A 64,912-nucleotide genomic window follows, 5' to 3' on the forward strand; every position below is an offset into this window, starting at 1 on the left:
GAGCTGACCAAATCCTTTGATCCTTAACATCTGAGCTTCTCAGAGGCTGGAAAATCTAAGCCTTGGGAAGATTGATGCAGGGGTATAAATATTGGGAGATCTCACACAAAGTGTTATTAGAAAGAAATGGAGAAACATAGATGTTTGGTTTCATGATACCGAGTTAAAGTCCTTGGAAGAGCAGAAAGATAACAGAGTGGCAGTGACAGTAGCAATTTTACAAACGGCTGGGTGAGAACAAAATTTTCTGTTTCTTAACAACACACAGCCAAATAGTGCTTTTTTACTTTGTATATATTTATTTTTAAAGTTTAAATACTTTGGCATGTCTTTCATTGAAAATGATAAGGGTTTTTTCATTTTTATCATTGTATCCTTAGGAAGTTTGAAGTGTTCTCAATATATATTCTGTCTTTCCGGATTATGAGCACCAGTGTTTCAATGTGTTTGTACTTTAGATTCAACACGCCTTAAATTTTGCCTATTATCTAAATTTAAGTTGCTGCATCTTTTTACATGGTGCAAGCATGTATTTTAAGTAAGTTTTGCATAACTGTATGATGTTTGGATTTAAAGATCTCTACTGACAGTTTTTTCCTCACGCCTGTAAGAGTGCCTTACTTATTTTTTTGGATTTAGTACGTATATTGAAGTACGGAATCTAGAGATGATGTAAATAAATGAACCTAGAGTGGTCTAGTATGACCAGATAGGCGGGATAGAAATAAAATAAATAAATAAAATAAATAAACTTGTACAGAATTAACAAGTTTTGGAATTGCCTGGAATCACTGGAACAATTAAAAGACTTCCTGTGAGATACCCAGATGAGCTTCAAACACCTTGTCACTGGCTGTCTATCTGACGGAGAAAGTCGGGCTGAACCCATCCTGACGAGAGTGCCACCCTTTCCTGAAAAGAGGAGGGAGAAGCCCATGGAGCCCCAGAGACAGAACATATCACCCGTCAGAGAAGTGACACTTCCATGGGGAGAATGGAAAGATAGAGAGATGAGAAGGGTCACAGAGAAAACCAGGGAGATAGAGATAGTTCCGGGTGAAGAATCAAAAGTTTAGGCCAATGAAGGGATGGAGAGTCTGGAAATAAAGAGCCTGGGGTGTCTAAAGTGGAAGTTCCAGTGAGGGAAACAGAAGGTTCATTAGAGGAAAGGATCGACTGGGCAAAGGAACATTAGGGTAGCAGCAGAGGTGCAGGAGAAAAAGAAAGGAATAAGACAGGAGGGGGGGAAGAGAAATATATCTTGGGGGAACTATCAAGAAGGGAGAGAGCAGAAGGTGGAGAGGTAGGAGGTAGGAGGTAGGAGAAGAAGAATTTTAGACAATGAATTCCTGGAACTATGGAAGGCAGCCAATAGGACCTCTTCACTACTCTTTTCCCACACCCCCTTTAAAATTGGAAAACCAGCTGCTTTCCTTTCCCTGCTTAAGGTAAAGGTAAAGGTTCCCCTTGACAATTTTTGTCCAGTCGTGTCCGACTCTAGGGGGCGGCGCTCATCCCGCTCTTCAAGCCATAGAGCCAGCGTTTGTCCGAAGACAATCTTTCCGTGGTCACATGGCCAGTGTGATTTAGACACGTAACGCTGTTTCCCTTCCCACCGAGATGGTACCTATTTATCTACTCGCATTTGCATGCTTTCGAACTGCTAGGTTGGCAGGAGCTGGGACAGGCGACGGGTGCTCATTCCGTCGCGTGGATTCGAACTTACAACTGCTGGTCTTCTGACCCTGCAGCACAGGCTTCTGTGGTTTAGCCACAGCGCCACCACGTCCCTGCTTAAGTGTCCACAAAAATGAAGAGCATTTTCTCTAGCCACATTCAATGACATGCCTCCAACCTTACTATTCTTGGGCATCCTTCAGTCTCAAAAGACCATGGTAACGCGCTCAGTATGTCAGAAATTCAGCTTCGGCTTTCTGCATGGTATACACACAATCTCTGTCTCTTTGTTCTACGTACACCAGTTCCCTGCACATCAGTATTATACACATTGGGGCTTAGGCTTAGGGAAGAGAGAGAGGGAGGGGGGGTCAGGATCCCACAGGGCGGGAGAAGGAAGCTCGCCGGGATCCTTCCCCATGCCATGTATTTGAGTTCGTGTGGATGCAAGGAATCATCCTGGGGGTCCCTCCCCCTCCTCTCTCTATCCATTCTCTGCAGGGAAGGAGAAGCGGCCATTTGGTCTCTCCCCCCCTTTATTCTCTTCCTCCTCCCCCCTTGCCTTCCCAAGACAAAGGGACCCCCCAAAGGCCTGTGTGTGAGAGTGTGTTGTGTTGTGGTGGGTGGGATTTCCAAGCATGAACACTAGGAGCCCCCCAGTCCCCAGGGAGGGTCCCCTCCAGGCAATCCCGTGGGCGGGGAAAGCGCAGCAAAGCCCCCCCCCCGTGTTGCTCCACATGGAAGGAAAAAAGGACCCCCTTTTCCTCCCCCTCTTTCTTTCTTCATGGGGGTGTCATGATCCCACGGGGGGGACACAAGGAAGCTCTCTGGGATCCCCTCCATGCCATGTGCGTCTGCTTGTGCAGGGAATCATCCTGCGGGGGAGGGGTGGTTGTTTTATCCTTCCTTCATAGGAGATACCTCCCTTTTCCTTTTTTCCTTTCCTTCCTTATTTCCTTGGGGGGGGTCCAAAGGGAAGGCAAGGCGGTGACTGGGTCTCTTTCCCCCCCCCCCTTATTCTCTCCCACCTCCGTCTTCCCTGCCCCCTCCCTCTTTTCTTTCTCCTCCAGAAAAAGCGCAATTATAAGTGAATCCCTGAACCCTATTTTAGCACACAGTTTTGATCTTTTCCACGTTTTCATGTTTTCCCCTTTTTAATTGCATTCTAAATCTATATTGTTTAATTTGTCTTTTAATATTTTAAATTATTGTGCCCTAATGGCTCCAATTTCCCCAAGAAGACCAAGGGCGGGGCTCTTAATTATTACCCTTAATAAATATTATTGTTACCCATCCCCCTTCCTCCCCCCTTTCTTCCCTTCAGGAAACCCTTAAGGGAGTAGCAAGGGGAAGGAAGGTGATCGAGGACTGCTTCTCCCAGGGGGTCATTCCCGTTCTACTTGACAAAATGACTTGTCTTCCTTCTGGAAGAGGTTTTGTGAAGAGGTCAGCAATATGGTCTTTACCAGCACAAACCTTTACTTTTCCCTCTTTTACAGCCTGCCTCCCATCACAGTATTTTGTACATATGTGTTCGCTTCTATCATTTATATTTGTATTCTCAAATAAACTGGAACATGTCATGTTATCCATAAAAATAGACAAAGGCTCAGTTACATTAATATTTAAATCTTTAAGTAACTGTTTGATCCACACTTTGCTGTTGTTTAGGCATTAAGTCGTGTCCGACTCTTTGTGACCCTATGGACGAGAGCTAACTGTCTAACCATCTCATCCTCGGTCGTCTCCTTCTCCTCTTGCCTTCACACTTTCCCAGCATCAGGGTCTTTTCCAGGGAGTCCTCTCTTCTCATGAGATGGCCAAAGTATTGGAGCCTCAGCTTCAGGATCTGTCCTTCCAGTGAGCATTCAGGGTTGATTTCCTTCAGGATATGTTTGTTCTCCTTGCAGTCCAGGGGACTCTCAAGAGCCTCCTCCAGCACCACAATTCAAAGGCATCAATTCTTTGGCGGTTAGCTTCCTTTATGGTCCAGCTCTCGCTTCCATACATCACTACAGGAAAAACCATAGCTTTGACCATGTGAACCTTTGTCGGGAGGGTGATGTCTCTGCTTTTTACGATGCTGTCTAGGTTTGTCATCGCTTTCCTCCCAGAAAGCAGGTGTCTTTTAATTGCATGTCTACTGTCACCATCTGCAGTGATCATGGAGCCCCAGAAAGTAAAATCTGTCACTGCCACCTTATCTTCCCCTTCTATTTGCCAGGAGGTGATGGGACCATGTTCTCTAGACTCACAAAGAGAGTATGGCTCAATAAGAAGCTGACGACACATACAAAGATCCAGGTCTATAGAGCCTGTGTCCTAAGCACACTCCTGTACTGCAATGAGTCCTGGACCCTTTGTGCATGGCAGGAGAGGAAGCTGAACACCTTCCATATGCGTTGCCTCCGACGGATTTTTGGTATCAACTGGCAGGACAAAGTTCCAAACAGAGTAGTCCTAGAACGAGCTGGAATTTTCAGCATGAACACATTACTGAAACAGTGACGTCTATGTTGGCTTGGGCACATCGTGAGAATGGCTGATGGTCGGATTCCAAAGGATCTCCTGTATGGAGAATTAGTGCAGGGAAATCTCCCCAGAGGGAGACCACAGCTGCGATACAAGGACATCTGCAAGCGAGATCTGAAGGCCTTAGGAATAGACCTCAACAGATAGGAAACCCTGACATCTGAGTGTTGGCCATAATCTTAGTTTTTTTTATTTTGAGCTTCAAACGATTTTTTGCGCTCTCCTCTTTCACCCTTATTAAGAGGCTCTTTAATTCCTCCTCACTATCTGCCATCTGAGTGGTATCATTTGCATATCTGAGGTTGCTGATATTTCTTCCAGCAATCTTAATTCCGGCTTGGGATTCCTCCAGTCCTGCCTTTCGCATGATGTATTCTGCATATAAATTAAATAAGCTGGGGGACAATATACAGCCTTGTCGTACTGCTTTCCCAATTTTGAACCAATCCGTTGTTCCATATCCAGTTCTAACTGTTGCTTCCTGTCCAACAAATAGATTTCTAAAGTTATCAGGCACTCCCATTTCTTTAAGAACCTGCCATAGTTTTGCTGTGGTCCACACAATCAAAGGCTTTTGTGTAGTCAATGAAGCAGAAGGAGATCTTTTTGTGGAACTCTCTGGCTTTCTCCATAATCCAGTGCATGTTAACAATTTGGTCTCTAGTTCCTCTGCCCCTTCAAAGTCCAGCTTGTACTTCTGGGAGTTCTTGGTCCACATGCTGCTGATCCCTTGAGCGTGACCTTGCTAGCATGTGGAATGAGTGCAATTGTACAGTAGCTGGATCATTCTTTGGTACTGCTCTTCTTTGGGATTGGGATGTAGACTGATCTTTTCCAGTCCTCTGGCCACTGTTGAATTTTCCAAACTTGCAGGCATATTGAATGTAGCACATTAACAGCATCATGTTTTAAGATTTTAAATAGTTCAACTGGAATGCCATTACCTCCACTGGCCTTGTTGTTAGCCATGCTTTCTAAGGCCCACTTGACTTCCCTCTCCAAGATGTCTGGCTCAAGATTAGCAACGACTCTATCTGGGTTGTTCGGGATATCCAAATCTTTCTGATATAATTCCTCTGCTCATTCTTGCCGCCTCTTCTTGATGTCTTCTGCTTCTGTGTGGTCCTTACCATTTTTGTCTTTTATCATGTCCATCTTTGCACAAAATGTTCCTTTAATATCTCCAATTTTCTTGAACAGATTTTTGGTTTTTCCCTTTCTATTCTTTTCCTCTATTTCTTTGCACTGTTCATTTAACAAGGCCCTCCAACTGCTGGGTATCAACATATGAAAATGCACATCCTAGGGGACTTGTTTTCAGTATATTGTCTAAACATTTGATCGGACAGGCCGACGAATATTCACGGTAAGTGCAAGTTCATGTTAATGTCGCAATGTAGCTGCATTCTTAAGTATTATGTGCTATAGTCATAACTATAGGTTAGATAACTAAAGGTCAGATCATATTTCTGCACTATTAGAGAGCAGGCCAGGTAGGTGGGACTTCTCAGCCCTCGAAGGCAGCCAATCTAGAAGAAGGAAAACTCTGATTTCAAACCTCCACTGCCTTGTGGCTATATCCACTGATGGAAAAGGCTTCAGGAGTTAACCTTGAGGCAAAATCTGGAGCCGGAGTCCCGGAGGCAGTTCATGTCGTTCTCGCAACTCCTGCGATGTCACTAGAACCAGTTGTATTGGCTCTTAGCTTTCCACTGGACTATTTCAGCGATGTGGAGAGGGGGGATTTGCTGCTTGGGTAACAGCCTATCCTCCATATTACTTTACCCAGGCTTCATGCTCTGGAGAGGACACTCCAGCTTCGCATACAGCGTCAAAACAACACGGGAAGTAGTAATTACCGGTTATAAGTCTTTGCTCGATTGGCGTAGAGCATGACGCCAGGGGCTACTTCTGACGCTGGGAGAGGTCATTGCACCTCACTAGGTAGATACCATCCGCCTTATGCTGGGCAGCCCCCAGCCAGTAAGGTGCTACCTCGCCACAGTCTGTTAACTTCACGGGGTGCGTGGGGTTTAGGGTGAAACCCGACAAGCAGATCGATAACCGTGCACCATGCCACAATCATAAGAAAACTTTTGCCCTAAAACTGGGCACCTGGAATGTTCAGACAATGACCCTTGGCTTCTCTGACTACAGCTTTCCTGACGACCTGCAAGACAGCTGTCATTGACATGGAACTGAGTAGACTGCAGATGGACATTGTTGCCCTGCAAGAGACGAGATTGCCAGACTCGGGATCTGTCAAAGAGAAAAACTTCTCATTCTTACGGCAAGGAAAACCATCAAATGAGACCAGGGAATCTGGTGTTGGCTTTGCAGTCAGAAATACTCTTCTGAGATGCATTGTTCCACCTACTGTGGGGAGTGAAAGAATCCTGTCTCTGCAGCTCCACTCATCAGCAGGACCAGTAACCCTCATTAGTGCATATGCACCAACACTGTCCTCCACAACAGAAGTGAAAGACAAATTCTATGACGATTTGGCAGCTACTGTCAAAAAGTCCCTGAGAGAGAGGCACTGTTCATTCTTGGAGACTTTAACGCTAGAGTTGGTGCTGACCACAATTCTTGGCCCACTTGTCTAGGCTGTTTTGGCATTGGGAAGATGAACGAAAATGGCCAACTCTTGCTGGAGTTTTGCTGTTATTATGGTCTTTATGTCAGCAACAAGTTCTTTAATACGAAGCTTCAACACAGAGTTTACTGGAGACATCCAAGATCCAAGCATTGGCATCACCTTGATTTGATCCTCACTAGACCTTCTAGCCTTCCTAATATTACGATCATACGCAGTTACCAGAGTACTGCTGATTGCGACACTGATCACTCCCTGTTGTGTAGCAGAGTAAAACTGCAAACAAAGAGATTGTATTACACGAAAAAGGAAGACCACGTATTGACAACAGCAAGACTCACGATCAAAGAAGAGTGGAGGAATTTGCCAAAGCGCTTGAGGAAACCCTTCCAGGTTTATAACACCGCCTTGTCCACCTTTAGCAAGAAGACCAAAAAGATGGCAGACTGGTTCGAAGCCCATTCGGAGGAGTTGATGCCAGCCATTGAGGATAAGAGAAGAGCTCTAGCAGCATACAAAGCCTGTCCTAGCGAGTACAACTTGCAAGCTCTTTGAGCTGCTCGTAGCCAAGTCCAACAGGCTGCCAGATGTTCCAACAATTATTGGCTTCAGCTCTGCTCTCAGATACAGATAGCAGCAGACACAGGTAACATCAAAGGAATGTACAATGGTATCAAGCAGGCTTTAGGTCCAATACAGAAGAAACCTGTTCCCTTGAAGTCTGCTACAGGCAGGATCATCCAGGACCGAGCACAACAGATGGACCACTGGGTGCAGCACTGCTCTGAGCTATATTCCAGAGAGAATGCAGCAACCAAAGAAGCATCAAATAACATTGAGTGCCTGCCTCTCTTGGAAGAGTTGGACAGCGAACCAACCTTAGCAGAAATAAAAGCGGCCTTGGATTCCCTCGCTTCCGGCAAGGCACCTGGAAAGAATAACATCCCTGTTGAAGTGCTGAAGTGCTGTAAAGAGACAATCACCACTGAACTGTATGAAATCTTTTGTCTTTGCTGGAGCGAAGGTGGAGTACCACAGGAATGAAGGATGCAAACATTGTCACATTGTATAAGAACAAAGGAGACAGGGGTGACTGCAATAACTACCATGACATCTCTCTTCTCAGTGTTGTAGGGAAGCTGCTTGCCCGTGTTGTGCTGAAGAGGCTCCAGGTGCTTGCAGACAGAGTCTATCCAGAATCACAGTGTGGATTTCGAGCTAATAGATCCACCACTGACATGGTATTCTCCCTCCGACAGTTGCAGGAGAAATGCAGGGAACAATAACAGCCACTCTTTGTGGCCTTCATAGATCTCACAAAGACCTCTCATTTGGTTAGCAGGGATGGCCTTTTTTATTATTTATTTATTTATTTAATTTATATCCCACCTATCTGGTCCCAGGGACCACTCTAGGCGGCTACCAACCATAAAATGCAAAACAATACAATAAGCAAAGGTAAAGAATAAAAACATTACATTAGATCACATAGTGCGTGAAATCAGACAAAAGGAAAGAAAAGAGAGGGTCAGGAGGTGTATGATGGAAAGGCCTGCCGAAACATCCATGTTTTTAGTTGCTTCTTAACGATGCCCAGCGAGGGAGATTCGCGAATCACAGGAGGTAAGTTTTTCCATAGGCGAGGAGCCACCACCGAGAAGGCCCGATTTCTTGTCCTTTCCTTCCGGGCTTCCCTCGGCGTTAGGCTCCTCAGCCTCACCTCCTGGCTCGCACGAGTGACACGGGTAGATCTTGGTGGGAGTAGGCATTCCGCCAAGTATCAAAGCCCTAAACCGTTTAGGGCTTTATATGTGAGCATCAACACTTTGAAGTCGATGCGGAAACGGATGGGCAGCCAGTGCAAAGCGGCCAGAGTGGGTGAAATATGCTGGTATTTTTTCACACCACTGATTAATCTGGCCGCCGCGTTCTGCACCACCTGTAGTTTCCGCAGCAGCCCCAAAGGTAGCCCCACGTAGAGCGCGTTACAGTGGTCTAATCTCGAGATTACGAGCACATGTACCAAGGTAGTGAGCGCCCCTGCATCAAGGTAGGTCCGCAGCTGGGCTATCCGCCTCAGATGAAAGAAGGCGGTATGGACCACCGACGCCACCTGGAGCTCCATGGTTAGCGCCGGGTCCAGATGGATCCCCAAGCTGCGAACCACATCCCTGGCGGGCAGGGTCACCCCCCCCAAAAGAGATGGAGTTTCCCAAATCCCCGGCTGCGGGGGCACCCACCCTCAGCACCTCCATCTTGTCCAGGTTCAGCCTGAGCCCGTTCTCCTGCATCCACTGCAGTTCAGTCTCCAGGCAGTGCCGGAGGGACAGAACAGCATCTCCTGCGGGTGGCAAAAGGAGATGTAGAGCTGGGTGTCATCAGCGTACTGATGACACATGGCCCCACACCCCCTGATGACCCCTCCCATCGGCCTCATATAAATGTTAAACAGCATTGGGGAGATGATCAACCCCTGCCGAACCCCACAATTGAGGGTCCATGGGGCCGAGACACTCTCCCCAAGCTGGACTCTCTGAGGACGGTCCTCCAAGAAGGATCGGAGCCAGGACAATGCCAGGCCACCTACTCCCAGCTCGGAGAGCCTCCTCAGGAGGATACTGTGGTCAATGGTATCGAAGGCCGCTGAGATATCAAGGAGGACCAACAGAGACATTTTGCCCCCGTCAGCCGCCCTCAACAGGTCATCACACAGGGTGACCAATGCCGTCTCTGTACCATGGCGCGGCCTGAAGCCCGCCTGAAATGGATCCAGGGCGTCTGTTTCATCCAGGAGGGCTTGCAGCTGATCGGCCACCACCCTCTCCACCACTTTGCTTAGGAAAGAAATGTTGGCGACGGGCCCGTAATTGCCAATTTCGTCTGCCGCCAAACTAGGTTTCTTCCTAATGGGCCTAATGAGTGTGTCCTTGAGGGCAGAAGGAAACCTGCCCTCAAGGAAAGACCCATTAATTATAGCCGTGGCCCATTCCGTTGTTAAAGGCCAGGCAAGGGTCCAAGGAGGAGGTGGTGGCATGGCAGCGATCAAGCACCCTGGCCACAGCGTCAGACGTAACGGGCTGAAAGGTGTCAAGAATCACCGGGCAAGACGGAGCGCTAGACATCTCTGCTCGACTCACTGTGTTCAAAAAAGGAGAGAGGTCCCGGCGGATGGCCTCCACTTTTGATTTGAAAAATGCTGCAAATTGGTCTGGCGAAAAACTAGGGGGAGGCCCATCGCTCAGACCCACTCCGGATAGGTTGTGTACTATACGGAATAACTCCGCCTGCTGGTTGGACGCTTCGCTTATCCGGTTAGCGAAGTAGGCTCGACTGGCAGCCTTTACCTTGGCCAGGTAAAGGCTAGTAGCGACCTTGACAGCTATCCAATTATAATCCGTCGGATTCTTTCTCCATTTGCGCTCTAGCCGTCTCCTGACCCACTTCAACGCCTGGAGATCCTGGTTGAACCAGGGTGCCGGGCGGGTTCTGCGGCGGAGAGGGCGTTTAGGAGCGATCATGTCTACAGCCCGAGCGGCGGCGGCAAGCCAGCCGTCAACCAGAGCCTCGACAGGAGCGCCAGCCAGGTCGGCCGTAGCACCTCTCATGGCTTCCTGGAATCCAACTGGATCCATTAGCCTTCGAGGGCGGACCATGACAATCGGTCCCTGCTCCCTGCAGGGGGGAGGAGCCATGTTGATGGTGCACTTTATTAGGTGGTGATCCGACCATGACAAGGGTACCGACTCAAGGTCAGTCACCATCGGACCACTCTCACTCCCGTTTGTGGAAAAAACCAGGTCGAGTGTATGACCGCCCACGTGGGTGGGGCCATTGACATGTTGGGATATGTTCAAGAAGGCCATGGTCTCCAAGAACTCAAGAGCTGGCCCGGAAGTCTCTCCCCCGCATGCACGTTGAAGTCCCCCAGAACCAATAGCTTCGGGGAGCCCAACAGTGCCGCGGAGACAAAGTCCACCAGCTTCGGTAGGGAAATGGCTGGGTCACGGGGAGCACGGTAACCCAGCAAGATCCCAATACCATCCCTGGCCCCAATCGACACGTGGAGGGCCTCTAGACCCAGTTTCACCACTGAGGAGCGCCTAGCAACCACCAAGCTGGATTTATAAACAATGGCTACTCCCCCCGGCCTTCCAGTCTACCCTGGTGGTGGACAGCATAACCGGGCAGACAGATGAGTGCTAGGGGGGGACCCCCTCCCCACCAATCAGAGTTTCGGTTATGCATGCCAGGTCTGCATCCTGCTCCAAAATGAGGTCGTGAATTATTTGGGCCTTATTGGATACAGACCTGGCATTCAACAAATACTTCCCAAGATTGGATGTCCACCTCAACTCCTTAACATCATCAGGTCCTTTCATGAGGGAAAAAAGGGCATCGTAATTTTTGATGGCTCAACATCAGATCCCTTTGACATCCAAAGTGGAGTGAAAGAGGGCTGTGTCCTCGTGTCACGTTCCCGGGGGTTACAAAAGCCAAAGTCTGATAAACCAGTCCAGGGTCAGATATATCAAGAATGCAAAGCCAAAGTCCTGAAGCAAACTTACAGAGTGCAGTCCAATGTCAAAGTCCAGGGTCAGATACACAGAGTCCAAAGTTCAGAGTCCAATATCAATGTAGTCCAGAGCCAAGGTCCAAAGTCCAATACCAACGCAGTCCAGGGTCAAGGTCCAGAGTTCAGAGACAGGGACAAGAGACGTGGATGCCAGCCAAGGTTTTGACTCCTTGCTTCCACGAAGTTTCTGGCTTCACTGGAAGCTTGTTTTATACTAAAACAACTCCTTGAGCTGTTGGAAAGCTCCCCATTCTGTTAATACTTAGGACTAGATGATCGTAAATCCCTGTGGAAAGCCTTAGAGCGATCCTCTGCTCTTCTTGCCCTGAGTCTTTTCCGAAGCCTGTCTGCTGTGGAAGGAGAATCTGGAGGCTGCTCAGCTGTTTCCACATTCTCCTCTGCCACAGTTAACCCTTCTGGGTCCAGGTCTTCAGAAGCACTCATGACACCTCACACCAACCCTTTTTGGGATCTTTTTTGCTGTCATGCTGAAGCATTCCTTTGGAACCACAACAGAAGGTGTCTATCTCTGGACTAGATCAGATGGAAAGCTCTTTAATCTCTCTTGACTGAGAACAAAGACCAAAGTCCAGCTGAAATGCATACAAGACTTCCTCGTTGCAGATGATGCAGCCATTGTTGCCCACTCTGCTGAAGACCTCCAACAACTCATGAATCATTTTAGCAAGGGCCTGCCAAGACTTTGGACTAACAATCAGCCTGAAGAAAACACAAGTCATGGGGCAGGGCGTGGACGCACCTCCCTTTATTACCATCTCCATGCAGTAATTGGAGGTTGTTCTTGACTTTGTGTACCGTATTTATTTATTTATTTATTTATTTATTTATTTATTTATTTATTTATTTATTTATGATTTATACCCCGCCCATCTGGTCTAAAAGTCCACTCTAGGTGGCTTCCAGTATAATATGAACAATAAAGTAATGCAAAAAATTACATAAATCATACTATAATATACACAATACAAAGAAAGAGTAAAGAATAAATAAAAGAAGTATAATATGAACAATAAAGTAATGCAAAAAATTACATAAATCATACTATAATATACACAATACAAAGAAAGAGTAAAGAATAAATAAAAGAAGAATAGTTTTTGATGGCTCAACCTTGGCTCAAGAATCTCTGACACTCTCTCCCTAGATGTCAAGCTGGATAAACACATTGGCAAAGCAGCTGCCATGTTCTCTAGACTCACAAAGAGAGTATGGCTCAATAAGAAGCTGACGACATATACCAAGATCCAGGTCTATAGAGCCTGTGTCCTGAGCACACTCCTGTACTATAGTGAGTCTTGGACCCTTTGTGCATGGCAGGAGATGAAGCTCAACATGTTCCATATGTGTTGCCTCTGATGGATTTTTGGTATCACCTGGCAGGACAAAGTTCCAAATAGAGTAGTCCTAGAACGAGCTGGAATTTTTAGCTTGTATACATTACTGAAACAGTGACGTCTGCGTTGGCTCGGGCATGTGTTGAGAATGACTGATGGTCAGATTCCAAAAGATCTCCTTTATGGAGAATTAGTGCAGGGAAATCACCCCATTGGGAGACCACAACTGTGAAACAAGGACATCTGCAAGGGGGATCTGAAGGCCTTAGGAGTGGACCTCAACAGATGCGAAACCCTAACATCTGAGCGTTCAGCCTGGAGGCAGGCGGTGCATCACGGCCTCTCCCAATTGAAGAGACCCTCGTCCAGCAGGCCGAGGCAAAGAGGAAATCACAAAAGCAGCAAAATCCGGGTGCTGGACAGGGGACAGATTGGATTTGTCTTCAGTTTGGAAGGGATGGTCACTATAGCCGGCCACTCTCAAGCCTTTACCCATCCAGGCCTCTAAGAGTGCTCACTATCTTTCACCAAAACTTGCTGCCACCAACCTATCCTTAAAATCAAAAGGACAAGTGTTTCTTTCAAAACAAATAGTTTATTGATTGCACAAAAATAAAAAAGGTAAATCACAGGTGTAGAATCAATTAGTCAATCACTGTTTCTCAGACACTAGCTCACACAGACTTTTCCCTCACTGACAGGCTCTTTCTCACTCTCTATCAATCTCTCTAATCACTCATCTTTCAAACTGATCTCCCAAAAAACTCCTCACACACACCTTATATAACCCAGCTCCTCCCACTTCTGCATCACCCTCCGTTCTCTCATTGGCTGAGGTTCCCCTGCTCAGCTGTGATGGACAGGTGAGAGCAGAGCTGAATGCCACAATACCTCCCCCCTTAACAAGTTGTTTTATGGGAGAAAGCTAAAGTGCTTTCCTCTATAAACAACGAGGAGCAATACAATAATACAATTAACCTAATAACAATATTACATTTAATAAACATTTTCATAAACACTAAGTAAACATCTTACCTGCAAGTCATTCCCGCACATTCATTAACATTCTCCACGATCATTCATACATACACTTAATATTAGAATACACCATGAAAATTATACTTACATTCAAATTCATATGCATGTACAACAAATCACATATATTAGTGTGTACATGAACAACAAACTTTTAAATACTTTAACCATTTTAAGAGTCCATTTTTCTTCTTCAGTCGTCTGGTCTTCTAGAGAGGGCATCTGCAGCACAGTTCTGAGTCCCTTTTATCACTCGAACCTCAAAATCAAAGTCCTGTAGAAGCAAAGCCCATCTCATCCGCTTACTGTCATTGGTCTTTATAGTCCTTACCCATAATAAATGGGAATGGTCAGTACACAGGACAAAATGTCCTCCCCAAACATAAGGTCCAAGCTTGCGAAGAGAATGAAGAATCGCAAGACACTCTCCCTCACCACTCGAAAGCGATCTCCCCCCCGTAGGTTCTCACACAGGTACGCCACCGGATGATGTCCTCTGTCATTGTCCTTCTGGCTCAGCACGGCTCTTAACCCGGTGTTGGATGCCTCGGTAACGATGGTGAACTCTCGCTGGCAATCTGGAGCTCCCGTGACCGGACTGGTCATCACCATCCCTGACAGCTCTGCGAACGCCTCCTCGCAGCCGCTGGTCCACTGGATACCACCTGCACTCTTCTTGCATGTTAGGTCAGTAGCACAACAAGAAGTGACAGCTGGTGGGGGTGCACCTCCAGTATCACTTTTGTGCACCACTCCCTGGGACAACCTTGGCTTGCTGAAAGAAACCTGCCAGTATCTCCCTTGCAAGGCCCTCAATTCATTTTGTTGCTCAGGGAAAAGTACAGGACTAACTCTGCCATCTTCAGGGTTATAATTTTCTTTCCCTCCACCTTCCCAATAGGGTAGGTTATGTTTCCCATTGTCTGCTTCCTTCATGGCATACAGAGCCCGGTTCTCTTCTCTGTACTAGGGCTTGAACATATCTACATGGACCACTGGTTCTCTATCCTCCTTAGAGATACAAACAATTTCATTCATTTGAGAGGCTATACTGAATGGTCCTGCCCAATATCGTTTAGTCGTTTAGTCATGTCCGACTGTTCGTGACCCCATGGACCAGAGCACACCAGGCCCTCCTATCTTTAACTGCCTCCCGGAGGTGTGTCAGATTCATGTTGGTTGCTTCGGTGACACTGTCCAACCATCTCATCCTCTGTCGTCCCCTTCTCCTCTTGCCTTCACACTTTCCCAACATTAAGGTCTTTTCCAGGGAGTCTTCTCTTCTCATGAGATGGCCAAACTGTTGGAGCCTCAGCTTCAGGATCTGTCCTTCCAGTGAGCACTCAGGGTTGATTTCCTTTAGAATTGATAGGTTTGTTCTCCTTGCAGTCCAGGGGACTTTCAAGAGTCTCCTCCAGCACCACAATTCAAAGGCATCAATTCTTCGGCGGTCAGCTTTCTTTATGGTCCAGCTCTCACTTCCATACATCACTACAGGAAAAACCATAGCTTTGACTATTCGGACTTTTGTTGGCAAGGTGATATCTCTGCTTTTTAAGATGCTGTTAAGGTTTGTCATCGCTTTCCTCCCAAGAAGCAGGCGTCTTTTAATTTTGTGGCTGCTGTCTCCATCTGCAGTGATTACGGAGCCCAAGAAGGTAAAATCTGTCACTGCCTCCATATCTTCCCCTTCTATTTGCCAGGATGAGATGGGACCAGTGGCCATGATTTTAGTTTTTTTGATGTTGAGTTTAAGACCGTTTTTTGCACTCTCCTCTTTCACCCTCATTACAAGGTTCCTTAGTTCCTCCTCGCCTTCTGCCATCAGAGTGGTATCATCTGCATATCGGAGGTTGTTGATATTTCTTCCGGCAGTCTTAATTCCGGCTTGGGATTCCTCCAGTCCAGCCTTCCGCATGATGTATTCTGCATATAAGTTAAATAAGCACGGAGACAATATACAGCCTCCTTTCCCAATTTTGAACCAATCAGTTGTTCCATATCCAGTTCTACCTGTTGCTTCCTGTCCCACATATAGGTTTCTCAGGAGATGGATAAGGTGGTCAGGCATGCCCATTTCTTTAAGGACTTGCCATAGTTTGCTGTGGTCCACACAGTCAAAGGCTTTTGCATAATCAATGAAGCAGAAGTTGATGTTTTTCTGGAACTCTCTGGCTTTCTCCATAATCCAGCGCATGTTAGCAATTTGGTCTCGAGTTCCTCTGCCCCTTCGGAATCCCACTTGTACATCTGGGAGTTCTCGGTCCACATATTGCTGAAGCCTACCTTGTAGGATTTTGAGCATAACCTTGCTAGCGTGTGAAATGAGTGCAATTGTGCGGTAGTTGGAGCATTCTTTGGCATTTCCCTGCCCAATATAGTTGCCATTTATTCCCCTTGAGAGGTCCTAGCACCAGCACCTCATCTCTGGGACTGAAACATCTTTCTCTGACTTTCCTGTCACACCAGAGCCCTTGTTTCACTTGCTGCCTCTCCCAACCTGCAGCAACCAGCTCTAAGCTTCCCCATAGGGTGTTCATTAAGTTGACTAAATATGAAATTACACCTTCGGGATTAGATCCTTTTATGTTCTCCCAACCTTGTCTAATTAAGTCAAGGGGTTCTCTCACTTTCCTCCCAAACCATAGCTCAAAAGGACTGAACCCATTACTTTCTTGGGGCACAAACCCACAAACATACACTAGAAGTTGCACCCTCTGATTCCAGTTGTAGGGATTCTCAGCAGAATAGGCCCTAATCATACTCATGAGGGTTCCCTCGAGTCTCCCTGCCAAGCTGTCAACTAGTGGGTGATAGGGGTTGGAAGTGTCACATCCGATCCCACAAAGTTTCCACAATCTTTGCATGAGCTTAGAGCATAGGTCGGGGAACAGCGGTAAATTACCCCAAATGGGGTAAAAGTGAAAATCCTGGGGGTAATGAGCAGGCTGCTACCCCACCTCCCTCCCACCCAACCCCACCCTCTGCAGCCAAAGCTTTAATTGTAAACCACCTCGCTCTGTTACTTCCTTCGTTGCAGCAGGGCAGTTCTAAATGCTCCCTTTGTTCAGAGATCAGGGAGATAAGCTTCCCTAATTGGTTGCAGCTGGGGATTAGCCCCAGGCAATCAGCCAATCTGGGGCTTCTGAATGACTGCTTCCTCCGGAAGTGACTGCGAAGAAGTAGTAGGAGGGAAAGGAGCAAGCAAGGGAAGGAGGGAAGAAAGAAAGGTGTGAGAGATGGAGGACTTCATCAAGCTTATTTAAATGTACAAAATGGATGGTGTGTGTGTGTGTGTGTGTGTGTGAGAGAGAGAGAGAGAGAGAGAGACTACTCAGAACTGAAAATGAACAGGCAGGCAAGCAAAAGAGAAACTGAATTAAGGGGGGAAGGGTGGCTTTTTAAGGTGCTGTCTGGGTTTATCATTGCTTTCCTCCCAACAGGCAGGCACCTTTGAATTTCGTGGCTGCTGTCTCCATCTGCAGTGATCATGGAGCCCAAGAAAGTGAAATCTGTCACTGCCTCCATCTCTTCCCCTTCTATTTGCCAGGAGGTGATGGGACCAGTGGCCATGATCTTCCTTTTTTTATGTTGAGCATCAGGCAGTTTTTTGCACTCTCCTCTTTCACCCTCATTAAGAGGTTCTTTAATTCCTCCTCACTTTTTGCCATGCTTTTGCATAGTCAGTGAAGCAGAAGTAGATGTTTTTCTGGAACTCGCTGGCTTTCTCCATAATCCAGCGCATGTTAGCAATTTGGTCTCTAGTTCCTCTGCCCCGTTGAAATCCAGCTTGTACTTGTGGGAGTTCTCGGTCCATGTACTGCTGAAGCCTGCCTTAGAAGATTTTGAGCATAACCTTGCTAGTGTGTGAAATGAGTGCAATTGTCTGGTAGTTGGAGCATTCTTTGGCACTGCCCTTCTTTGGGACTGGGATGTAGACTGATCTTTTCCAATCCTCTGACCACTGCTGAGTTTTCCATTGATGATGATAAAAAAAAGCACACTGGTCTTTTGATATTGGGCTGTGGCACCAGGGTGGGTGACATGATCTTTAGCCTGGTTTGTTCCTTTTTGCACACCACACATAGAATGATTAAACCGGTAGGGAACCCCCCCCCCCCCCAATTCTGCGTTGGCTGTCTCTAGCAAGCATGTCATTGCTAGCACCACTCTGGCAGCCACTAATGATCCTCTGCAAGCTAGCAAAAATTTAATGCCACTTGCTAGGTACGTTGGACACCTTACTACTCCCTATACCACACCATGGCTGGAGTGCAATGTGTTCCAGCAAAAGTAGTGCACATCTTTATCAAATTTGGTGCATCCTGCTAGTTCGGTACACAGCCTGTGTAGATTCAATAATATTTTAATTCAAATAATGTATGATTTCCTTCCTTTCGAATCAAGGGGGTAATGTCGACGCATATAATTTTTTGGGGGGGTAAAAGGTAAAAAAGTTCCCTGACCCCTGGCTTAGAGGTAACCAATGATCCCAAGTCAGCAACCATCTCATACGCAAACCCCATACAGCTCATACAGCCCAGCAAGGCATCAGCCACATCATGAGTCCCACTATTCCTCAGAGGAATGGCCTCAGGGTATCATGTTGCATCGACCACAATGGTCAGGATAAATCTGTTCCCCCTTTGGGTGACTCTAGGCAATGGTCCTATAATATCCACGCCAATACATTGGAATGGGGTAGAAATCACTGGTAAATGGCATAGCTTTGCTTTTGTTTTATCATTACTATTGCCCTGCCTTTGGCAAACATCACAACTCTGACAAAAAGTTTTAATCTGCCTTCCCATCTCAGGCCATTAGAAATTCTGTGATATTCTTTGCTTGGTTTTATTAATGCCTAGATGAGCAGAAAATATATCTGAGTGTCCCCTTTCTAATATTTGCTGGTGATATTTCATAGGCATCACTAACTGTTTGGTCCCCCCCTTTCTTGGGGTCCCTTAGAGACTCTCAATACAATAAGCCCTGTTCAAGGTGGAACCTCTCAGGTCTTTCATAGGTTAATTTTGCATCTCTGACAGCATTGTTTCAGTGTGGAATCTGATTTCTGTTCCTGACTGAACATATTGCTTTGGGAAATATTAAGTGGAAATATTTCGGCTGAGTTACTACTGTCAGGCATTCCCTTTCTCTGATTTTCACTCCCTTCCTCAGCTGTCTCAGTTTTATCTTGTTGGGAACGTGTCACAACTAAAACCCTCTTCGCATGTTCAGAGAGGTCATTGCCAATTAAAACCGCTGCTGGAACCTGAGAAGAAACCCCAATTCTCCAAGGTCCTTCCCATCCCTGGTACCTAAGTTGTACCTCAGCCACAGGCAAAGTGACTGCTTTTTCACCAATTCCCTTTACAACCATGTTTTCCCCTTTTAAGATGTATTTTTGAGGTATTATATCAGGGTGACACAGAGTGACTAGTGAACATGAGTCCCTCAAAGCCATGTATTTGTTATCAAAGATATAAATATGGTCCCCAGCTGTTTGAAACAACTCTTGATTTGTTTTAATTAAAAAGCAATGTCTAATCTCTGCTAAATGGAAATCAGGTTCAATATTATCAGTTTGTGTAGAGAGTTCAGCTGGTGTTGCCATAGCGACTGACTCCTCCCTTGGTGGATTGTTCTGCTCTTGTTGCACACAGTATACTGCCTTAGGCTTACCTAAATTTACTTTCCATTCATCCAAGAACCCATACAAAAAGGAAACCTTTGAAAACAAAGAATGTGGGAACAGTTTCCATCTGAGCTGACAGGGCTAGAATAACCCTTTAAGAATTGATAAACAATGTTTGTGAAAAGTTTGTAAGAAAGAGTCCGATTAATTACTTCAGCTGTGCAAGTAACTAGCTGACCAGTTTGATTTAACCCACCTGTGGAAACAAAATGCTGGAGAAGTCTGGAGTAGCTAATCTCTGATTGGCCACAAGGGGCAATAAAATTAACCGCCTCTGAACACTTTTTTGGGTTGAACGAGGAGAGATGAAGGAGCAACTCTGCAGGACTGATTTAGGATGCTGGACATTGCTATGGACTCTGGATATATGCTATGGGAAAGGGACGGATATTGAAAGCTTTACTGTGTATGACCAATGGACTGAACTAAGACAACTCTGTCTGTATGACTACTGCTACAATACAATTTTTTCTTTACCTTAATGGACTCTCATTTCATTCCCTGTCGGCATACTGGTACCTGAATTGGATAAACCTCTGCTAGGGCAAAGGAAAGATCCCAGGGAAACAACAAACTCCATGGTTCCTTCCGTGGATAAAAGTTGACTGAATAAGCGACAAAGGCACCCGTTACTTAGAGCAGTGGTTCTTAACCTTTTTTACTCGGATGTTTTTGAACTGCAACTCCCAGAAACCCCAGCCAGCACAGTTGGTGGTGAAGGCTTCTGGGAGTTGCAGTCCAAAACTCCTGAGTAACCCAAGGTTAAGAACCAGTGACTTAGAGTACATAACATGGCTGAGAAATCAAAGCATGAAGTCTGGATTCTAGCTTTTATTTTTTTTATTATTTCCATCAATATGTTAGAGCTTGATAATACATTTCTGGTATATTTGTTTCTCTGTTTGAAATATTTTCTCCTTAGAAAGGACCCAAGGGTGGTTTACATCATAAAAAGGCAATAAGAGCTTTCAAGGGTAACTATACAAATATTTAAAAGGATCAAAGTGGGGGGTCATGGGGTACCTGTGACCAGCCCAAGCCCTCAATCTAGCTGCTGCATTTTGGACCCAATGAAGCTTCTTGACATTGTGGGTTGAAAAAGTGATATAGGTGTGTGAACTATGCTCCGTTCAGTATCCTACCATGAGAATCTTGGGTGTGCATGGCTAAAATAGAGACAACTTGTTAGCAGCATTTGAGAAGCACGTCTGTTGTCTCCAGGACATTTCTTTTCCCAAAAGCTGATGAGGGATGCCCGTCCATCTTTTGTTCCACCTCCAAGCTGAAGGAGCTCAAAATGGAAAACAGACCAGCTCCTCTACATTCTTGGACCAACACTCTCCAGCGTAAGGTGCTTGTTTTGAAAACAAGGGGGACAACCAAAGGAAAGCCACCCTAAACCTTAGTGAGATGTGGGGAAAGCTTCATTGACAGGTGGACGAAAACTGGCAAGAACCGAATGAGAACTCAGAGGTGGGTGATCTGTTAAAGAGGGAAATGGCTTGGGATCTTTCCATGGATCTATTCCAGCTGATTCTGGAGTTTGTTGGGATGTGTTCTCTTGTTTCATAGTCAACCATGACACTGCATAGAGATAAGTGTGTGCAAGTATACAGATGGATTTTTCAATGGCTTGTGGGGTGGGGGAGGAAGTTTCACTTTGCCCCCTCCCTGAGGACACCCATGTGTTTCCTTCAGGCTCTGTGGAACAGCAGCCGGGCGATCCCTTGCCCACTCATGAAGCCCAACCCCCTGCTCAATGCAATAATCCAAATCAAAGGATATCTGCCAGGTGCTTGTCTAAATTTCTCTCGACTTCCTCCAGTGTTGGAGCGCTCGCCAGCTCTTGAGGTCATTGGTTCCACTGTCTTACTGCTCTAACAGTTAGGACGTTTTCCCTGCCTTTCTACCAAAATCTGGCTTCCTGTAACACGGTTGCATGTCCTGCACTTTGAGTTGATCGGGAACAGGTCCTGCTCCTCCTCTGAATGAAAGCCTTTTAAGTCTTTGAAAAGTGCTCTCAGATCTCCCCTCAGTGCTCTTTTCTCAAGCCTAAGCAAGCTCAGTTTATTTCAGTGTTTCCTCCTACGGATTGGTTTCCAGTCCCCGAATCATTCTTGTTTAACCTCCTCTGAATTTGTTTTATTTTTGTCAGCATCCTTCTTGAAATGCAGTGTCCAGAAGTGGACATAGTCCTCTAGATGAGGCCTTACCAGGGCCCGAACACACGGGGAACTAGTACATTGAGGATTTGGAGACTATACTTCCATTAACGCAGCCTAAAATAGCATTGGCCTTTTTTGTAACCACTTCACACTCTTGACTCATGTTTAGCTGGTGATCTATTTCTGGCTCCTGAAGTATCCCCCATTTTGTAACTGTGTGTTTGGCTCCTATTTCTGAGGTGCTGTACTTTGCATTCATCCTTGTTACATTTCTTTTTGCTGTTTTCAGCCCAATGCCCAAAGTGAAACTGCTAGATCCCTTTTGACTTTTTTTCTCTCTTCCAGGGTATTAGCTATTGTGACGTGTGCCATGACATCACCTGCCTGTCTTGGCTAAGGCTGGGGTTTCCTGGCCTATGGCAGGACAGGAGGTGGGTCTTAAAGGGGTGGAGTTTATGTATATAAGGGTGAAGTGCAAAGAGAAGCGGGGTGAGAGGGTTGAGATAGGGTTGGAGAGAGAGTTGAGTGAGGGCTTGAAAGAAGATCTGTAGACAGGGTTAGATATAGGTTAGGTAATGGAGTGTTAAGTAACAAAGAACTGTGCAGGGTTAAGGTCTGAGAAATATAGTGTGACAAGTGATTCTTTCATTCAGTGATTTACATTTTAATTTTGTATTCAATAAATCATCATTTTTATTTTGAAATCCATAATAAGTCTGATGTGTCAGGTTTATGTGTGGTTGGTGGCAGCGAAGTTGTGTAAGTGTGTGTGAAGGATCGTGACCTGTCATCTCTTGTGGTGACGTAGGAGGAGGTGGCAGTCGCGACAAAACTGGTGTCCAGCGGTTGGGATACGAGGGTCCAGTTGCCCAGTTGCCCAGAAAAGCCTTGGCTAGTGTGACCAGAGCAAAAGGATTTCAGTTAGGTGCACCTGAAGTGGGGTGTAGGTAACTCTCGAGGATTTGTCTCAAGGGGGGAGCAGATCTAGCAGAGAGGCACCTAAACTTCAGAGTGAGGGAACTGACTTATGAGCTCTGGGAGGTCCATTTTGTGAGGGAGATTGGCCCAAAGTAGGAGGCTGTTGTGACTTGGTCTGAGAGTCCAGAGTTGGGAGAACTCGGAAGGGACAGACAGACCAAGGGCAGCAAAGATTTGGGATTTCTCTAGTGAACTACAGAACCTGAGAGAAGGTGAAGCTGTGGTGGATTTTGAAGTAGAGCCAAGGGCAGAAAATTAAAGTAGCTCTAAATCTGGCAAGAGGCCCAGTGAAGGGGCAGAAGCCGTTAGAGATTACAGTAACAAGCCTAGCCATATCTGTTGGTATACCCTGTTAAAGAGTGTCAGACCTAAAGCACAGTAAGAAGAAAAGTATTTTTACACAGAGGCTTGGAAATTGACAGGAGCCTTTTGAGTTAGTAAAATGCCTCTCACACGCAGTCAAATGGCAGAAATGAGTGAACTAAGAGACCAAGCGATGTCAGACTGGTCTGGGGATGAGTCAAATGGTGAGGGAAGAGTTGCCTCAGTGCAGGAAGAAGCTAATGGGGGACAGTTATCAGAACTGAGGAAAATTCAATTAGCCCAAGAACATGAATATAGGATGAGACAATTAGAAAAAGAGGAAAGATTGGAGAGAGAGAAGATGGAAAGGGAGGCTGAGAGAGAGAGGATTGCCTTAGAGAAAGAGAAAATGGCATTTGAGATAAGAAGAATGAAATTACTGAACCAGAACAATAATAATAATAGGGAAAATGGGGAGAGCCAGTTATCAAAATCAGATTTGAAGAAATTTCCTACATATAAACAGGGGGATTGTCCCGAAAACTTCCTTAAAATCTTTGAACGAAGTTGTGCTGATTTTTCTGTGAGGGAAACAGAGAAAATGATAATTTTGAGGTCTCCCCTGAGTGGGAAAATGGCTGATGTGTATGCTGACATGCCAGTTGAGCTCAGTAAAGATTATTCAGAGTTCAAAAAAATGGTTTTCAATCGATTTGGCATTAATTCAGAACATCTTAGGCAGAAGTTCAGAAAACTTACTAAAAAATCAGATGAATCTTATACCCAACTTGGTTTTAACCTAGAAAAGTGTTTAGATTGGTGGCTTGAACAGGAGAATGTAAAAACTTTTCAGGAATTGAAAAATGTTGTGGGCCTGGAGCAGTTTTATTCCTTACTCCATGGGGAACTTAAATATTTAGTTCAAGAAAGGAAACCAACTGACGTTAGAAAAGCTGCTCAAATAGCTGATTTTATTTCTCAAATAAGGGGTCCTAGTTGTTATGAGGGGAGAGGTGTGAGGAAAACATGGGACCCAAAGTTCTCTAAGGAACAAGGACAGAGACAGACTAAAGTAGGCGGCCATTTTAGTGAAAAGCCCTCAGAACAGGGCCAGCACAGTAAACAAGTTTTGGAGGGAAAAGAGAAACTTGAAAGATTTGATGGGAAAAGCGCATGGGGGGAGAAAATCTGCTTCATTTGCAAAAAGAAAGGCCACATTGCTGCACAATGTTTTAATACAAGGCAAAATAAAGAAATTCCACCTCAGAAAGTTAATGTAAAAGAAGCAAAGGCTGTATTTTGTGTTCAGAGTAAACCTCAAGCTTCTTCTACTGAAAGTTCTGTTACCATGGAAACCCAGGCAGAAGCAGTTAGGAGCTCTGAATTGGATACATTGAAGGAGCTACCTCTCGCTGAAGTTGTCCACTGTTATTACATAGAGACTAATTCTCAGTTATTGGAATCTGCTGGGGACAGAATAAAGATTTTTGAAAATAACTATACTGCCTTGCGAGACACTTGCTCTCAAATTTCTATTTGCCACTCAGACATAATACCACAAAGTTGTATGATTGCTGGCCAGACTCCATCTGTGAAAGGGATTGGTTCAGAACTAGTTTCATTACCTGTAGCTGATATGAAAATTGAATATGAAGGTTGGAAGGGATTTTGGAGAGTGGGGGTGTCTTCTGAGATTCCTACCCCGTTTCTTATTGGTAATGACTTAACAAAGCAAGTCAAGAGTGCCCTGGTGGTAACACGTTCACAATCAGTACAAAGTGAAGCCAGTAAGGAGACTGACTCTCAAGAGCAAGAGAAATTTGTACCCCAACCTGAGGCATTCTCAGTTGAGATACCTCAGAAAAGCCTCTTTGTCAAGGAACAAACAGCAGACCCCACCTTAAAAGACTGTTTCGAAAAGGTGACTGATAAAGATTTATCACCTGAGTGCCCTGAACGTTTTATTATTAAGGGTAGTTTACTTTATAAGGAAAAACTGAATAATATTTCAAAAGGGGGGCCTGAAGTTAAGAGACAGTTGGTGGTGCCTGAGAAATATCGCCCTATGATTCTGGAAAAGGGACATGCAGACATTTTCTCAGCTCATTTGGGGATAAATAAGACCAAACAAAGAATAGCCCAAAACTTTTACTGGCCTGATATGGGTAAACATATTAAGAGTTTCTGTCAAAGATGCCATATTTGTCAGAGACAGGGCTCTAACTGTGATAAAACTAGAGCAAAGCTATGCCCATTACCAGTGATTTCAATTCCTTTTACAAGTCTAGGGGTGGATATCATAGGTCCAATGCCCAACGCCACTAAGCGGGGAACAGATTTATTTTAACTATAGTAGACCATGCAACGAGATATCCGGAAGCGATCCCATTACGTAATATAGAGACCCAGACTGTAGCAGAAGCCTTAGTAAATTACATGAGTAGGATGGGTTTTCCTTCTGAGATGATCACAGACTTAGGAACCTCTCATACATCCAAACTTATGAAAAGGTTAGGCAGGGGGGTCGTTCACGTCAATGCCCTTAAGCCTTATTATAGAGAATCGAACCAGGTGCTGTTTGCAATAAAAGCGGCTGATAAGGAGGAACATGGGTTGTCCTTCGGGGAAGGGAGGGGCCCACAAAAGTTCAATCCACAAGAGGTGCAGATCAGCCCTGCTCTATCCAGAGAACAGCAGAATAGTCGTAGAACGCTAGTTACAAAACATCAAGAAGTGTTCTCAAACAAACCTGGTGTTGACAAGGGAGTGCTACCCAGGACTGACACAAGGAATGCTTCTCCTCAGTCTGTAACACCATATAGAGTAACAGGTTATTACTTTGACAATATTCGCAAAGAGCTAGACGAAATGCTGAACGATCAAATTATTGTACACTCATCTAGTGCTTGGTCAGCCCCTGTAGTTTTAGTAGACAAGCTGGATGGCAGTGTCAGGTTCTGTGTGTACTACAGCAAGTTATATTCAGTAACTAAACCTGATGCTTATCCTATGCCTAGGCTTGCTGACCTAAGTGAGACGATTGGAGGTTGCAGAGTCATATCCTTTTTAGGTCTAACCAAAGAGTGTTGGCAAGGAAGAAGTGATCCTAGGGCCCAAGAGAAAACCCATTTTGCAGTCCATTTGGTCTGTTTGAGTTCTGGGTCCTCAGTTTTGGCTTGAGAAACTCACCAGCTACATTTCAGAGGCTCATGGACAAAACCTTGCAAGGGCTCAGTGCATTTACTGTGGCTTACATCGAGGATATAGGGATCTTTAGCAACACCTGGCAGGATCACCTAAGCCATCCAGAGGTGGTCTTACAAAGGTTAAAGGATGCTGGCGTAACAGCCAAAGCCAGTAAGTGTCAGCTAGGAAGCCCTGAGAGGAAATATCTAGGTCATAGAGTTGGGGAAGGACTTATCAAACCCCTAGAGGCCAAAGTGGATGAAATCCTTAAATGGCCCAGGCCTAATATCAGGAAGAAAGTAAGATCCTTTTTAGGCCCGGTAGGGTACTATAGAAGATTTATACCCTACTTCAGTGAGATTGCTGCATCATTCTCAGTGCTGACGAGGAAAAGGAGCAGTGACAGTGTTTCCTGGTCACAGGACTGCGAGGTGGCGTTTGGTCAGCTGAAAGGTGCTCTAACCAACCATCCGGTGCTGCATGCCCTTGACTTCAGCAGAGAGTTCATCATCTACACGGATGCGTCTAATGCCGGTGTGGGAGCGGTACTGTGCCAACAGGATGACAGCGGAGACCAACATCCAGTGGCGTACCTGAGCAAGAAGTTGCTTCCCAGGGAGAAGAGTCTTTCTACCATCGAGAAAGAGTGTTTGGCGATTATCTTCGCGATCCGGAAGTTGAAGGCTTACGTCTGGGGTCGACATTTTACCTTGTGCACCGATCACTCACCTCTGTCGTGGTTGTGGACTATGAAATCACAGAACAGTAAACTGATGAGGTGGGCGCTTCTTTTGCAGGACTATGATTTCGAGGTTAAGGTGGTCAGAGGAACTATAAACTGTGTGGCTGACGCCTTATCCAGAAGACCGGAAGATGACATCTGAAGAACTTATGGACTCTGTACATGGTATATGGCAAAGTAAAATGTTTGGACAGTTATGTGTTGTGTTATGATAAATTTTATGCATTGCATGTGTTTATATACCTGTATGGCGGACGTGTAAGTATATTTGAATAATATGGTTATATAAAACTGTGTTGATATGTAAGAAATGTAATGCTTGATGTTGTTTTCAGTTGTTTTGGGGAAAAAGCACCTTATTAAAACAACTTATTAAAGGGGGAAGGTATGTGACGTGTGCCATGACGTCACCTGCCTGTCTTGGCTAAGGCTGGGGTTTCCTGGCCTATGGCAGGACAGGAGGTGGGTCTTAAAGGGGTGGAGTTTATGTATATAAGGGTGAAGTGCAAAGAGAAGCGGGGTGAGAGGGTTGAGATAGGGTTGGAGAGAGAGTTGAGTGAGGGCTTGAAAGAAGATCTGTAGACAGGGTTAGATATAGGTTAGGTAATGGAGTGTTAAGTAACAAAGAACTGTGCAGGGTTAAGGTCTGAGAAATATAGTGTGACAAGTGATTCTTTCATTCAGTGATTTACATTTTAATTTTGTATTCAATAAATCATCATTTTTATTTTGAAATCCATAATAAGTCTGATGTGTCAGGTTTATGTGTGGTTGGTGGCAGCGAAGTTGTGTAAGTGTGTGTGAAGGATCGTGACCTGTCATCTCTTGTGGTGACGTAGGAGGAGGTGGCAGTCGCAACAGCTATTCCACCCAATATTGTGTCATCTGCAAACATCATCAGCACTCCCAGCATCTCTTGATCCAGATCATGAATAAATATCTTGGAGTGTACAGGGCCCAGGAGAGAGCCCTGGGTTACCCCACTTGTGACCCACTCCCAGTTTGAGAAGGAGGTGTTAATCACCCTCTGAGTAGGGTTCTGAACCCTGTCAGCGGTTTGATCCGGCCCACACCTAGTTTGCTTGCTTATCAGAATATCATGGGGCATTTAAACAAAAGCTTTGGTTAGACCAAATTAGATTAAGATATAAGATGTCTACACCATTCCCCCTATCAGGGAGGTTACCCAATCAAACAATGAGATCAGATTAGTCTGGCAGGATTTGTTCTTGACAAGTTCGTGTTGGCTTCTAGTTATGACTGCTTTGTTTTCTAGGTGTTTGTATGGCGGATGGTTTATAATCAGCGGTTCTGAGAATTCTTCAGCCAGTCCCTTCTACATTCTCGGATGCAGCTCAACAAGCTGACATGCGGGGCAATTGTAGATTTGTTTGAAACATCCTTATGCACCTTGATATGCAAATAAGCTTTGATTAGATCAATTGTGCTGATATATTGGGCCTTTCCCAGGGTCTCCATGTGGATATCCATCCACTGCATGGAGCATGGATCAACTTGAATGATCTGATTCAACTTCCTACAGGGAACATAGAATCTCACTTTTGGTTTATTTCAAAAAGTACCTTTCTTCACGATCCCCACCACTGGTGATGTAAGCTACACTGGAGGGTGAGTTAGGGTGCTTTGTCACGCCCGTGTCTAACATGGCTCCTATTTCCTGTTCCATGCTGGCCTACAGCTCTCTCTAAGGAGCAGACTGAACAGGTGGATGCTCTCCAGGCTGTACAGAACGTGTAGTCCATGACGTTCTATCTAGCTAACTGGAAAAGAGAGACTAAAACTGCTGCATGAAAGCTAGGAGTTTTTCCTCTTCAGAGGCTGATGGCTCTGGTGACTTGAACAGCTCATCCACTCCTCCTGCCTCTTGAAAAGTAGCCAAAAATCAAGCAACTCCTGCTTTGCCTGTCTTTGAGCCAGATACATGAACATCCTATGTTGCCTGGCCATCCTGAGGCCCGCAGGGAACACTGGCCAGAAGGAAGGGAGATATGAGGGGACCGGGGAGGAAGCACCCCCTCCTGCCGACACCCCGCTCCTCTGAAACATCCATCAAGGAAAGGGCTGAGGGAGCGAGGAAGGGACTGGGGATCCCATCGTGTGCCTGCACAGAGAAAAGGGCAAACAAGTGGAGGTTGTTGATCTGGGTGGCGCATGGAGTGGAGTTCTCCTTGTCATCTAAGAGGGAAACGGTGCCCAGTATGGTGGACTGGGGAGAGTGACAAACTAGGACACTGGGAACTAGGGTTCAAATCCCCACTTCACCAAATGTAAGCTCACTTGGAGTTTGGTGTTAAAGTCTATTGTAAACGTTGCCACAGAGGACAGAAAGCAGATAATCAGGCTAGAGCAAAAGAGGGGGGAAAGGAAGTTGGTAGGATCAGTCAAAAACCCAAGTGGGGTGGTGGGGGAAGTGTTACCGTTCAATTTTAGGTTTTATTTCTCCGGCAGGGAATAACAGATAAAAATAGTGCATCAATCAGTCTATGTATAAGCCAATTTTATTCAAACATACATATGACTGGGCCTGGTTCCTAAATACGGAACGAGCCCCCTCATTAATGGGTAAAAGCAATTTATACAAAGGACAATAAAGCACAGCATCCCCATTGGTCTTCTGAACCCTATGTGTGCCTGTTTGGGGCATGCTATTGGCCGTGGTAGATGTGAGAAAAATATCCAAATTGCACCCCAGGGTTAGTGGTTGCCAAGTTTGGGAATGTGTGAGCCATTGTGTAGTTTGAAACATGTTACAGCCTGAAGCGCTGTGAATGTTATTCTGAGGTGGTCTTGGGAATGTTTCTATTAGCAGCGCCAAGTGGGAAGAGACAGTTACTTTGGGATGAAATGAGGATACAAAAATGCATTGACTATACAAAATGTGTATAAGGTACAGATCATTATAGTAAGGAAATAGTGGAATCATATTTCAATTACAGGTACAAGGTATGATTACTCGTGTAAGTACATGTGAATCAAATTCATCCTTGCCCCCTGTCTATCAGAAGAAAATATAGGAATAAAAGTAAACAAAGACAGCAGAAGAACCATATGTGTTACCAGAGGGAATATTTCAGTTTTCCCCCTCATGTGTTTGAGGAAGTGGAGGTGATCTGTAAAATTCACATTAAAATAGAATAGTCTCTAAGGTGCCACATTGTTTTGTCTGTTTTAGTTTTGTCTCATTTTGCATTGTTTTATTCCTCTGGATTTCCCCCAGCGTGCTTGCAGAGACGAAGTCAGCTCCCTCTTCTCAAAGGGTGAGGGTGGGCAGTGAGTGAGTCGCCTTGCTTTCTGCTCTCCTCTGGAGGGAGTCAGAGAGCTTTTTCTGACCTTTGAAGTCGGTGGTAGTGGCGGTGGTGGTTGTAAATATCAGGCACACTCAATGTCTTACAGTCGTTGGTTTTGTTTTTCTATGGTTGCTGTGCTAGACATGAGCTGGCTTGTTTCCTTTAGTGTGTTGTTTGGGATTGTTCTGATGAAAGCATTTGCATGAGTGAGTAGATCTTTTACGGGTTGACTTTGTAATTAGCTCTAATTGGGCAGCCTTTCCCTATCTGTCTGGCTAATATGGATTACTCTTTTTTCCCTCACTGATGTTTGCCATTGTGTCAACTCATAATTGCTGGGTTGTTCCATAAGCCAGAGGTCCCCAACCCCCGGTCTGTGGCCATGCTGCAGTTTGCGCATGCGCATGAGTGCCCCAGTGCCCTGTGCGAGCGCCATGCCACCATTTGTGCATGTGCATGAGCGCACCTGCAGCACGTGCAAGTGCTGCACTGCCGTTTGTGGGAGAGTGTGCATGCTTCTTCGTGCATGTGCACAGGTGCAGGGGGTGACCCGCCTTCCCCAACCAGTCTGTGGGGTGAAAAATTTTAGGGACCCCTGCCATAAGCTGTTCCTTTATTGATACGTTTTCTTCCACTATTGCGTCTACCTCTATCCTTCATTTTCCTTCCCTATTATGCTCATTGTCCTGTGTTGATTGTGCCACCTTTTCTAGTTCTTGCAGTCCTAGATCTGAAAACACTTTGCTCCGGATGATAGTCCTTCTCTGGTCCATTAATCGTTGTTCAGTTATGTTATTACTTGGGTGTTGCCTTTTCCAAATTTCCGTATTTCTTTTTTTGAAAACCACAGGCTGTTGGGTTTGCCTCATAATAATTTTTCATAATTTCTCAATTTTCAGCAAGAGTCCAAGTTTTGCATTTACGTTGTTCCAGTAGCTTTGCAGGAGCCCTTCTGGTCCCTCAACAGGGTCAGCTGAGCCCTATAGCTCATTTGTCTGTTGAGATTTTTGATCTAGAAATGTATTAAATATAATGTCTAGTAAAAAGTAGAATCGTGTACAAAGTGGATTCAGGTGTGAACCAAGGTTAAAGACTTAATATTGTGCAGCTGGAGAAAATGATGTAATCTTATGTAATGTCCAATGATTTAATGTACATTGTGATTGGTCATTGGATGTATAAAAGACATGTGTAAAGGGGACATGTTATTTACTGTAAGTCAGATCATTTATTTCTATATCACGTATTGCATCACGTCATGTCATGCTGCCAGTTCCATGTCTGAATTCTATGCTGTCTTTATATTTGTAAATAGACTATGTTGAATTTTACTGTCCCAGTGTTTTAGTGTCTTTGCAACCGGATATTTCCTAACTCTGCTTACATCCAGAAATGTTAACAAATTCTCAACGATGTCACCAGATGCCCAGGAGCTATAGCATCTGACATGGTCCTTGGTGACCTGGGTGATGACTGATCTGGTATGGATTTCTGTTTATTTCCTTTCATCATAATTGATGGTTGGTGGATCCAGTTGGTCTGGTTTCTCAACTGAGACCTCTCTGGCTTAGGAGGCCCTTGAGCATAGCTCTCAACTTCACTGAAGGATGCAAGTCCCTCCACCTCAACAAGGCCTGTGCCCATGGAGGGGATGATATTGATGATGATGATGATGATTCATGGTGATGATGATGATTCAAAAACTCCAGACAGTCAAAATTATAAAAATTATACTGACTGGTATTATATAACAGATACAAGTTTTAACAAAAAACTAGTAGGTCTCCTTCACTCTCGAGAGACTAAGGTAACATGCTCCAGCAAGAGCACAGAGCCTTTGAAAGCATCCTTAGAGTTCCTGTTGGATCAAAACATGGCACTGCCTTCGCGGTGCATTTACGTCCCACATTTCTTCATTGGGGGCTGGAGGCCTCCTTTCTTGTCTGCGTCCTGGAAAGGAGAAGCAGTTTTGTCTCAAGTCTCTCAGGCGGCTGTTTTTCATCTTGATTAAGTGTAATTCCCTTTACATGGCTTTTAGTGATTCCATTTATTTTATTGTACAGTGGTGCCTCGGAAGACGAATTTAATTCGTTCCGTGGTTTAATGTTTTCCCATAGGAATGCATTGAAATCTAATTAATGTGTTCCTATGGGCAAAAAAAGTCAGAACAAAGTCAAATTTGGTTTAAAAGGGGTTTATTAAGTGCTCTTTAAAGCCAAACATATTGTGGAGATTATTTTTAAAATTTCAAAAAAAAAAACTAACTTTTTGAACATCATAGAAAAACATTTAAAAATCAGCAAACATGAGGCAGGAACAAAAATGGAAAACATTCATCTTGCGAAGCAGGGCCATAGGAACATTTGTCTTCTGAGTCATCAACCCTCATTGCCAAAACCATTTGTCTTGCGAGTTTTTTGTCCTGTGAGGCATTTGCCTTGTGAGGCACCACTATATTTAAACTATATTCATGTCCTTCTTTCCTTTAGAGCGATTTTATTAACTGCACCTTTCCCTTAGTGCTCTCAGTATCAGGAAGATTAGAAAGGGTTCACTAAGTCAATAAAAGGGAGCGGGCTAAATTGATAGATAAACAGATTAGATCCCACAGGTACACAGAAATACAGTGGGGTCTTGACTTGCGAACTTAATCCATATTGGAAGGTGGGTTCTCAAGTCAAAAAGTTCTCAGGTCAAATCTGCATTTCCCATAGGAATGCATTGAAAACCATTTAATCCGTATCTGCTCTTTTCCGTCCATAGAAACTAATGGGAAGCTGCTATTCTGCCTTCGACCACTAGAGGGGGATATTTTGTTTCTTTTTTTCTTAGGTCAAGAAAGGTTCGGGGAAGGCAGGGAAAAGACAGTCCAGGCAGGACAGGACCAGGCAGACTGAAGACTGTCTCCCAATCCACTCTGTGAACGCTGGGAAGAGTGAGGAAGCAGACAGGCACCCTTTTCACTAGCCAACAGTTAACTGAAAGTTCAAATTTTGCACTTTCCCCGCCTCCCACGTGGTTTTTTTTCAGTTTGTAACTAAAATCTAAGTACGTAAGTCAAGTCAATATTTTCCTATGAGAGCGGTACGTAAGTCAAAATGTTCGTAACTCGGGCCGTTCGTAAGTCAAGACCCCACTATATGAGGTGAGATGGATTGATGTTGGATATATATGTAAGAAGAAAGTTGGTTTTTATGGGGTGGACTAGATCACTGGTTCTTAACCTTGGGTTACTCAGGAGTTTTGGACTGCAACTCCCAGAAGCCTTCACCACCAACTGTGCTGGCTGGGGTTTCTGGGAGTTGCAGTTCAAAAACATCTGAGTAACAAAGGTTAAGAACCTAGGGACTAGATGATCCCACTTTGCAGTGGAAACTCACTGGGGAATGGGAATGGTGAGGCCACTCCTTAAATGTCTCACCTCCCTTGAAAGCCCTCTTTGGATCACTCTAAGATGATTCTGACTTGACAGCACAGGACAGAACTAGATGACCTTACCTTCTAGCTTGAAAATGCCGTGAGATGACAGAGGGGAAGAAAGAGAAAACCAGGAGGAAGCTGATGATAGAAGTACTTCTCATTCCTGCCTGACCAAGGACGTCTCCCACCATGCCTCACACCAGAGTTACTTAAGGCCGTGATGATGAGGATGATTATTAAAGACACAACCAGGAGGACGAGCCCGAGGATCACACCAACCGTCAGCCACAGACTGATCCCTGGGACTGAAACAGGAGAATGGAATGAAATGTTATGATAGAATATCAAACCAACCCCCCTTGCTGTCAAGTGGGGGGGGAGGGGGCTGCCTGCGTCTTCAAAGCTGAGACGTCCAGGCCGGGCATCAAACTGGGAGGGCGCTGGCGGTGCCCTTCAGAGGACCAGCCTGCCTCCCCCACCCTCAGCCCCACCCCCAGCAAAGGCCTTCTGTGGGCCACAGCTGGGCAGAAAGGTTTCCCAAGATGCCCACTCAGTTGGAGACCCCCTTCCAGTCAGATGGAGTGAGAGGAACAGGCACAACTTGACCACAAGATGCAGTGACCGCTTCCATGGTTGCAAGGGAATAAATTCAGAGAGGTTTGGCAGCATCCGCCCTCACCAGTCAGGATGGTGGTTAGTGGTTAGGTTGTAAACTGACCAATACCACTTGTTGTGGAACATGATCCAGAGGCTACCACCCAGTTGCTTAGTGTAGTAAATCCCACTAGAGGATAACCATTGAATTAACTGGGATTTAGGGAATCAACTCCTTCATAAACTCTATTGATTGAACGGCAGCTTCTCTCGGTGCCTTGCTCTGCTAAAATAAGTTGCATTTAGAGTAGGCTTGTCAGAGGAATTTTGGGGTGAGCTGAATCCCTGAATTCCCCAGGGATTCAAGGGGCCTCCTCGAGTACACCTTACTACACTGAGGAACAGGATTTTGGCCCGGGAGTGCAACCACCCGCCTGCCCTCCCTTCTGATGGGTTTCCCGCTGGGGCTGGTGGCTGATCACTGCCTGGACCAAATGCTAGGGCCAGAAAGATGACCTTCGTTCTGATCCACCTTCAGGGCCTTTCCTCTATTTCCATCCACAGAGCCATCCTGAACATCCTAGCCCGAGATCCCATTCCATGTACTTCAGACAGGTAATCATTTTCTCCGTGCAGGAAGGTGTTTGTCTGTTGCATGGCTGATGGCACATCCAGTTCTGCAACCAGGTGTACACCAGACCACACACACCCTGAGATACTGGCCTTCAACTTGCCTTCCTCCTCGTCCCTTCCAGGTTCTTACCAGGCTGCTCCACAGCTGGGTCAGGATCCCCAAGCAGGCTGTCGTGCTCCATGGTGCAATGTTACTGGTCCCGCTCCTCCGGGTCAGACCCAATACTGAGCCAGGTGTGGAAGGTCCTGTATGAGTTATGAACCACGTTCCCAGGGAGGGTCTCGGCTTCCAAGACCTCCTCGTTCTTCCTCCACGTGGCGTCAATCGCCTTGGTGTAGAAACTGTGAATGTGGCTGATGAGGGTCTCAACACCATCACAATTCATTTTGTGAACCACCTTCACTCCTGGAGCCACTGCAAAAACTATTATTTATTTATTTATTTATTTATTTATTTATTTATTTATTTATTTATTTATTTATTTATTATTTCATTCATTCATTCTTTCATTCTTTCATTCATTTGATTTATACCCTTCCTATCTGGACTACCAGTCCACTCTAGGCGGCTTCCAATACAAAATCAGACAATAAAACACAGACAAGTACATGATGATTCAGTAACAGCTACAATAAAATAAGAATAAGGAAAGTAAGAGGAAAAAAATTAAGAATTGGCTGGAGGGAAGGCCTGGATGAACAACCATGTTTTAAATTGGGTTTTAAAGATGCTCAGCGTGGGGGCCGCGTGAATCTCTGGAGGGAGATTGTTCCAGAGGCGAGGAGCCACCGACAAGAAGGCTCGGTTTCGTGTCTTCTCCTTCTGGGCCTCTCTCGACTTCAGGCTCCTCAGCCTCACCTCCTGACTCGCGCGGGTGATCCGGGTAGACCTTGGAGGGAGTAGACGTTCCACCAAATATCGAGGCCCTAGACCGTTTAGGGCTTTGTAAGTAAGCATTAAAACTTTGAAGTTGACGCGGAAACAAATGGGCAGCCAATGCAATGCGGCCAGCATTGGAGAAATATGTTGGTATTTTCTCACTCTGGTGAGGAGTCTGGCCACCGCATTCTGCACCACCTGAAGTTTCCGCATCAGCCTCAAAGGCAGCCCCACATAGAGCGCGTTACAGTGGTCTAATCTTGAGATTACGAGCCCATGCACCAAAGTAGTGAGCGCCCCCGTGTCGAGGTAGGGCCGGAGCCGGGCAATCCACCAAAGGTGGAAAAAGGCAGTGTGGACTACTGACACCACCTGTGTTTCCATGGTGAATGTCGGGTCCAAATATATGCCCAGGCTGCGGACCCCACTCTTCGTGGCCAGGGTGACCCCCCCAAATGTGAGAGAGTCACCCAAGCCGCCTACCATGGGGGTACCCACCCTCAGAACTTCCGTCTTGTCCGGGTTCAGCCTCAGCCCGTTCTCCGGCATCCATTGCAGTACGGCCTCCAGGCAGCGCTGAAGGGACAGGACGGCATCACCTGCAGTTGGTGAAAAGGAGATGTAGAGCTGGGTGTCACCGGCATATTGATGACCCCACCCAGCAGCCTCATATAGATGTTAAACAGCATTGGGGAGATGACTGTCCCCTGTGGAACCCCACAGTTGGGACTCCAAGGGGCCGAGACACTCTCCCCTATCTGTACTCTCTGGTGACGGTCCCCCAAGAAGGAACGGAGCCAGGCGAGTGCCGAGCCACCAATTCCCAACTTGGAGAGCCTCCCCAGGAGGATACCGTGGTCGACGGTATCAAAGGCCGCTGAGATGTCGAGGAGGACCAGCAGAGACGTTTTGCCCCTGTCGGCCTCCCTCAACAGGTCATCGTACAGGGCGACCAATGCCGTCTCTGTACCGTGGTGCGGCCTGAAACCCGACTGGAATGGATCCAGGGCGTCTGTTTCATCCAAGTGGGCTTGGAGCTGATCGGCCACCACCCTCTCAACCACTTTGCTCATGAAAGAAACATTGGCGACGGGCCTATAGTTGCCAATTTCATCTGCCGCCAAACTAGGTTTCTTTCTAATGGGCCTAATGAGTGTCTCCTTGAGGCAAAGACCCATTTATTATTACTGTGGCCCATTCTGTTGTTATCAGCCTGGCTGCTTTGATTAGCCAGGCCAGGCAAGGGTCAAGGGAGGAGGTGGTGGCTCGACAGCGGTCAAGCACCCTGGCCACAGAATCAGGCGTTACAGGCTGAAGAGTCAAAAGTCACCGGGCAAGACGGAGCGCTGGACATCTCTGCTCGACTCACTGTATTTAAAAAAGGAGAGAGCTCCCGGTGGATGGCCTCCACTTTAGATTTTAAAAAGGCTGCAAACTGGTCAGGTGAGAAACTAGGGGGAGGCCTATCACCCGAACCAGTTCCGGATAGGTCGCGCACTATACGGAATAACTCCGCCTGCTGGTTGGACGCTTCGCTTATCCGGTTAGCGAAGAATGATCGACATGCAGCCTTTACCTTATTCAGGTACAGGTTAGTTGCGACCCTGACAGCTATCCAATTAAAATCCGTCGGGTTCTTCCTCCACCTACGTACGCTCTAGCCTTGTTCTATATCGCTTCATTGCTCGAAGCTCCTGGTTAAACCAGGGTGCAGGCCGAGCTCTGAGCGGGAGAGGGCATTTAGGTACGATCGTTTCTACAGCCCTGAAGGCAGCAGTGAACCAGCTATCTACCAGAGCCTCGACAGGAGCGCCAGCCAGGTCAGCCGAAACACCTCTCATGGCCTCCTGGAATCCAACAGGATCCAGTGGCCTTCGAGGGCGGACCATAGAAATAGGTCCCTGCTCCCTGCGAGGGGGGAGAGCCACTGTGAGGTTACATTGTACAAACAGCAGTCTCTTAACCTGGACTCCTAAACCAAGGCAGCATCAAAGGCTGTTTCGACCCCTTCCCCATCCTGACAAGACAATCAATCAATCAAAATAAAAAGAAATGTATAGTGGGCTGAATCTGGGCTCGTCTCATGGAATCATGCAGCTGTTTTTGCCTTATTTCCTCCCCTCCAAGGGCACATCCCTCACCTTGAAAAGAAATCAGAAGCATAATATGTTTGGTTGCCATCACTTTGCTTTTTTAAAAAAAATTTTGGCTATTTACAGATGCAGAAAAAATTCCGAGTCTATGCCTGAGCAAAGTTGCCGAGCCTTTGCAACAGGAGGTAAACTATATCGCTGTTGGCTTTTATTTGTGCCACGAGTCCTGAGATGATTTGAAGGAGAGTGGGGTTTGTAGTCAGAGGCAAATGGAATCTGTTAGGTTCAAAGTGAAATGATCTGAGGGCCTTGGAATGTAGTAATTTTCCTAATTTACAGCTAGGCTGGTAGAGAGAGAACTCCCAAGAAGGAGGAAGCAAGGCCCAGGAGACCAAACAAGAACGCCATCCCAATTGGGAAGGAGATGACACCCCTGGCCCCAGCATGGGAGTTCAGGGGTGGAGAATGGTGTTAGCCCTCTTTGAAGTTAATTGGTTTACAGCTACGAAGTGTCAAGAAGAAGGAGGGCTAAGTGATGTAGAAAAAGATGGACGATGGGTTGGGTTGTAAAGGAAGCTTCTCTTAGGTTTGCAAGCTTGGAGAGGGGAGTTTCTGAAGGGAAAGTGCTATGTGAATGCTTACAGAAGGTAGAGACAGAAAGAGCAGGGGGTGAATGGCCCTTCTTAGAAGCTACTTAGCACAGAATTTAGTGATTCATATTTTGATGAGAAATAGCAGCTTTATTTAACTATTGGAATCTTTTGATATGTTTTATGCTGTGCTTTTGCAAACAAAGTGTTTCTATGAATCTATATTTTCTTAATAAAAAATAATTACAAAATCTTAAATGAGGACTAGTCTCTTGGAACAGCAGGGTTCGACTTAAATCCCGTGGAGTGGACAGGTCGCTAACTGGCTGCCCTAGAGAAGTCCTACCTTGCTGAGCTGTTGTGAGTTCTGAAGTGTGATTGGGCTCAGAGTTAGCTTTGGGCAACTCCTCATTTTTGGCGGGAAATAAAACGGGGGACGTCTTAATAACCTTTAAACGGTCACTTTTATTATCACCAATCTCTTCCAGCCCATTACTCAGAGGATCAAAGACGCTCGCCTCTGGCCACAGGCCATAACGAGACGAACCAAAACCACCCGTTGGGGGGGGGTCACGCCATGCATCCCAACTGGGAGAGACTGGAGCGGGTGATGGTGGCTGCCCAGAGTCAATTGGGAGGCGACCTTGTGCCCCAGATTTCTCTTTTGCCCCCCCATCCTTCCTGCTGAGAGACCCCCTCCGCCCCACTCTCGATCCCCTTTTTTTGTATCTTTTTTTTGGGGGGGGTGGGAGCTTCCTTCCTCTGTCCTGATCCAGCTTCTTCCCCCTTTCGTCCCTTTTCTGCAGGAGGGGGCCTTTGGTGGCTGAGGGGGAGCCAGTGCTGGACAAGGGAGCCCGACCCCCCCTCCCTGCCTTGGAGTCCCCCCCCCACTCGCTCCTCTCCCTCCAGCCCTTCGCCCCCCCTTTAATGGCCTGTGGGGGGGGCGCTCCTCCTCCTCAACGGTCGACCCAGACCCCTCCCCCCGCCCGGACTTCTGGGGTCTCAAGAGGACAAGGCTGGAGGGGGGGAGACTCTTGAGTTCGTCTGCAGCCTCTGGCTCCGCCCAGGGAAGAACCATGGAGGCCCAATGAGAACTCGCTCCTCTCCCGCGTCACCCGTTGCTGGGCAGAATCCCTCCAGGGCTGGGTCTCCTTGGGCGTCCCCCTGCCGTTTTTATGGCGTCCATGTGGGGGGTTGCCTGGCAACCCGGCGACGGGCAGGGGAGGAGGTTCTGGCTCCGCCCAGAAGACAACGTAGACCCAATGAGAGCTCGCTCCTCCTCCTGCTCCTTCCGCGTCACCTGTCTCCGGGCAGAAGCCCCTCCCTCGCCTCTCCCTCCCTTTGTCCTCCCCCTCCCCTCCCCCCATCGCCCCCCCCTTTCCATTCAGGAAAGAAAAAACGGGGAGGAGGAAGAAGAAGCAGGAGCGGCGTCGAAGGGGAACCGGAGGTGGGAAGCCCCGCTCTCTGCCCCCTACCCTCTAGGATCCCCCCATGGGGGGGAAGAAGAGGCCGCTTTGCAAGGGGGGAGGGGAGGGGATTCCTCGCGAGTTTCCCGCCAGAGGACCGGGAAGGAGGGGAGCCATCTTCGGTCGGGGGGGGTGCAGGACCGCTTTTGGGGGGGGGGCTCACGAATTGCAGAGATGGAGAAAAGCCCGCCTCTTCTCTTCTCTCCCCCCCCCGCCAACCCCAGAGACCCCCACAATCTACAATGCAGGAAGGCCTTGCCCGGTTTGAGGGAGGGGGGAGGGGGGTCTCTTTGTTTTGGTCCCTGCCTTCCTCCTCCTCCTCTTCCTCCTCGCATTGGGGGGGGCTAAATTGGGAGGGGGGCCGAATGGGAACTCTGGGAGGGGCCTCGATCGCGCCCTCCCACCCACCCCCCAGTGAGACACCGGGCCCTTTTCTCGACCCCCTTCTTTCCCCAGATCCTGCAGGCAGCCTTTTTTTGGGGGGGTGGCAGATGGGGGGGAAGGGGGGAGCATTTCCCCCGAAGCTCTTTCTCTCCCCCCCCAATTTCTCCTTCCTCCAGGAAACCCTCCCCAAACTTCACCCCACCAGGTCGGAAGCGGGATATGGGGGCAGGAGAGAGGGAGGGGGGGCTGCAAAGGGAGGACACGAGGGGGGGGTCCTAGAAGTGGGGCCTTTCGGGGTGAAGAGGGGGGTCAGCTGGGGGGCGATGGGGCTCCCCTCCTCCCCCCCAGATGCCTGGCCTGCCATCCTGAGCGTCGTCTGTATGCCCCTCCCAGGCTATGGGGTTTGGACTCCTCAAATGGGGCTCCCCTCCTTCCCCCCATATACCTGCCCCCCCCGCCAAGGAGAGGATCCCCTGGCCGGCTCTCCCGGCTGCAAGGAGGAGGCTTCCCCGGGGATTTTCTCCTGTACGCGCCCCTCAGAGCCCCCCCCCAATTTGCAAAAGGCCCCTCCCTCCCTCCCTCCCTCCCTGCTTTCTCTGCCCCACCGGATGGAAGAAGGAGAAAGGTAGCCCTCCAGAGGGAAAGCCTTTCGCTCTTCCTTCCCCCCCCCCCGGGATCTCTCCAGAGGGATCCTTTGGCTTCTTCTCTTCTCCCAGGATCGAAAGAGAAGGGATCGCACGCCAGATCCCGCCAACCTTTGCCAGGCAGGTGAGCTCTTTCTAATTGCCATGAGAAGCACCACCATCCTATTAATCATCATCTTCCTTCTCCTGAGATGGTGGAGCTGGCCCAAGGACATCCCCGACTGGCTCTTCTCGTGGGAGGCGACCCAATGGGGGGGGGAGGAATCGAACTCCCAACTGATCCTGAGCCCCAGAGCTCTCTAGCCAGCTACTCTCTTGTCAGCAGAATGCCCTTCCTTGTGCTGCTCGGATAAGGAGGTCCGAGCATTTGAGCCCCATCGCCGGCAGCCCCAGAAGCCTCTTCGGGAGGGGGCCGCCACCCCCAAGTCTCCCGTAGCTGCTCTCGTTAACTGCTGAGGATGAGACACACCTTGTCGGGGGCGCTTCCTTGAATTCCCCCTTCCTTCTTTTGGGATCCAGGAGGGTGAACGGAAGAAGCCGCTCCCACTTGGGGGATCCCTCCCTACATCATTAAGGTAGGTGAGACCTTCATTTCTCTGAGTCAGAAGCACGACCATACTATGGGCAGAAGGCAATAAGGGCGGAAAGCTTAGATACATCATATTTTGGGTGAGTTCTGCTCAATATATTCATTTAAGATAATTTTTACCTTGCCTTCTGCCTTACAAGAGGACCCAAGGTGGCTCCCATCAATTAAAGGACAAGAGCAGTTCCTTCTACCTGGGAGTGCGGGTGGATGCCGGGAGATGATCCCTGCATTTTTTTTGGGGGGGGGGGAGAATCTATTTAGAGGAATTCTCTTTGTGGTTTTGAGCTGCTGGTGTTCCCTGAGGAGGTGGCTGCATATTTCCTCAGTGGAAAGAGGGATCCTCTGGATCCAAGGCAAAGACCGTCTCCTGGAGGCTTTGGGGAAAGAAGGTCTCCTCAAGGAAGGGTCTTGGTGGCCTCAGGTGGGGTTTTTTTCCAGCCTCATCTTTCTCGCCATCCTTAAAAGGTCATCTCCAGAATTAGAGAGAGGACTCAGGGCGAGGTGACAGATGGAGGGGAACTAGTGAGATATGGGCACAAACCAAAAAACAGCCACCAGGAAATGTGTGGAAAAGAGCTGGTTCCTTGGTTTGGGTTGTTTCTGAACCGGAGAACCCAAACGGATTGGCATCACACAATTTTTAGCATCTTCTTGACCGTTCTGGTCCATTGCCTCCCTCCGGCCCCAACAGGCTCCCCCCCCTCCCTCCCCTCCGTTCCCACGACCCCTCTGGCCTCCTTAACGTTTGCTGCTCCCACCACTGCTGCCATCGTGAGAGGAAGGCTAGAAGCTGCTTCCGGAGGCTGGGCTGCTTGTGCGCATGTGCCTGCCTCTCAGCTGAGGGGTGGACTCACGCATGCACAGTGAGTCTTTCTCCAAAGAAAATGAATTTAAAACAATTTTTTTAAAGGGGCTGCCTCTGTGCATGTGGCTCAGCTGAGAGGTGGGATCCTGTGCGCCGACAGCCCAACCTCCAGGAATTGGCTGGCCTGCCTCTCAAAAAATTCTTCAGTTCATTCAACACTTAAGAAGTTTCTCCTGATATTCAACCTAAATCTGGTTTCCTTTAACTTGAGTTCATCGTTGCATGTCCTCCGATCTGGGATGATCAAGAACAGATCCTGCCCCTCCCCTGTATGACGATCTTTCAAGTCTCTGAAGAGTGCAATCCTATCTCCCCTCCGCCTTCTTTTCTCAAGGCTAAATATGCCCAGTTCTTTCCGTTTTTCCTCCGAAGGGTTGGGTTCCAGCCCCCTCATCATCATCGTGGTGGTACACTGGGTGTCCCCCTGGATTCATCCCTAAGCTCGGATGCCCAGGTCTCGGCGGTGGCAAGGAGTGCATTTGCACAGCTGAAGCTGGTGCGCCAACTGCGCCCGTTCCGTGAGATGTCGGTTTTGGCTACAGTGACTCATGCCGTAGTTCCACCCCGTTTGGATGACTGCAACACACTCTGTGAGGGGCAGCGGAAACTTCAGCTGGTGCAAAACTCTGCAATGGGACTACTGACTGGGGCCAGCTATGAAGAGCATAGAACGCCCCTGGTTACTGCTCCGTTTCCGGGCCCAATTCAAAGCGCTGGTTGTTACCTAGAAAGCCCTCTACAGCTTGGGTCCAGGCTCCCTGAAGGACCGTCTCTCCCTATATTCCCTATTCTTGGTGATTCAGATCAGCAGAGGAGACCCTCCTCTTGCTCCCACTGCAAGTGCAAGCCCAGCTTATAAGGACACGGGAAAGGAGGGCCTTCTCGGTGGCAGCCCTCAGGCCGTGGCACGTTCTCCCTCGGGCGATCAGGACGGCCCCTTCCATTTTATCCTTTTGAAAAGAGCTAAAACCCCATCTCTTCAGGCAGGCTTTTAAAAGTTATAACGGAATCCCTGAACCCCATTTTGGCAGATAATTTTAATTTTTTTCCTGTTTTAATCTTTTAATTGTGTTTTAAATCATACATTGTTTAATTTATCTTTTAATATCTAACATATTGTGTTTTTAACTGTGTGAATTTTAATGTTGTGAGCCACTTTGGGTCCCTTGGCAGAAGCCAAAGATGAGCCAACAGTGTGATGCGGCTGCCAAAAAGGCCAATGCTATTTAGGCTGCATTAAGAGAGGGAGAGTCTCCAAATCCCATGAGGTGCTAGCTCCCTTCTCCTTGGTAAACCTAATCCTCCTAGTTTCTGATATTAATACCAGTACTTTTTATTAATCCTTGCTTATTGATCACCACTTCAAAATCTGTTAATTATGTTTTGCCAGTTTTTCAAAATTTTTATTTGTTTCATTCTAAAGAAAAAAATAATTTTAGGTACTAACTCTTTGTTACACATTTCATAGTACATTAAATTACTACCCTCTCTTATGAATTATCCTCCATATTTCCATCAATTCTTTTTCTGTTTTCTCTAATATATGTAAAATGTCAAGAAAACTTTTGATACATGGACACAAACAGTGTCCTTGGTGGAAGCGTAGATGTTGCCCCTCTGGAGGGAATGAGAGCGAGCTGACAGAAACTCCGTGCTTTGTCTTTCTCTCTGGATGCAAAACTCTATGACAGGCAAATGTAATTAGAAAAACACTTTGTATTTAAACATTTAAGTAGCTTAACTTCAGCATAACAGCATGTACAGAACATATAACATATAATGACTGTTTACTCACAATCCCACTCTCAGCCTGACCACCCTTAAGCAAAGGTGCAGCAACTAATAATCTGCCTGGGCAGCTTTTATCCCAACTTCAGCCCCTACAATCCCAGGCACCTGCCCGTGGCTACAGCAGCCTCAAACTTTCCCAGTGAATCAGCTTCAGGGGTCTGGCTGACCTACACGCAATTTGTTTATCCGGCTTTCCTATGTGAGTATGTTGAAGACTTTAATTTACTGAATTTCTCAGTGACCTGATCTATACGAACATTTTGACATAAAATTCCTGCACGTAGCCTCCACCTCCCAGCTTCTTTATAATCCCAGGTACCCTTAAAATTCATATTCACCAATGTGTGATCTGCTACATTTATTAACCCTACGTCTGTCTTGCAAACTCTAAATCACAATCACGAGATGCAAATATATATAATCTATCCTAAAATAACTTTTATATGCTGATGAATAAAAAGTAAACTTCTTTATATCTCCTTTCAGTTCTCTCCAAAAATCCTGCATGTCAGTTCTATTTATCAGTTTATTTCATATGATAATATTATACCTTCTTTCATTCTTGGTAGGGTTTAATTTATCTTCCTCTTCATCCATTAACATTTATCTTTATTTATCAAGACTTTAAACCATTCCATTTTAGCATCACATCTCCATTTGGTCCCATACTCTGACGACATACCCCCGCAAAGCAACACCCAATAATAACAAATCCTCAAACTTCAGCTATTTTCCTAAAAATAACCCTAACCCATAAACCCTCACCGCTACATTTAATAATATTTCCCCCCTCTTTTTGGCAAGAGCCTACCTGGCCACGGTCAAGTGCAAAGTCCTGCACCTTGGAAAAAGAAAGCACACTTACAAGATGGGGGATACTTAGCTCAGCAAAATTACGAGTGAGAGGGATGTTGGAATTGTTGTAGATCGCAAGCTAAATATGAGCCAACAGTGGCTTTTTTATTAATCCAGGTTTTCCAACTCTTCCTTCCCTTTCTCCTTTCATGGGTTCACCATTTTCAATACATTTATGGACTTTCAATGCCTTTAAATTAAGTACTGTACAGTGGAGGAAATTTGCAAGTAAACCATGGAACTTTTCCTGTAAAACCTCAATTCTAATAAAACCCTCTCCTTGTATTTCTGAGAAGCTGGCTGGATAGGTCAGTGGTTTAAATATCTGGTGGCAGAACCAGAGGTTCCCCGCTGTGTCTCCCAAGGGTAAGGTCAGCCTGTGTGGCCTTTGGGAAACTGAAGGTTCCCAGAAGCAGGGAATGGGAAACGATTTTTGAGTATTCTCTACCTAGAAACCCCTGAAAAAAGGGTTGCCATCAGTCAGAATTGACTTGATGGCCCATGCTTAATCTTATTCCAGATAGTGGTTAATATTAATCAATTATATTTTCCCATCACTGTCCCTTTCGAAGTATCAATTCAGGCAAGGGGAGTCCATGCTGTTTGCACAATACGGCTAATTTTTCAAATGTTGCCAGTATAGTGGGGTCTCTACTTAAGAACTTAATCCGTATTGGAAGGCTGTTCTCAAGTCGAAAAGTTCTTATGTCGAATCTGCATTTCCCATAGGAATGCATTGAAAACCATTTAATCCGTATCTGCTCTTTTCCGTCCATAGAAACTACAGTGGAACCTCTACTTAAGAACTTGATCCGTATTGGAATGGTGTTCTTAAGTTGAAACGTTCTAAAGTTGAAGCAAAATTTCCCATAGGATTGCATTGAAAACCGATTAATCCGTTCCGGCTGTTTTTTGTCCTTATGTACAGGCACGTTTGTACGCTGAAGCATCAGTTCCCATAGGAACTAATGCAAAGCCGGTTAATCCGTACTCTACCACTAGGGGGAGAAATTTTTTTTAATCTAAGAGATCTGCCTAAAATGACCTAAGGTTAAAAAAAGGGCAGGAAAGGTTTTTTTCCCCGTTCTTATCTTGGAGCTCAGTTCTCAAGTAGAAGCAAAATTTAGTGAACGGAGCTGTTCTTAAGTTGGATTGTTCTTAAGTAGGGACGTTCTTAAGTAGAGGTTCCACTATAAAGCCTCCAGGAGACATATGCCTTTCAAAGGAGTAAAAGACACAGCAAACTCTTTAGTTTGGCCTCCAGTTAGATTCTGCTCAGTGATACATTCTCAAGATGTCTTCTTTTTTTCTCTATCAGGTAACAAAGACGATGGCCAGAATTATACAGAGCCATTTCTTCTGGCCCTGAAAAGAGTCAAGTGTGAAACCGGAAAGAAAAGCTTAGAAAAACTCATGAGCTAAAGGAGGAACGAATTAAATGCCTGAAGTGTGGAGACAGCTTCAGACCAGTGCCGCTAGTGCAGTTTAAAGAACTCACCCTGGAGAGAAATCATACAAAAATGATGGAATATAAAAAGAGTTTCAGCAGGAGAAGAAATCTGCGCTCACATCGAAGAACTCACACAGGGAAGAAACTGTACAAATGCATGGAATGTGGAAAAAGCTTCAGTGAAAATGGTCATCTTAGGTCACATCAAAGGACCCACACTGGGGAGAAACCACATAAATGCATGGAATGTGGAAAGAGCTTTAGTCGCACTGGTCACCTTAGGTTACATTAAAGGACTCACACTGGGGAGAAACCACATAAATGCATGGAATGTGGAAAGAGCTTTAGTCGCAGTGATGCTCTAAGGTTACATCAAAGGACCCACACTGGTGAGAAACCACATAAATGCATGGAATGTGGAAAAAGCTTTAGTAACAGTGGTCAGCTTAGGTTACATCTAAGGATGCACACTGGTGAGAAACCACATAAGTGCATGGAATGTGGAAAGAGCTTTAGTAAGAGTAGTCATCTTAAGTCACATGAAAGCACCCACACTGGGGAGAAACCACATAAATGCATGGAATGTGGAAAGAGCTTTAGTTGCACTGGTCACCTTAGGTTACATCAAAGGACGCACACTGGGGAGAAACAACATAAATGCATAGAATGTGGAAAGAGCTTTAGTCGCAGTGATGCCCTTAGGTTACATCAAAGGACTCACACTGGGGAGAAACCACATAAATGCATGCAATGTGGAAAGAGCTTTAGTAAGAATAGTTATCTTAAGTCATATGAAAGGACTCACACTGGGGAGAAACCACATAAATGCATGCAATGTGGAAAGAGCTTTAGTCAGAGTGGTCAGCTTAGGGTACATCAAAGGACTCACACTGGGGAGAAACCACATAAATGCATGGAATGTGGAAAGAGCTTTATTAAGAGTAGTCATCTTAAGTCACATGAAAGGACTCACACTGGGGAGAAACCACATAAATGCATGGAATGTGGAAAGAGCTTTAGTCGCAGTGATGCTGTAAGGTCACATCAAAGGACCCACACTGGTGAGAAACCACATAAGTGCATGGAATGTGGAAAGAGCTTTAGTAAGAGTAGTCATCTTAAGTCACATGAAAGCACCCACACTGGGGAGAAACCACATAAATGCATGGAATGTGGAAAGAGCTTTAGTCGCACTGGTCACCTTAGGTTACATCAAAGGACGCACACTGGGGAGAAACAACATAAATGCATAGAATGTGGAAAGAGCTTTAGTCACAGTGATGCCCTTAGGTTACATCAAAGGACTCACACTGGGGAGAAACCACATAAATGCATGGAATGTGGAAAGAGCTTTAGTAAGAATAGTCATCTTAAGTCATATGAAAGGACTCACACTGGGGAGAAACCACATAAATGCATGCAATGTGGAAAGAGCTTTAGTCAGAGTGGTCAGCTTAGGGTACATCAAAGGACGCACACTGGGGAGAAACCACATAAATGCATGGAATGTGGAAAGAGCTTTATTAAGAGTAGTCATCTTAAGTCACATGAAAGGACTCACACTGGGGAGAAACCACATAAATGCATGGAATGTGGAAAGAGCTTTAGTCGCAGTGATGCTGTAAGGTCACATCAAAGGACTCACACTGGGAAGAAACCACAGAAATGCATGGAATGTGAAAAGAGCTTTCGTCACAGTGATAATCTTAGGTTACATCAAATGTCCCACACTGGGGTGAAACCACATAAATGCATGGAATGTGGAAAGAGCTTTAGTCAGAGTGGTCAGCTTAGGGTACATCAAAGGACCCACACTGGGGAGAAACCATATAAATGCATGGAATGTGGAAAGAGCTATAGTCAGGCTGGACTGCTTATGGTACATCATAGGACCCACACTGGGGAGAAACCATATAAATGCATGGAATGTGGAAAGAGCTTTAGTCGCAGTGATGCCCTTAGCTTACATCAAAGGACTCACACTGGGGAGAGACCACATAAATGCATGGTATGTGGAAAGAGCTTTAGTAAGAGTAGTCATCTTAAGTCACATCAAAGGACTCACACTGGGGAGAAACCACATAAATGCATAGAATGTGGAAAGAGCTTTATTTAGAGCTCCTGATAAATCTCTCATGAAACAGATTATGTGATTTAAATCATGTACTGATAATGGGATATGTAGTTGTGAACAATGTAAAATGGATTCCATATTGGTTCTGTGTATGAAATAATTTGTATTTTGGGAATGTCCCCTAACCGTATTTTTCGCTCCATAAGACGCACCTCTCCATAAGACGCACCAAATTTTTAGGCGAAGAAAACAGGAAAAAATAATCTGGGAATTTTGTTCCATAAGACGCATACACTTTTTCCCCAATGTTTTTTTGGAAAAAAGTGCGTCTTATGGTGCGAAAAACACGGTATTTCCAGAGGGCTGTGGGAAATTGTGACCTCCTCTAGGTCGCTGGCAAACCACGTCTGGAAAGGTCATGTTGACCCTGATTCAGTAGCCAGAAAACAATTAGATCATCTTGCCTTTATCTGGAGCCAAGGCCTTGCATGAAGACAAAACATTGATAACGCACCTGCTCGTTAGCATTGCTCCTTAGCGCACGGATGTAATCCATCACTATGAAGCTTACTAGCTGTTAGTATTGTTTACTCTGTACTATAAAATAAACCTCTCACTTGGGTGAGGAGGGCTTTTGGTTCATGACACTTGTCTCCGTGTCTTGATTGCTGGATCCTGGGCTAGGATCCCTCATCAGCTGGTGACCCCGACGTGATCATCCAGCTCCCATCAGCCGAGCCGACAGTCTTCTGATGTAGGTTCAGCTCCCATCACCCTGCTGCCCTCGACTGGAATAGTCTTCGTGCACCCAGCGTCAGCTCCCGGGTAAGCATGGGCTCTTCATATACTAAGGAACAGGAGCAACACGCTCTAGAGCTAAGTAGGCTCGTTCAGCAGAATTGCAAGAGACAAGTGTCAGATAAAGAAATATTGGAATTGTTAAGTGAGATAGATCAGAGTTGTGCTTGGTATCCTATGCATGGAAGTTTGAAGTTAGAAGTTTGGCAAAGGATAGGGAAAGAATTGCAGTCAGAGCCAAGAGCAAGTATTACATGTTTGTTAACTTGGAAAGTTATTTATGAGGCACTCTCTGTATTTCATGGAAACTACAATTTGCTTTTAAAAGGAGCAGAGGAAAAACTTTCATCTCCGCAGTTTGTGTTAGCCCCCCCCGCTGCTTCTACAGCGCTGCCTCCACCGGCCCCCCTTGCTGCTGCTTCTTCAGCATTGCCTCCACCAAATTTAGATCCTTTACTGTCTGCTCCTGTAGAGGAAAAAACTGAAACTTTAAGTGAGAGTTCTCGAGAGGGTTGTGTAGTATCTGGCATACGAGAGACCCCAGTGAGTCAACGTAACATTCTTCTTGCTCCAGAAGGTGAAAGTAATTTGTTTAAACTGCCTCAAATTCTTCTTCCTCTCCCTTCGGCCTCCCTGCTAATTGTGGAACCGCCTGGGATGCCTCGCAGTCCTCCTGTGTTGGACCCTGCCTGTGTGATTTTAGCTCAGAGAGATGAGGCAGCTGTTTCTGCTTGCTGTGACTTGCTCCCATCTCAAGGGGTCTGTGAACTGCAACTCAGTCTTACAGACAAAGGGACAGAGGCTCTCCCCAAATGCTCATCTGTCCAACAGCCAGTCCCTAGTGACTGGAGCAGGGGTCTCCTGCCACAAGAGGAAGGACTCATTTGCCCTAAGCAAGCGAAAATTAATCTTGCATCAGCCACTGATGGTCTTCAAAGACCAGAGATAGCCAAAACAGGGGAAACAGCTGACTGCTTGCATCCTTTCTGGCCAGGTCTGGACGCACCAGCCACATTGCTGATGGGGTCGCATTACAGCACAGAGAAATGGGATTCAGGGCAGCCCCCAGGGCAGCCCCCAGGGGATTTGCGAGAGTTATTTCAGGTCATGTTTGCAAGGGAAGCGTGCTGTGTGTCTTCTGTGCAGGTAGTTTGCTACGTCTCCGAGTAAGGGGGCAGCTGTTACACCTCCACAGGAGTTGATCTCATGGTTGCTAAATGCAGTTTGCTATATCTCCGAGTAAATGATTGCTTGTGTCAGGAACTGTTTATGTTCTTTTCTGCGGAATGCTGTCGTTAAGGAGCGCTTTCTTCTGTCTTATCAGCTGGTCAGATGTTAAAGGGTAATAGGTTTAAAGGGTAATAAGTATTGAATTTCAGAGAAACAATTCTTAGTTTAAAGCTCAGAAAATCCGAAAGCTTTGTCCCTATTTCTTACAGTAATAAGAGGCAATATAAATTCAACAGATGTAAAAGTTTTTCTTGAGATTACTGTCAAAGAGCCATTATTGCATAGGGTTAAATTTGCTTTGAGTCTATGGCTGTTCAAGTCTGTATACTGTAGGACTGTGTTATGGTCACAGCTCCATGATGACACCTAAGCATTTTTACAGGTAATTTTTTGTTATGAGGCCAGTCATTCATCAACAGGTAATTTAATTAGTGACCCAGCAGTAAAAATACTGGGACATGTATGGAAGCTAGTATTCACTTCATATTTATTATAACATGGAAGCATTGTTCCTCTCCAGCTACTTATACAACTTCTATCATACCTTGCATTGCTTAGTAGTTTCCTAAATATCTCAGCGTGATGGGTCTAATCTCATCCACGGATACAGTGCAGCCTGCTAGGACATAAAGTCTGTATTGTTTTCCCTGCTCTGTGAAGTAGAAAACTCTAGGTCATAGCCTGGCGTAAAGCCCAGACTTCTTATCAGCGATTCTGGGCGCTCTGCAAGAGAATGCTATTCATCTCGGACAGTCTAAGAGAGAATCATTTGTTAACACTTAACTCCTGTAAATATGCTTGTGCAGCCTCAGAGGGAAATAAACAGAGCATAAAAATTTTGCATCTTTAACACATCTATTGCATGTCAGTTTTAGCATTGTATACACATGATCTATCAACAACTTCATCTGCAAGCTGTGGATGGTCTGCCAATCTTAGCTATACCACGGCTGTCAATTACAGTTCTCTTCTTCATCCCTAACGACAAGGATAGGATCACAATTAGTGAAAGATGCACTTATCAGACACTCCTTTGAACTTGTACTCCCGCGTTAAAGCAGTTACAGATTTGTGTTGCCAAAGCTTGTTCCAGATAGTGCCGTAATCAACTTTTGCTAATTTTTTTGTTGTCTGCAGGTAATGTTGAATTCTCCAAAAGACAAGCGCCTGCTTCTCTGTGTTTTCTGTCAATTAACCATTTGTTTTCTTCCCAGCATCTTGTATTCTCTTCACAGACAGTTCATCTTCTCGAGGTTTTGTTACGTGACAGCTTTTGAAATTTTTTCTATGACTTTAATTGTTACTTGCTTTAAGACATGTAATCCAACACTGTATTTGAATATCTTGTGTGCTCAATAAGGAATCACCCTGAAGCACAGGATTTCTTTTTAAGTCTACAGGGCAAGAAATTGTGGAAAGCGCACATTTAACATTTAATTCTCCAGATATTTCTTTGCAACAGTTCTGTGTACCTTAACATTTTCTGCCTTTTTCCTTGTAGCAGTCTGCTGTGTTCATGCACTCCTAGCAATGGAAACAAGGTGATGCTTATGACTCACTGATTGCGCAGAGATGGATTTTGCAATGGTTCTGCTGATGGTAAAACATAGAGCTTATTAGCTAATTCTGGTTATGTATCTTTCTATATTTAGGTCCTATAGGGGTATATAAGCTAAGCCCAGTAGATAGGTTGAAGAAATGCTGTAGTGTTTATACATGGCTGTTCACACACCACACTCACGTTTTTGTGTTTAAAGCTTTAAGGAGTTATACTATATGTGACAATGTTTGAATACCTCCCTAATTAGAACATTCCACATTGGGAGAGATCTATCTAAATTTTCTTTCCATGCCAGCTAACTGTACAATTACAAGATCAAGTTTTATCTGTGTTCACATGTTTCTGAAAGATCCAAGTTTACAGGACTGCAAACAACAATTCAAAGAGCAAAGTTGGCTGCTGCTATCTTAGTCTTTCTTAATTCACTAGACAAGTATTCAGTCTCATTGTAAATAGTCTTTATGTGGTTAATATTGCTAATCAAATTGAACTTACGTATCTATCCCAATCCACATGGTTTAGAGCCAACTCACTTATGGCCCATGGATACTTTTGGTATTAAGTCAGCCTTAGCACAATTAAAAGAAAAGGGGGAATTATCCCTGGATTATCCCTGGACTATCCCTAGGCCTGAGTCTCAAGGATGGGTCTCATGAATAAAGAATCCATGGTCTCATGTATAAAGAATTCACTCTTGCATCAATTCTCTTCACTTCCTTCTAAGAATCATTTCAATAGTTACTGCATTAATAATTGTTCATACTCAAAGTTTTAAAGGTCTCCTTATCTATATATCATCATTCTTTATTACAGTCACAGACCTACAAAGTCCAATAAAGACCTACAAAGTCCAATAAAGACCTACAAAGTCCATTAAAGGCTTCCACGTTAGTTTAAAGTTCATCAATGCTTTGTCCTTTATCATTTTATTAAATCCTTTGTTCCTTTTTCTTCCAAACTAACCACTTGTGTTCACAGACACTCTAGGTGTCCAACCCTTAGTTCGCTATCAGAAGCCTCCAGGTCCAGGTTGGCTGATTACGTGACGGTTGACACTCCAGACGGTCCTTTGAGGGTGCCAGCTCGGTGCGACCACATCATGTTGTGGCCTCGACATCTGACTCCAATCCCAGACTTCAGCTCACGCCAGAACAGTCCCAGGATGACACCAAGGGAACAGAGATGGCAACAGCAGGAGCTCAGCCGCCACCACCTGTCACTTGGGGTGCCCTTAAGACTCTCTCAGCACAGGCCGCAGGACTTTTAGAAGCCATTCAGGCAGAACCATCACCTGAGAATTACATGGCGGCCGTTGTCACTGCATTGAATTTTAATTCCTATGTAACCGAATTTTAATTACTATGTAGCCATTTTTAATATGTATTATTTGTATCTTTCTACTTACACTGTATACACTGCTTTTGTACAATCGCTTGTATTAAGTACTTGTCTTGTTCCAGTCTGTAAAGCCCCTGGCAATATTGGTACTGACTCAGGCTTAAGTAAATTCATGAATGAGTCACAGATACAATATTCCTCTCTACCGAATTGGGGACCTATTCAACAACAGCTGCCTGCAGAAGCATTTCAGGTACTTACACCTCATGTTGCTAATGCTATTAATAATACATGTGCTCGCATAGTGAATTGCACTGTAGCTAAAGTTCCAGGAGGTTGTGTAGATCTTGGTAAACCTCGTTGGAATTGTACTGCTTATCAAAATGTTTCTTTTAATTATGCTCATGTGAAACTTCCTAAAGGCTGGTTCTTCACATGTGGAACAAGAACCTTTAATTACATTCCAGCAAATCTCACAGAGGGTACACAATGCTGTTTGAGTAGACTTGTGCCAGTTCTTCCTCAAAAGGCAGATTTCTTTAACATTACTCGCAGCACTAGGGACACATCAGTTCTCTCTGCAGACTGTGATGGCAATATAACTTTATACTCAAAAGCTGAATATTCTGCTCTCATTTTAAGTTTTGTAGGCTTACCAGCTATGGTAAAAGTAAATGCTCGCAACACTGCACGAATTGCCTGCTTATTAGCAAAAACCATTAATACTACTTCAACTGCTATCAGTTTATTGGCAACTGAACAGCAGGAACTGCGACAAGCCATTTTGGACAATCGGGCTGCTATTGATTATCTATTATTACAACAGCATTTGGGCTGTGAAGCCATAAAGGAAATGTGTTGCTTTAATCTAACAGACAACAGTAATAGAATTCAACAACAGATCAACACTCTAAAAAGTTATGCAGCCTCTATCAAAGAGCAAATCAGTCCAGGATGGTGGGATGCTCTCTGGAGCTGGTTACCTGTGGGCTGGATTCGAAAGGTAGTGCAATGGCTTATCATGTCTGGGTTCATTTTAATTGCCTTTTGCTGCTTCTTGCAATGCCTGCCAAATTTACTAAATCTTTTCATGTCTTCATGCTCCAAAACAAAACCATTATCACCTCGACAGGTTTATTATCAACGGCTAAAGAAAAGGGGGAGATGTGACCTCCTCTAGGTCGCTGGCAAACCACGTCTGGAAAGGTCATGTTGACCCTGATTCAGTAGCCAGAAAACAATTAGATCATCTTGCCTTTATCTGGAGCCAAGGCCTTGCATGAAGACAAAACATTGATAACGCACCTGCTCGTTAGCATTGCTCCTTAGCGCACGGATGTAATCCATCACTATGAAGCTTACTAGCTGTTAGTATTGTTTACTCTGTACTATAAAATAAACCTCTCACTTGGGTGAGGAGGGCTTTTGGTTCATGACACTTGTCTCCGTGTCTTGATTGCTGGATCCTGGGCTAGGATCCCTCATCAGGAAATCTTTTTACTTTAGTCCAGGACAAGCCAATACAAGAGAAGAAGAGCAGACATTTTTGTGGTGTAGAAGGTGATGGACTGAGAAAAACAACACATGTTTCTCGTGAGAAGAGGAGAGATTGCTTCTATAACCTTATGCCGTGATTGTATGACAGTGTGAGCAACAAAGGAGAAGGGAGGTGTCATGGTATAGGTTATTGAAGCTAGAATGTAATTTCTAAATGAGATTTGTAGTCATGGAATGTTTTAGAATGAATCCATCTTGGTCTGTGTCATTTTACTAGAAGCATCGAGAAGCTGTTTTCTCTTGCAGCTAGGAATGTTATCATGTAACTAGCTTGGCCAAGGCCGAAGACGGAGAATCGAGTCTTGGTATCTCTAAGACTGTTAAGGACTATGTGAGTCCCTGTGATTATTGTCAAAGGACAGGCCATCAAACTGACAAAACTAAGGCCGAAATACAACCGATGGCAATCCCAGGCCAGGTGTTCCAGTGTTTGCAAATGGATGTGTTAGGACCTTTTGTTCCTACTAAATCTAAGAAATACATAATCTCATTCATCTGTTAAGCAAGTAGGTGGATCAAGGCCTACTCTATCAGTAACATCTCTGCTCAAACAATTGCACATGTTGTGGTAGATTTGTGCTCACGTATTGGCATACCTTCTCAAATAATTTGTGATCAAGCAGGTGCTTTTAAAAGTGAACTGATGAGGAAGATTTGTGAAGTAAGTGGAATACAAATAAACTACAGCATATCCCATCCTGAATCTCATGGAATGATTGAGAGAGGTCAACAAACATTGCTTAGGATGATTAAAACTTTGGTGCAAGAATATGGGAACATTTGGGACGAACTTTTGCCTTTTGCCTTGTTTGCATATTGCAGTGCACCACATTCTTCTTTGGGGAATTTTTCTCCAAGCGAGATTGTTTTTGGGAAAAATCTACAAGGATCTTTGGATTTATTGAAATCTGATTGGGAAGGGGTGATAAAGAGTAGCTCTGTTCCAGTTGCTGATTTTCTTAGAAAACTTCAAGAGAAACTGTTACCTGTGAAGGAATTAGCTAAAGAGAATTTGTTGAAAGCTCAAACTAAGCAAAAGTAATTTCATGACAAGAGATCCAGACACAGGGAATTTGCAGTTGGTAATTTGGTGCTTGTTCTGAACCCACTCAGACCTTCTAAGGTAGAAGATGTATGGGAAGGTCCAGGAAAAGTTATTCAAAAACTGGGAAATGTCAATTACCTGGTCGAAACGTTGAATTCTGGGAAGAAACCTGTTATGTATCATGTGAATAGTTTGAAAATGTATAGAGACAGGTCTGCAATGATTTTTCAATGTCATGCTGCATGTATTCAATCTGAACATGAACTTGTTGATATGTTGTCTGAATCACAAAATGTGGGTACATGGTCTGACAATATTGTTTTGACAGGTAATACAGATGAAAGAGAAAAGCTTTTTCAAATTTTAGAGCAATTCAAAGATGTTTTCTCAGACAAACCTGGCAGTACCAATTTGGTCAGTTATGTTATTGACACTGATGACAGCCAGCCTATATGGTCCAGCCCGTATAGAGCTATTGGTAATCATGCTGTCCAGATTGAACAAGAGATACAAAAGATGTTATCTTTGGGTGTAATTGAAGCGAGCTCCACCCCATGGGCGTCGCCAATAGTTCTGGTTCCAAAAAAAGATGCTTGAGGTGAAATTCTTGATGAAGTAAGATTTTGTGTCGATTACAGAAAGCTAAACAGTGTTACCGTTCCAGATCCATACCCATTGCCTAGAATGGATGATCTGATTGAACGCCTTTTACAGGCTAAATACATAAGCATCTTGGATTTGAAAAATGCATATTGGCAACTTGATTTAGCAGAAGACTCACGAGATAAGACCACATTTATCAGCCATGTGGGAACCTTCCGTTTCCGTCGTTTACTATTTGGTTTAAAGAACGCAGGAGTGTCATTCCAGAGAATGATAGACAAACTTTTACATGATTTACCATTTGCTAGTGCTTATCTTGATGATGTTGCAATTTTCAGTTCTGATTTTGAGTCTCACATGTCACACATTGAAACTGTGTTGTCTCGAATTCAGCAAGCAGGACTGACAGTCAAAGCAAGCAAATGTCAGCGGATGCAAGGAAAGGTCATGTACTTAGGTCATCTGATTGGGCAGGGTGAAATTCAGCCTCTGCATGCCAAAGTACAAGCTATTAACGATTGGCCTATTCCAACACAATGGAACCAATTAGAAAGAAGGAGCAGGTACAAAATCCTTATAATTGTGAGATATTAAAAATGTGGTGTAAATACATGAGATTATTTGCTCCGCCTATAATTCCCTCTATGCCTTATGTTGGATTATCCGAAATTTAAATCAAGAGATATTGTGGTGCCTCGCATTACAAGAACTCCGTTTTACGATGAAATCGCTTTACGTCGACTCTTGTGATCGCAAAAGTGATCGCTTTACGATGTTTCCTATGGGGGAATTTCATTTTGCGACGATCGGGTTTTAATGCGTTTCTATGGGCTTTTAAAAATCGCTTCATGAAGTTTTCGTTCTACAGCGATTTTGCTGGAATGAATTAACGTAATGCGAGGCACCACTGTATGTACAATCCAAAAATTGGAAAAGAATTGGAATTTATAGAATAAGAGACTTCTTTAATGCAGAGAAACCAATGACAATTAGACAGTTAAAGGACAAAACAAAGGGAATAAAAACTAATTGGTTACAATTAATACAGGTAAGAAATTTGGCAACTCATTTATACCAAAGTTACGGATGTATGAGAATGCTCACGGGACTAGAAAAATGTAGTATCGAAAAAGATGGAAATAACTTCAGTAATATATAAACATTTAATTGAGAAAGTATTTCCCAGGTATATGGGATCTAAAATAACATGGGAAACAAATTTGAATATCAATATATCAGAGAAAGCATGGATGGGAATATGGACCATATATCTATATAAATCAATATCAGTGAAAACAAAAGAAATGGTTTTCAAGGTAGCGCATAGATGGTATTCGCACCCCACAAAACTACAGAAAATGAATGGAGGAATCTCAGACAGGTGCTGGGGAAACTGTGGAAGTAAAGGCACAATAGAAGACATGTGGATCTCTTGCCCCAAAGTGGAAGCTTATTGGCGGGAAATAATTAAATGGATAGAAAAATCGAAATATTTTGAATAAAAATAATAATAAATGAAGCTTAAGAAGAAAGAAATCAAGTGTTCCCGGGAGGGAAGGCCCTGTGTAAACATCCAAGTTTTTAATTGGTTTTTAAAGGTGCCCACGCGCGGGGGGGCCGCACGAATCACTGGAGGAAGATGATTCCAGAGGCGAGGACCTATCGCCGGGAAGGCCCGGTTTCTTGACATATGAAATTTTTCTTTTCAAGAAAAGAAAAATCGGAAATGGCAGCAATTTGGATTGCTGGCATGGAATATTTTAAAAGCGTTAATAAAGAAGGTTAAAACAGTAAAACAGTGGATGTGTCAAGAAAGATGCTGCTGAGAGAACTGGGTTAGTAATGCCAGGAGGAGGCTTTCTGGCCAGTGCTAGATCCCCTCCTCTCCCCTCCCCTCCCCTCCCGCTTCCCCGTCTCCTTCCTTCCCTCCCTCCCCTCCCTTTCCTTCCTCTCCTCGCCCTCCCTCCCGCCCTCCCTCCCTTTCCTTCCTTCCTTCCTTCCTTCCTTCCCTTCCTTCCCTTCCTTCATCCTTCCCTCCCTTTCCTTCCTTCCTTCCGCCCTTTCGTTCCTTCCCTCCCTTTCCTTCCTTCCTCCTTTCCCTTCCTTCCTTCCCTCCCTTTCCTTCCTTCCTTCCTCCCTGTTCCTTCCTTCCTTCCTCCCTTTCCTTCCTTCCTTCCTTCCCTCCCTCCCTTCCCTTCCTTCCTTCCCTCCCTTTCCTCCCTCCCTCCCTTTCCTTCCCTCCATTTCCTTCCTTCCTTCCTCCCTTTCCTTCCCTCCCTACCTTTCCTTCCTTCCTCCCTCCTTTCCTTCCTTCCCTCCCTTTCCTTCCTTCCCTCCCTTTCCTTCCTCCCTTTCCTTCCTTCCTTCCTTCCCTCCCTTTCCTTCCTTCCTTCCCTTCCTTCCTTCACTTCCTTTCCTCCCTTTCCTTCCTCCCTCCCTCCCTCCCTCCCTCCCTCCCTTTCTTTCCTTCCTTCCCTCCCTTCCTTCCCTCCCTTCCCTTCCTTCCTCCCTTTCCTTCCTTCCTTCCCTCCGCTTTCCTTCCTTCCTCCCTTTCCTTCCTTCCTTCCTTCCTTCCTTAATTCCTTCCTTCCTTCCTTCCTTCTATCCTTCCCTCCCTTTCCTTCCTTCCTTCCTTCCTTCCTTCCTTCCTTCCTTCCTTCCTTCTTTCCTTCCTTCCTTTCCTTCCTTCATTCCCTCCCTTTCCTTCCTCGCTTTCCTTCCTTCCTTCCTTCCTTCCCTCCCTTTCCTGCCTTCCTCCATCCCTCCCTTTCTTTTCCTTCCTTCCTTCCTTCCTCCCTTTCCTTCCTTCCCTCCCTTTCCTTCCTTCCTCCCTTCCTTCCTTCCTTCCTTCCTTCCTGTCCTTCCTTCCTTCCTTCCTTCCTTCCTTCCTTCCTTCCCTCCCTTTCCTTCCTCCCTTTCCTTCCTTCCTTCCTTCCCTTTCCTGCCTTCCTCCCTCCTCCCTTTCTTTCCTTCCATCCTCCCTTTCCTTCCTTCCTTCCCTCCCTTGGCCTTCCTTCCTTCCCTCCCTTCCTTCCCTCCCTTTCCTTCCTTCCTCCCTTTCCTTCCTTCCCTCCCTTTCCTTCCTCCCTTTCCTTCCTCCCTCCCTTTCCTTCCTTCCTCCCTTTCCTTCCTTCCTTCCCTCCATTTCCTTCCTTCCTCCCTCCCTCCCTTTCCTTCCTTCCTTCCTCCCTTTCCTTCCTTCCTTCCTCCCTTTCCTTCCTTCCTTCCTCCCTTTCCGTCCTTCCCTCCCTTCCTTCCCTCCCTTTCCTTCCTTCCTTCCTTCCTTCCTTCCTTCCTTCCTTCCTTCCTTCCTTCCTTCCTTCCTTCCTTCCTTCCTTCCCTCCCTTTCCTTCCTTTCCTTCCTCCATTTCCTTCCTCCCTCCCTGTTCCTTCCTTCCTCCCTTTCCTTCATTCCTTCCCTCTCTTTCCTTCCTTCCTCCCTCCCTTTCTTGTCCTTCCTTCCGCCCTTTCCTTCCTTCCTTCCTTCCTTCCTTCCTTCCTTCCTTCCTTCCGTCTTCCTTCCTTCCTTCCTTCCTTCCTTCCTTCCTTCCTTCCTTCCTTCCTTCCTTCCTTCCTTCCTTCCTCCTTTCCTTCCTTCCTTCGGTCCCTTTCCTTCCTTCCTTCCTTCCCTTTCCTGCCTTCCTCCCTCCCTCCCTTTCTTCCTTCCATCCTCCCTTTCCTTCCTTCCTTCCCTCCCTTTCCTTCCTTCCTTCCCTCCTTCCTTCCCTCCCTTTCCTTCCTTCCTCCCTTTCCTTCCTTCCCTCCCTTGTCCTTCCTCCCTTTCCTTCCTCCCGTCCCTGTTCCTTCCTTCCTCCCGTTCCTTCCTTCCTTCCCTCCATTTCCTTCCTTCCTCCCTCCCTCCCTTTCCTTCCTTCCTTCCTCCCTTTCCTTCCTTCCTTCCTCCCTTTCCTTCCTTCCTTCCCTCCCTTTCCTTCCTGCCCTCCCTTTCCTTCCTTCCTCCCTTTCGTTCCTTCCTTCCTCCCTTCCTTCCTTCCTTCCTTCCTTCCTTCCTTCCTTCCTTCCTTCCTTCCTTCCTTCCTTCCTTCCTTCCTTCCTTCCTTCCTTCCTTCCTTCCTTCCTTCCTTCCTTCCTTCCTTCCTTCCTTCCCTCCCTTTCCATCCTCCCTTTCCTTCCTTCCTTCCTTCCCTCCCTTTCCTGCCTTCCTCCATCCCTCCCTTTCTTTCCTTCCTTCCTTCCTCCCTTTCCTTCCTTCCTTCCTTCCCTTTCCTGCCTTCCTCCCTCCCTCCCTTTCTTTCCTTCCATCCTCCCTTTCCTTCCTTCCTTCCCTCCCTTTCCTTCCTCCCTCCCTTTCCTTCCTTCCTCCCTTTCGTTCCTTCCTTCCTCCCTTCCTTCCTTCCCTCCCTTTCCTTCCTTCCTTCCTTCCCCTCCCTTCCTTCCCTCCCTTTCCTTCCTTCCTTCCTTCCTTCCTTCCTTCCTTCCTTCCTTCCTTCCTTCCTTCCTTACTTCCTTCCTTCCTTCCTTCCTTCCTTCCTTCCTTCCCTCCCTCCCTTTCCTTCCTTTCCTTCCTCCATTTCCTTTCCTACCTCCCTTTCCTTCCTTCCTCCCTTTCCTTCATTCCTTCCCTCTCTTTCCTTCCTTCCTTCCTTCCTTCCTTCCTCTTCCTTCCTTCCTTCCTTCCTTCCTTCCTTCCTTCCTTCCTTCCTTCCTTCCTTCCTTTCCTTCCTTCCTTCCTTCCTTCCTTCCTTCCTTCCTTCCTTCCTTCCTTCCTTCCTTCCTTCCTTCCTTCCTTCCTTCCTTCCTTCCTCCTTCACTTCCGTTCCTTCCCTTTCCTTCCTTCCTTCCTTCCTTCCTTCCTCCCTCCTCCCTCCCTTTACTTCCTTCCTTCCCTCCCTTCCTTCCTCCCTTTCCTTCCTTCCTCCCTTTCCTTCCTTCCTTCCCTCCCTTTCCTTCCTCCCTTTCCTCCCTCCCTCCCTTTCTTGTCCTTCCTTCCTCCCTTTCCTTCCTTCCTTCCCTCCCTTTCCTGCCTTCCTCCTCCCTCCCTTTCTTTCCTTCCTTCCTCCCTTTCCTTCCTTCCTTCCCTCCCTTCCTTCCATCCTTCTCTCCCTTCCTTCCCTCCCTTTCCTTCCTTCCTTACTTACTTCCTTCCTTCCTCCCTTTCCCTCCTCCCTTTCCTTCCTTCCTTCCTTCCTTCCTTCCTTCCTTCCTTCCTTCCTTCCTTCCTTCCTTCCTTCCTTCCTTCCTTCCTTCCTTCCTTCCTTCCTTCCTTCCTTCCTTCCTTCCTTCCTTCCTTCCTATCTTCCTTCCTTCCTTCCTTATTTCCTTCCTTCCTTCCTTCCTTTCCCTCCCTTTCCTTCCTCCCTTTCCTTCCTCCCTCCCTTTCCTTCCTTCCTTCCTCCCTTTCCTTCCTTCCCTCCCTTTCCTTCCTTCATTCCTTCCCTCCCTTCCTACCGTTCCCTTCCTTCCCTCCCTTTCCTTCCTTCCTCCCTTTCCTTCCTTCCTTCCTCCCTTTCCTTCCTTCCTCCTTCCCTTTCCTTCCTTCCTTCCTTCCTTCCCACCCTTTTCCATCGATGTCCTTCCTCCCTTTCCTTCCTCCCTCCCTTTCCTTCCTCCCTCCCTTTCCTTCCTTCCTTCCCTCCCTTTCCTAACTTCCTTCCTTCCTTCCTTCCTTCCTTCCTTCCTTCCTTCCTTCCTTCCTTCCTTCCTTCCTTCCTTCCTTCCTTCCTTCCTTCCTTCCTTCCTTCCTCCCTTTCCTTCCTTCCTTCCCTCCCTTACCTTCCGTCCTTCTCTCCCTTCCTTCCCTTCCTTCCCTCCCTTTCCTTCCTTCCTTCCTTCCTTCCTTCCTTCCTTCCTTCCTTCCTTCCTTCCTTCCTTCCTTCCTTCCTTCCTTCCTTCCTTCCTTCCTTCCTTCCTTTCCTTCCTTCCTTCCTTCCTTCCTTCCTTCCTTCCTTCTTCCTTTCTTCCTTCCTTCCTTCCATCCCTTTCCTTCCTTCCTTCCTTCCTTCCTTCCTTCCTCGTCCTTCCTTCCTTCCTTCCTTCCTTCCTTCCTTCTTCCTTCCTTCCTTCCTTCCTTCCCTCCCTTCCTTCCCTCTCCCTTTCCTTCTTCCTTCCTTCCTTCCCTCCCTTTCCATCATGTCCTTCCTCCCTTTAGTTCCTCCCCTCCCTTTCCTTCTTCCCTCCCTTTCCTTCCTTCCTCCCTTTCCTTCCTTCCTTCCCTCCATTTCCTTCCTTCCTCCCTCCCTCCCTTTCTTTCCTTCCTTCCTTCCTCCCTTTCCTTCTTCCTTCCTTCCCTTTCCTTCCTTCCTTCCTTCCTTCCTTCCTTCCTTCCTTCCTTCCTTCCTTCCTTCTTCCTTCCTTCCTTCCTTCCTTCCTTCCTTCCTTCCTTCCTTCCTTCCTTCCTTCCTTCCTTCCTTCCCTCCCTTCCTTCCCTCCCTTTCCTTCCTTCCTTCCTTCCTTCTCTCACTTCATCATGTCCTTCCTCCCTTTCTTCCTCCCTCCTCCCTTTCCTTCTTCCTCCCTTTCCTACCTTCCTTCCTCCCTTTCCTTCCTTCCTCCCTCACTTTCCTCCTTCCTTCCTCCCTTTCCTTCCTCCTTCCTCCCTTTCCTTCCTTTCTTCCTTCCTTCCTTCCTTCCTTCCTCCTTTCTTTCCTTCCTTCCTTCCTCTTCCTTCCTTACTTCCTTCCTTTCCTTCTTTCCTTCCTCCCTTTCCTTCCTCCTCCTCCTTTCCTTCCTTCTTTCTTTCTTTCCTTCCTTCCTTCCTTCCCTCCCATTCCTTCCTTCCTCCCTCCCTAACTTTCTGTTCCTTCCTTCCTCCCTTTCCTTCCTTCCCTCCCTTTCCTTCCTTCATTCTCTTCCTTCCTCCTTCCTACCCTCCCTTCCTTCCCTCAATGTCCTTCCTTCCTCCCTTTCCTTCCTCCCTTCCCTTTCCTTCTTCTTCTTTCCTTCCTTCCTTCCCTCCCATTCCTTCCTCCCTCCCTCCTATTCTTTCCTTCCATCCTCCCTTTCCTTCCTTCCTTCCCTCCCTTTCCTTCCTTCCTTCCCTCCCTTCCTTCCCTCCCTTTCCTTCCTTCCTCCCTTTCCTTCCTTCCCTCCTGTCCTTCCTCCCTTTCCTTCCTCCCTCCCTTTCCTTCCTTCCTCCCTTTCCTTCCTTCCTTCCTCCATTTCCTTCCTTCCTCCCTCCCGTCCTTTCCTTCCTTCCTTCCGTCCCTTTCCTTCCTTCCTTCCTCTCCCTTTCTTCCTTCCTTCCCTTCCTCCCTTTCCTTCCTTCCCTCCCGTTCCTTCCCTCCCTTTCCTTCCTTCCTTCCTTCTTCCTTCCTTCCTTCTTCCTTCCTTCCTTTCCTTCCTTCCTTCTTCCTTCCTTTCCTTCCTTCCTTCCTTCTTCCTTTCCTTCCTTCCTTCCTTCCTTCCTCCTCGTCCTTCCTTCCTTCCTTCCTTCCTCCTTCCTTTCCTTCCTTCCTTCCTCCTTCGCCTTCCTTCCCTCCTTCTTCCTTCCTTCCTTCCTCTCTTCCTTCCTTCCTTCTCCTTTCCTTCCTTCCTTCCCTCCCTTCCTTCCTTCGTTCCTTCCCTCTCTTTCTTTCCTTCCTTCCTCCCTTTCCTTCCTTCCCTCCCTTTCCTGTCCTTCCTTCCTTCCTTCCTCCCTTCCTACCCTCCCTTCCTTCCCTCCCTTTCCTTCCATCCTCCCTATCCTTCCTCCCTCCTTTCCTTCCTTCTTTCTTTCTTTCCTTCCTTCCTTCCCTCCCATTCCTTCCTCCTTCCTCCCTTTCTTTCCTTCCATCCTCCCTTTCCTTCCTTCCTTCCCTCCATTTCCTTCCTTCCTTCCCTCCCTTCCTTCCCTCCCTTTCCTTCCTTCCTCCCTTTCCTTCCTTCCCTCCCTTTCCTTCCTCCCTTTCCTTCCTCCCTCCCTTTCCTTCCTTCCTCCCTTTCCTTCCTTCCTTCCCTCCATTTCCTTCCTTCCTCCCTCCCTCCCTTTCCTTCCTTCCTTCCTCCCTTTCTTCCTTCCTTCCTCCCTTTCCTTCCTTCCCTCCCTTTCCTTCCTTCCCTCCCTCCCTTCCCTCCCTTTCCTTCCTTCCTTCCTTCCTTCCTTCCTTCCTTCCTTCTTCCTTCCTCCCGTCCCTTTCCTTCCTTCCTTCCTTCCTTCCTTCCTTCCTTCCTTCCTTCCTTCCTTCCTTCCTTCCTTCCTTCCTTTCCTTCCCTTCCTTCCTTCCTTCCTTCCTTCCTTCCTTCCTTCCTTCCTTCCTCCCTTTCTTTCCTTCCTCCCTTTCCTTCCTTCCTTCCCTCCCTTTCCTTCCTTCCTCCTTCCCTTTCTCCTTCCTTCCTTCCTTCTTCCCTCCATTTCCATCTCCCTCCCTC

At 46.1% G+C, this 64,912-nt stretch overlaps 1 protein-coding gene across 1 annotated transcript; it reads left to right on the forward strand.

Annotated features, from left to right (window-relative positions):
* The first annotated feature begins 41,182 nt into the window (after positions 1 to 41,182).
* LOC144585033 (uncharacterized) lies at positions 41,183 to 51,755 on the forward strand. Its single transcript, XM_078382471.1, has 2 exons — positions 41,183 to 41,424; positions 46,268 to 51,755. The coding sequence occupies exon 2, from the start codon at positions 46,725 to 46,727 to the stop codon at positions 48,513 to 48,515; it is 1,791 nt and encodes a 596-aa protein (XP_078238597.1). The 5' UTR covers positions 41,183 to 41,424; positions 46,268 to 46,724; the 3' UTR covers positions 48,516 to 51,755.
* Positions 51,756 to 64,912: the final 13,157 nt, after the last annotated feature.

The sequence above is a fragment of the Pogona vitticeps genome, chromosome W (assembly GCF_051106095.1).
Source record: "Pogona vitticeps strain Pit_001003342236 chromosome W, PviZW2.1, whole genome shotgun sequence".
NCBI classification, from domain to species: domain Eukaryota; kingdom Metazoa; phylum Chordata; class Lepidosauria; order Squamata; family Agamidae; genus Pogona; species Pogona vitticeps.

What these genes read in the sequence shown, in the direction of transcription:
- LOC144585033 (XM_078382471.1), top strand. Translation starts at nt 46,725, where the DNA reads ATGGAATGTGGAAAGAGCTTTAGTCGCAGTGATGCTCTAAGGTTACAT.